This window comes from Pongo pygmaeus, chromosome 1 (genome assembly GCF_028885625.2).
Source record: "Pongo pygmaeus isolate AG05252 chromosome 1, NHGRI_mPonPyg2-v2.0_pri, whole genome shotgun sequence".
NCBI lineage: Eukaryota > Metazoa > Chordata > Mammalia > Primates > Hominidae > Pongo > Pongo pygmaeus.
In genome coordinates, this window is record NC_072373.2 from 97,857,120 (window position 1) to 97,929,208 (window position 72,089).

Consider the following 72,089-nt stretch of genomic DNA (forward strand, 5'->3'; position numbering starts at 1 on the left):
GTTTCCTGACTTTTTAATGATTGCCATTCTAACTGGTGTGAGATGGTATCTCATTGTGGTTTTGATTTGCATTTCTCTGATGGCCAGTGATGGTGAGCATTTTTTCATGTGTTTTTTGACTGAATAAATGTCTTCTTTTGAGAAGTGTCTGTTCATGTCCTTCGCCCGCTTTTTGATGGGGTTGTTGGTTTTTTTCTTTTAATTTGTTTGAGTTCATTGTAGATTCTGGATATTAGCCCTTTGTCAGATGAGTAGGTTGCAAAAATTTTCTCCCATTTTGTAGGTTGCCTGTTCACTCTGATGGTAGTTTGCTTTGCTGTGCAGAAGCTCTTTAGTTTACTTAGATCCCATTTGTCAATTTTGGCTTTTGTTGCCATTGCTTTTTGTGTTTTAGACATGAAGTCCTTGCCCATGCCTATGTCCTGAATGGTAATGCCTAGGTTTTCTTCTAGGGTTTTTATGGTTTTAGGTCTAACATTTAAGTCTTTAATCCATCTTGAATTGATTTTTGTATAAGGTGTAAGGAAGGGATCCAGTTTCAGCTTTCTACATATGGCTAGCCAGTTTTCCCAGCACCATTTATTAAATAGGGAATCCTTTCCCCATTGCTTGTTTTTGTCAGGTTTGTCAAAGATCAGATAGTTGTAGATATGTGGCATTATTTCTGAGGGCTCTGTTCTGTTCCATTGAGCTATATCTCTGTTTTGGTACCAGTGCCATGCTGTTTTGGTTACTGTAGCCTTGTAGTATAGTTTGAAGTCAGGTAGTGTGATACCTCCAGCTTTGTTCTTTTGGCTTAGGATTGACTTGGCGATGCGGGCTCTTTTTTCATTCCATATGAACTTTAAAGTAGTTTTTTCCAATTCTGTGAAGAAAGTCATTGGTAGCTTGATGGGGATGGCATTGAATCTGTAAATTACCTTGGGAAGGATGGCCATTTTCACGATATTGATTCTTCCTACCCATGAGCATGGAATGTTCTTCCATTTGTTTGTATCCTCTTTTATTTCCTTGAGCAGTGGTTTGTAGTTCTCCTTGAAGAGGTCCTTCACATCCCTAGTAAGTTGGATTCCTAGGTATTTTATTCTCTTTGAAGCAATTGTGAAAGGGAGTTCACTCATGATTTGGCTCTCTGTTTGTCTGTTATTGATCTTTAAGAATGCTTGTGATTTTTGTACTTTGATTTTGTATCCTGAGACTTTGCTGAAGTTGCTTATCAGCTTAAGGAGATTTTAGGCTGAGACAATGGGGTTTTCTAGATATACAATCATGTCATCTGCAAACAGGGACAATTTGACTTCCTCTTTTCCTAACTGAATACACTTGATTTCCTTCTCCTGCCTCATTGCCCTGGCCAGAACTTCCAACACTATGTTGAATAGAAGTGGTGAGAGAGGGCATCCCTGTCTTGTGCCAGTTTTCAAAGGGAATGCTTCCAGTTTTTGCCCATTCAGTATGATGTTGGCTGTGGGTTTGTCATAGATAGCTCTTATTATTTTTAGATACGTCCCATCAATACCTAATTTATTGAGAGTTTTTAGCATGAAGAGTTGTTGAATTTTGTCAAAGGCCTTTTCTGCATCTATTGAGATAATCATGTGGTTTTTGTCTTTGGTTCTGTTTATATGCTGGATTACATTTATTGATTTGCGTATATTGAACCAGCCTTGCATCCCAGGGATGAAGCCCACTTGATCATGGTGGATGAGCTTTTTGATATGCTGCTGGATTCAGTTTGCCAGTATTTTATTGAGGATTTTTGCATCAATGTTCATCAAGGATATTGGTCTAAAATTCTCTTTTTTTGTTGTGTCTCTGCCAGGCTTTGGTATCAGGATGACGCTGGCCTCATAAAATGAGTTAGGGAGGATTCCCTCTTTTTCTATTGCTTGGAATAGTTTCAGAAGGAATGGTACCAGTTCCTCCTTGTACCTCTGGTAGAATTCGGCTGTGAACCCATCTGGTCCTGGACTTTTTTTGGTTGGTAATCTATTGATTATTTCAGCTCCTGTTATTGGTCTATTCAGAGATTCAACTTCTTCCTGGTTTAGTCTTGGGAGGGTGTATGTGTTGAGGAATTCATCCATTTCTTCTAGATTTTCTAGTTTATTTGCGCAGAAGTGTTTGTAATATTCTCTGATGGTAGTTTGTATTTCTGTGGGATCGGCAGTGATATCCCCTTTATCATTTTTTATTGCATCTATTTGATTCTTCTCTCTTTTTTTCTTATTAATCCTTTCAAAAAACCAGCTCGTGGATTCATTAATTTTTTGAAGAGTTTTTTGTGTCTCTATTTCCTTCAGTTCTGCTCTGATTTTAGTTATTTCTTGCCTTCTGCTAGCTTTTGAATGTGTTTGCTCTTGCTTCTCTAGTTCTTTTAATTGTGATCTTAGGGTGTCAATTTTGGATCTTTCCTGCTTTCTCTTGTGGGCATTTAGTGCTATAAATTTCCCTCTACACACTGCTTTGAATGCATCCCAGAGATTCTGGTATGTTGTGTCTTGGTTCTCATTGATTTCAAAGAACATCTTTATTTCTGCCTTCATTTCGTTAGGTACCCAGTAGTCATTCAGGAGCAGGTTGTTCAGTTTCCATGTAGTTCAGCGGTTTTCAGTGAGTTTCTTAATCCTGAGTTCTAGTTTGATTGTACTGTGATCTGAGAGATAGTTTGTTATAATTTCTGTTCTTTTACATTTATTGAGGAGAGCTTTACTTCCAAGTATATGGTCAATTTTGGAATAGGTGTGGTGTGGTGCTGAAAAAAATGTATATTCTGTTGATTTGGGGTGGAGAGTTCTGTAGATGTCTATTAGGTCTGCTTGGTGCAGAGCTGAGTTCAATTCCTGGGTATCCTTGTTGACTTTCTGTCTCGTTGGTCTGTCTAATGTTGACAGTGGGGTGTTAAAGTCTCCCATTATTAATGTGTGGGAGTCTAAGTCTCTTTGTAGGTCACTCAGGACTTGCTTTATGAATCTGGGTGCTCCTGTATTGGGTGCATATATATTTAGGATAGTTAGTTCTTCTTGTTGAATTAATCCCTTTACCATTATGTAATGGCCTTCTTTGTCTCTTCTGATCTTTGTTGGTTTAACGTCTGTTTTATCAGAGACTAGGATTGCAACCCCTGCCTTTTTTTTGTTTTCCGTTTGCTTGGTAGATCTTCCTCCATCCTTTTATTTTGAGCCTATGTGTGTCTCTGCATGTGAGATGGGTTTCCTGAATACAGCACATTGATGGGTCTTGACTCTTTATCCAATTTGCCAGTCTGTGTCTTTTAATTGGAGCATTTAGTCCATTTACATTTAAAGTTAATATTGTTATGTGTGAATTTGATCCTGTCATTATGATGTTAGCTGGTTATTTTGCTCATTAGTTGATGCAGTCTCTTCCTAGTCTCGATGGTCTTTACATTTCGGTATGATTTTGCAGTGGCTGGTACCGGTTGTGCCTTTCCATGTTTAGTGCTTCCTTCAGGAGCTCTTTTAGGGCAGGCCTGGTGGTGACAAAATCTCTCAGCATTTGCTTGTCTGTAAAGTATTTTATTTCTCCTTGACTTATGAAGCTTAGTTTCGCTGGATATGAAATTCTGGGTTGAAAATTCTTTTCTTTAAGAATGTTGAATATTGGTCCCCACTCTCTTCTGGCTTGTAGAGTTTCCGCTGAGAGATCTGCTGTTAGTCTGATGGGCTTCCCTTTGAGGGTAACCCAACTTTTCTCTCTGGCTGCCCTTAACATTTTTTCCTTCATTTCAACTTTGGTGAATCTGACAATTATGTGTCTTGGAGTTGCTCTTCTCGAGGAGTATCTTTGTGGCGTTCTCTGTATTTCCTGAATCTGAATGTTGGCCTGCCTTGCTAGATTGGGGAAGTTCTCCTGGATAATATCCTGCAGAGTGTTTTCCAACTTGTTTCCATTCTCCCCGTCACTTTCAGGTACACCAATCAGATGTAGATGTGGTCTTTTCACATAGTCCCATATTTCTTGAAGGCTTTGCTCATTTCTTTTTATTCTTTTTTCTCTAAACTTCCCTTCTTGCTTCATTTCATTCATTTCACCTTCCATCGCTGATACCCTTTCTTCCATTTGATCGCATTGGCTTCTGAGGCCTCTGCATTCTTCACATAGTTCTCGAGCCTTGGTTTTCAGCTCCATCAGCTCCTTCAAGCACTTCTCTGTATTGGTTATTCTAGTTATACTTTCTTCTAAATTTTTTTCAAAGTTTTCAACTTCTTTGCCTTTGGTTTGAATATCCTCCCGTAGCTCGGAGTAATTTGATCATCTGAAGCCTTCTTCTCTCAGCTCGTCAAAGTCATTCTCCATCCAGCTTTGTTCCATTGCTGGTGAGGAACTGCGTTCCTTTGGAGGAGGAGAGGTACTCTGCTTTTTAGAGTTTCCAGTTTTTCTGCTCTGTTTTTTCCCCATCTTTGTGGTTTAATCTACTTTTGGTCTTTGATGATGGTGATGTACAGATGGGTTTTTGGTGTGGATGTCCTTTCTGTTAGTTTTCCTTCTAACAGACAGGACCCTCACCTGCAGGTCTGTTGGAGTACCTGGCCAGCCGTGTGAGGTGTCAGTCTGCCCCTGCTGGGGGGTGCCTCCCAGTTAGGCTGCTCAGGGGTCAGGAGTCAGGGACCCACTTGAGGAGGCAGTCTGCCTGTTCTCAGATCTCCAGCTGCGTGCTGGGAGAACCACTGCTCTCCTCAAAGCCGTCAGACAGGGACATTTAAGTCTGCAGAGGTTACTGCTGTCTTTTTGTTTGTCTGTGCCCTGCCCCCAGAGGTGGAGCCTACAGAGGCAGGCAGGCCTCCTTGAGCTGTGGTGGGCTCCACCCAGTTCAAGCTTCCAGGCTGCTTTGTTTACCTAAGCGAGCCTGGGCAATGGCGGGCGCCCCTCCCCCAGCCTCGCTGCTGACTTGCTGTTTGATCTCAGACTGCTGTGCTAGCAATCAGCGAGACTCCGTGGGCGTAGGACCCTCTGAGCCAGGTGCGGGCTATACTGTCCTGGGGCACCATTTCCTAAGCCCGTCGGAAAAGCACAGTATTTAGGTGGGAGTGGCCCGATTTTCCAGGTGCCGTCTGTCACCCCTGGAAAGGGAACTCCCTGACCCCTTGCGCTTCCCGAGTGAGGCAGTGCCTCGCCCCTGCTTCAGCTGGCACACGGTGCACTCACCCACTGACCTGCGCCCACTGTCTGGCACTCCCTAGTGAGATGAACACGGTACCTCAGATGGAAATGCAGAAATCACCCGTCTTCTGTGTCGCTCACACTGGGAGCTGTAGACCGGAGCTGTTCCTATTCGGCCATCTTGGCTCCTCCCCCCAAGTTCATGTCCTTTGTAGGGACATGGATGAAGCTGGAAACCATCATTCTCAGCAAACTATTCCATGGACAAAAAACCAAACACCACGTGTTCTGACTCATAGGTGGGAATTGAACAATGAGAACACATGGACACAGGAAGGGGAACATCACACACCGGGGCCTGTTGTGGGGTGGGGGGAGGGGGAAGGGATAGCATTTGGAGATATACCTAATGTTACATGACGAGTTAATGGGTGCAGCACAACAACATGGCATATGTATATATATGTAACAAACCTGCATGTTGTGCACATGTACCCTAAAACTTAAAGTATAATAAAAAAACAAAAAGAAAGACCAGTCTTCAAGCTATTAAATTATTTATTCTGTTTGGTTGAGTCTGTTGGTAAAGCTTTCAGCTGCATTTTGAAATTCCTAAGTGAGTTTTTCCATTTCATTTCCTCCAATTGATTTATTTTTAAGATGTTCATCTCTTCCTTTGTTTCCTGCATTGCTTTAGAATTTTCTTTGTGTTGTTTTTCAACATCATCTTAGATATTGTTGAACTTCCTTGAAATCCATGTTTTGAATTCTTTATCTGTCATTTCTGTTTTTCCATTTGGTTAGGGACCATTGCTGTAGAACTAGTGTGATACTTTGGTGGTGTGTCAACATTCAGATTTTTCATGGTGCCAGATCCTATACCAGTTTGTTCTCATCTAGAAAGTCTGGCACTTCTAATTATTATAATTATTTTCATGCAAATAGACTTTTTTTCTCTTTTCCTATATATTCTTTCTTTCCCTTTAGGGTATGACTGTAAAGTATATTGGGAAAAGACTTTTGGCTTTGCTTCTATAGCCCTATGCGCTTACGTTAGTAGGTTTTATATTGGGCTGTGCAGTTCAACCTACAGGCCAGTAGATAGGGCTTACAGGTAAGAAGATCCAGCTGCAGCACAAGCAGGTGGGTATAATTTTTGTTTACTGTGAAGTGCTCTTTGTTGTTTCAGGTGACAGGATGGACAGTGGAGCACCCAGTGCCCTGAGCTTCCAGCTCCATGGGGAGAGGGGGACACTGCTGGGCAGAACTGGAGTCCCTGGCTTGCCCATGAATACTGCAATGGCAAGCACAGGCACAAGCCCTGAAAAGGGTGGCTGACAGGAGCTTCTGGTGAAGCACACTGAAGTCTCTGTGGGGAGACAAGGAAGCTGCACTGGTTCCTCATCTTAGGTAGGCAGGAAGTTGATCTGTTTCCCTATCATACCCTTGACCCAGAACTCATGACTCCTAGTTCAGAAGCACACTGTAGTCTATCTCTTGGCCACAATGTGGTTGACAGCCTTGGGAAATGCATGTTTTGTGATACTCCATGGGAGTGTTTTCAGAGAATAATGTTGTCACTCAGCCTAAAACAGATAGCTTTATTGCTCACCTGTTCTCTAATGAGGCAATACAGCCACTTCTTGTAAGTAGAGGGGCTACATCACTGTGGCTGTGTGAGTGGATACTGGTTGTGGTGGTGTTGATTGGTTAGGTCAGCCCAACTTCAGGCCATGAGAGAAGTAGTCAGGTGTCAGCAGAGTTGTAATGGGGTGGGGAGTTCCCCAATTCCTACATGGCCCCCTGGACAGTGCGTATGAGTCCTAAAGGGGTTGGACCAGGGTCAGGCTAGCCCAGAGTTCGGGTGTTGGTTGTGATGGGAAGGGCTGGGCTGGTCCCTGGGTCACGGGCCAAACTCTTATGCAGTGGCAGACAGAATGCTTAGGTGGTAAGAGCCTTAGGAAGTATTAGAGGCCTGTGAGGGTTCAATTTTTAGAAGGGCTCTGGGCTGTAGCTGAAATGTTCAGGCAGGGGCAGGTGGCTGTGCTGTGGGCCTTTCACTGGGGAGGGCAGGGCCTCTCTGTAGTGGCGATGGAGACTGGTGGCTATGGGGGCACATGGCATGCTCACACTTCTCTCCCACCAAGTGATGCATATACAAATGAACATCACCCAGGCATATAGTCAGACTTAAAGGCTCCTAGAGAAAAAGGTCAAATCACATTCAAAGGGAAGCCCATCAGGCTAACAGTGGACTACTCATCAGAAACCTTGCAAGCTGGAAGAGACTGGGGAACCATTTTCAGCATGCTATATGCCCCCATACCCACCAGTCTCCATTGCTGCCACTGGATTTTGTGGTTGGGGGTATGCAAAAGTGCCAAGCCTTGTCTGTTACTCTGGGAGTTTTGCAACAGAGGAGTATAGGACCATGACTAACTGCACTGTTCAGGTGGGGGTGAGGCCACTGCTCGGGGAGCCCAGGCATGCAGGCCTTATCTGCTAAGTAGCAGCAGGGGATGGAGTCTGAATCCTGACCACTCCTCAGCCATGCAGCAGCAACCGCTATCCCAGGGGTGTGCAAAAGAGCCCAGGCCCCTTTTTGGCTGGCCTACAGCAGCTGGCACTGGCTGCTAGGGATACAAGGCCTATGGGGCTCCAAGTGGACTTAACTGATGCCTCTGCACAGGCTCTCTGTGTTGGTCTGGAGGCTCAAGGAGTCAGAGGGGCTCTCCCATGCCTAGTATTGCAAAGGTTCCTGGCAGAAGTGTGAGTTCCCAGGAACTCTCACTCACTCTTTCTCTGCTTTAGGGAGCTTCCCCCAGCTCTGTGCCAGTCTCAGATGTGTAGCTGCCCAGCTTTGCTCCTCTCTGCTCTCTGTGGGTCCTGTCACTTCCTTGGTAAATCCCAATGTGATCTCTTTGACAATTCACTTGAAGAGCTAGTATTTACTCACCACTTTGTATCCTCTTCATAAGAGCAGTGCACACTAGCTGCTTCTAGTCAACCATCTTAAACTAAAATAAATAAAAAATATTTTATCAAAATCTTCTGATTTTAGCATATATTTATATATTTGAAGTTTAAATGTTTTTCTTATTTTTCCTTTTTCCTTTTATTTATTTTTTATTTTTTATTTATTTATTTATTTATTTATTTATTATTTTTTATTTTTTGGTAGAGATGAGGTCTTCCTACGTTGCCCAGGCTGGCCTCAAACTCCCAGACTCAAGCGATCCTCCTACCTCAGCCTCCCAAAGCACTGGGATCACAGATGTGAGCCACTGATCCTAGCCTCATTTTTACTTATTTTTAATATATCATGATTCAGGATGAAATGTGTGTGTGTGTGTGTATACATATATATATGTGTGTGTATATATATATATATATATAATAAATAGTATGGAAAATAGTATAGAGTTTAGATCTGTCTCCACAAACTTAGTCTACTTTATGTCAGGTGTTCACGTTTATACCATCAGCCTCATTATAACACACCCATTAATTACCATTAATCGTTGGACTAATCTCTCTTAGCCATCCCAGCCACTTGAATCACTCTCTTTCCTGGCTCTCTTAGAATCAGTAATATAGTCACTAAGATCCTGACACAATGTCTTAAATGTATGTTAATCTGTGACACATTACCATCACAGCCATTTTAGATTTCTTATCCCTGTCTCTGGTTTTACCTGGGACATCTCTGGATCATCTTGTCTCCATATAGATTTTTCTGCCTCAGGCATCTCTACCTTGACACAGCTATTAGGAGAAGTGGCAAAAGATTAAACTAGGAAGTTCCTGTCTCCAAAACAGATGCTCTGAATAAGCATATCATCTTGTCCTCAAGATTGTAGATGCCCCAATGCTTCTGTCAGCCCCATCCTTCCTCACTCCAGCATTATCTCTTCCTCCTCATCACCCGCTTCATGCTTCTTGGGTCCACAAACTCCTCTTAGTTGCCATGCCTGAGTTTACTGTCCTTGGACAGACACAGGATCCACATCTTACTCATCCCATCAACCATCCCAAGTGACAGCAGGTGACACCATCTGTATTCATCATTCACTACAAGTCACTGCAGAGCAACAAGGGACTAACGTCCAACAACTCTGACCTCAGGCCTGAGGACTCCCACACACGTGTATCTCAGCACCCTCACTTGGCTCAGACTTAGTTTCCTACTTATTTCTCAGCCCCACTACCTCATCAGCCTAAGGGTAGGGATAGTATCTTTATTCTTGAATATGCCTTGCCCAGCACAGAGTGTGCCATTGAAATGGGAGGAGTTCCCTTATCCCATTTGCAGGGCATGCAACAGGGGTGTGACTTGCTTCTTTGGTGCCCTGCTGCTCAAACCCCTAGAGGGAGCATGCAAATAGGCAGGTCGTGGGAGCGTTTTTGGGCTGTGACCCCATGGCAGCATCTAAGGTTGAGTGTTTACAGCTCCCAAAGCCCCAGTAGGTATGTGTTACAGTGTGCTCTTTCAGCTTTGCCGTCTGCAGGAGGCTTGTGTTAATCAGTTCAATTAGACCCTCTGACTTATCACAAGGACAGAGGGCTTTCTGTATCCCATATTCTGTTGTAGGCTCTAGTGTACTGGAAAAATCGAATCACACGTGGGCTTGGAGAATGACTGCAAGGTTTTATTGAGTGGTGGAAGTAGCTCTCAGTGAGATGGATGGGGAGGCCAGCAAGGGGATGGAGTGGGAAGATGGACTTCACCTGGAGTCAGGCCACCCAGTGGCCAGCTTGCCTCCAACTGCCCCCACTGAATTCCATGAGGTCCTGCTGTTGATGGCCTGCCGGCATCTACTGGTATCAGTCAGTGTGCTCTTCTGCTCCTCTCCATGTCCAGCCACTTGTGCCCATGCCCACTAGAGTCTTGGAGATTTTATGGGCCCAGGATGTGGGGCATGGTGCGTCAGAGCAGGCTTAGAAAATGCAACATTTGGGTGCAAAACCAGGAGCGCCTGTCCTCACTTAGGTCCATGGGCATAGGCCTGAGGGTGGAGCCCTCACCAGGGACCCCACTCTTCTCTACCCAGCACTTCCCTGCCCCCCTCTCGTATCACTGTCATCTCAATATAAATTGTTTAAATAAGGGATGATGATAACCAATGAAAAATAAAGAGCTAAAAACCTACAGAAAGATTGAGGCACAGATATATGAATATCTTGGATACTGGAGTTTCTTGGATCCCTGCTCTCCTCATAACTCCTGACACCTGCCATGGAGATGCAGAGGGCTTGGGGCTACAGAAGGAAGAAGCTGACCCCTAAACAAGACTCACCACTCCCACCCCTCCCAATCCCACCACTCATTTCTTGCCTGCAAAACAAAATAGGAAAACAGCTCCAAGGTATAGTCAGTCCTCACTGGATGAAGATCCCTTTACCCAAGTTAACTTTCCATTTCCCACTCTCCTCTGCTCAGGAATTTTCCCTAAGTTGTGGATTCAAAGCCGCATTCTCTGAAGTAAATAAGAAAATAGCCAATTTTTAAAACTGATACAATTACATGCCATTTTTCCCCTTTACTTTTTCTAGAGTCACTAAACTTCTCCTAAGGTGTCCTGGAAGTAAAACGAGGAAGAGTTTCAAGCCTCTCCCAAATGGCTTTGGGGGAAAAGTGACTACCCAAACATGCTCTTCAGTGCCCACTGCAGTCTCTTCCCATGGAGCCTCAGCTCTGGGGGCTGCCATAGCCTCAGCTCTGGAGAACGCTCCTGCCTGAGCCATCACAAGCTTCACACATCCCACTAAGCACAGCATCAGAGTTCTGGGTGCTGTCACTCATGCAGCAACCAGGGCTCTGAAAACCACAGAGAAGCAGGGCTGGATGATCCAGTGAAGCAAGAGAAGCCTCTCCCCAGTGTGATGCTTTTCCTCCTCCATCACCTCTGTATCTCCTGGGTGCAGAAGTTCCATGGAACATTAGGGAAGATGGTAGAGGTGGGGATTCCCTTACAGAATTTACCGTTTAAGTAGGAAATCACGTATAAACCATAAATCCTAATCTTTAAATAAAAACTTGCAATGATAAATATCTGGATTCCAGCACTCAGTGTGTGCTGGTATTAATAACCCCATCTTTGGCCTAATTTCCAGAAAGACTCTGACTCAGCAGATTGCCCAGGTGTAGTCCCAGCCAACACAATCTTGTGGTGCCCACTCCAGATTCTGTCAAATGTTCTTGGGTTCTTTCAATGCTCCCATTTATTTTCTCTTCCAACCACCCTGCAGCTATCCATTCCACAATAAATAAACCTATTCCATGCCCCCTGGAGAGGAGAACTCTGTCAGAGCCAAAGTTTATTTCTTCAGTACCAAGTATCAGTCACTAACATTATACACCTGCCTGGGATCTAGCACAGATCTTTTATGTCTCAGCACATCCACTCCTCTCCTTACATTCAGGATAGACAGAATGTTGGGAGAAAATGTGGTACAGGAAAAGAATTGTAGCCAAGAATTGGGGAAGAAGATGGCAGATGTTGAATAAAAAGAACTTGGCAAAGGTCAGATTGATCAGAGTCTTCTACTGACTCCCTAAAACTTTCCTTTATTCTTTTTCCCCATGGACTACAGGTGAGTAGCACACAGTATTCTCACCATCCAGCACCCAACTTCGTCTCCTCCACCTCTTGATCTAAGATATTCCTCTCCCTAGAAGACTTCCTACCTGGCCCCCAAAATCCCAACATGTCTCCCACCCTCAAGAACGTCCCAGTTTCTACTTCCTATTGACTTTGCATTACCCACGTGTGGTCTTTTTGAAGCCCTCAACCAACATCCCTGAACCTGCTTCTTTTTTGTCCTTCGTGACATGGAATCTTGGCATTTATTGATTTCAATGATGTTAGGAAAGGTGGGGAATCCCAAAGATGAAACCCTTGTTATAAAGACAATGTTAGAGCCTTAAAAATAGTATATTAAACCGTATAAACCTGGTCTGATAAAAACAAGAAGCATTGTCTTATCCCATCATTATCTTCTCCTATGCTGTGTTGAATCTCTCCTGAAAATATCTCAGGGAAATTCCACATTTCTGGAGTGTATTTTATGGATATTAAAGTCCAGACCAGCTGAATTTAATTCAGCATGCATCTTCAAACTCAAATTCTCCCTTCCCAGTGAGCACTGTCCATGGCTCTCCCAAGAGACTGGAGTTGGGAGGGAACATGTATGGCTCTTTCTCTCATTCACTACCAATCCTCCACCTTCTTCATGAATAACCCTTCCTCCTCCATTGTATTGGGAGATGGAAAAGCGGAAGGGAAATCATTACACATGTGACTATACCACTAGCCTCCTCTGCTGGTTGCTTGCTCCCTGTGTGTGGCAGGCTCTGTAGGAGGGCTGTCTTATAGGGTGTTTTTATGAGTCCTTCTGGAGCATCTGCAAGGGTTCTCCCCACAGCACTACTCCCAGACATGGGATGAGCAGTCAGATTTAACCCTTCAGATACTCTTTAAGTTCCCACCTTCATTGACACCAGCCACAGCTTCTTAACGATGAGGTCTCACTGCTCAACAGAAAACCATTCTAAACACAACACTAGAAAGAATGTGCAAGCTGGTCTTCCTTCCCAGATGTTGTCTACTATTATGTCTCAACATCCTGCTCTATCTCTTTAATTCCTTTTCTTTATTAAACAATAGGCTCAGAAGTTAAACCATCAAATCTACTACTGCGTTCTGCTGCTGGATGAAAATCCTGTCTTCCTTTTTTGAAGGGACCTCTAACATCTACAATTTCGAATCATGAGTCTTCCCCTTTCCATTGATCTCTGTTATAGGAGAGCAACCAGTTCCCTTCCTATACAAGATAAGGGCGAAACCATAGTGCTGTCTTCTAGGACAATAACTCCCCTACCTAAAAAATTTTTATCAAAACTCAACCTTCCAAATATATAACTGGACCAGAGAAATAGAGTTATGTTTTTCTTAGCAAGTCCTGCAGAGATTTTCAGCAGCTTATCCTGAGGTTACTTTAGTATAAGGGGATAAGGGGCATATATTATTATCTTTCAACTCCAGCCAACATCCCAATACAAGAAGAAAATTCAAGTCCAACATCCTTTTACACACTGGGTCCAACCAGAACTTTCTCAGGAGACTAGAGAGGTATAAATATCTCAAAATACTATTTAACCTGAGGGGAAAATTAGAATCCATATAAGAAACTTAGGCATATTGAAGGTATATGGCACTTTCTGGCTACCGAGTCCCATTTTCCTTAAGAATGACTCAGCTGCTTGCCATGGAATGTGACTGTCACAGTCATGGCAGGAACAGAATGGAGAAGGAACGGTGAGTTGTAAGCAAAGGGAGAAGAATTCTGTTTGTTTACTCATCCTTGATTGCTGATGTGGAATGCCCAAAATGCACTCCAAAGAGCTAAACCTGAGGTCCTACAGTGCCTGTTCCCATAGTACCAATTGGAATGACTAAGTCATGAAATTTTTCCTGGATTCATCCAGCCAGAGCAGTCTGTATTTCCTTGATGTCTGGGGGCCACAGGAAGACAAGGCTCCTCAGGATGGGACTCCTGGGACTAGTGATTCTCAGGGAGGTGCCCTTGTGCTATAAGGGAAGTGACCATCATGGTCTTATAGCTACTGTGTGTCATCACAGGACAAATCCTGTGCATATGAGGACTGTGGACCCCTGATCTCAGGAGGAGGAGAGTGAGTGACAGGAGCAATCACTAAGGTAGAAAGGAGATTAACGAGCTCTCCAGGTCTTGTGGGGAGGCTTTCAAGACAGGTAGTCAAGAATGGGGCTGGAAGAAGGCCTAATAGTCATCCACTGTGTTTCATAAAACAGAGGTAACACGATGTATTGAAAGTCATTGGAAAAGATATTTTGATTCTTTGAAACTTACCCAAAATGTGTGATTTATTTTTCTTTTTAATTCTGGCTCCTACCTCTTGCCTCCCCTGCTGCCAATGGCTCAGGGTTGCAATCTATGGAGGAAAATGGCTGCCATGTTTGCCCTGTCTGGAGGATAAGGCTTGCTTATAATAACCACAAGATATGAAACAATAAATATTCAGTTTGCAACAAAGTATAGACTTCAATACCTTTTCTCTACATGCCCATGGCACATGGAACTCCTTCTGGGGTCCATTATCCCTAACAATTTACTCTTTTATGTTTGTTAGATCTGCTAGATCTGCTAGACTTTAAGCTCACTGAAGACAGATGCCATGATTTTCTCTTACCTACCCTATCACTACTACTGACCATGATGCCTGGCCCATAATTGTCACTGAGAAAAGAAGGAGTAGCCCAGATTCCTGGCAGCAAGCTGGCCTGGCTCTAGTAGCAAGGCTCTGATGTTCTCCTGTTGAATATAAATACTTTCACAGAACTCTAACCTTAGATAAGCTAACTCTGTGACCTCGAGGGAGCAAGACAAAAACAAGACTACTCTGAGCATCAATGAAACAAAAGCATTGCCCAAACCACAAAAATGACCAAACATTCACTTGTCTCAGCTCATATGAATGACTTCTACCTTTTTACTAGTTATAGCTTTAACCTTGCCTCATTGCTCCAACTTCCTAGTTAAAAATTATTAAGATACTTGCTTATTGAAGTGTCCTTGCTTTCTGACAGCATCAAATCCAGAACAAAACTTTAATTCCTTCAACACTCCCCCAAACTATCTAACACACAAACCCAAATCCTGCAGTGAGCACCTCTTAATGCTTCCATATCATGTCCTATCTCCATCATTGCAACAAGTCAACAAACATAAAGTCATTTTACTATAGGTACTTTTCTGGTGCTCTTTGGCTGGGAAACATTGCTGAGGCTCAATAGAAATTTATTAGTGAAGGAATATGGGAATGAAGGACTTGAAGTAGGAGGAATTTCATGGAGTAAGGAGGGCTGGTGCTGGCCGTTAGGAAGGGGAGGAGGCTCAAGCCAAATGATAAAGAAACACAGAAGGTGGTGCCTCCAACTACAGCCATGGACTAGGGACTGAGGTGGACCCTTTAGAAGGCCCAGAGCCCCACAATGACACAGCTTCATTAGACTGACTTTCTGCCCAGCTGACATTCTCTTGGCCTCCATCACCAGCAAAACTGGGGAAAATAGCACTGTGTTTTCCAACACTTTGTGTCCCCTCTTTGACGGGACATCACAGACAAATCCTGTGTGTGTGAGGACTGTGGACACCTGATCTCAGGAGGAGGAGAGTAAGTGACAGGAGCACTTTGAGGGGACACAAAGTGTCTGTACTGCCTGAGCCACCACAGGCGCCGCAGGTCCCACCAATGCCAGTGCCACAGCTCCAACTTCTGTGGCAGGGGCAGTGGTCAGCAAGGCGGCGGCTCAGGCTGCCACTGACCTGGATCTTGATGCTGAAATAAGCAACTTTAGAGGAAAGAAAGTCAAAGGAGCATCCTGGTCTGCCTTGCTCTCTCATACTCAAATCTCCTTTCCTTTGGTCAGCACTGAGAAGCTCTCCCCCAGAGAGCTCTGAGGTATCCCTAGTGGCTCTTCCTGTCCATTCTCCAGGATCCCACAGGATATCCACCCTGGTATCTGCCAGTGTGTGCAATATCTGCACAGCCAGTTGTCATCACCTGTGTCTGACCCTATGAAAAAATAAAGCCTTTGTTTTATCAGCACCACATGGTACTCTCTGCCTTTGCTACAGCCCAGGCTGCTCCGTGAGTGTCTCCTCCCCTCTGCTACTTCAGCCAGCACTGCCTGGCACAAGAAACAGAGCTCAACTCCAGACCAGAAAAGTAGAAGTTCTAACATCTCTGAAGGGGCCTGTAGGACGATTACGTTGGGGCAGGAAGAGGAGGGGTACCAGTTCATAGCTATAGCAATAAGGCCTGATTTTCCCCTGTAATGTAGTGCCCAGGCTCTGGTTGAAGGCAACTACTACCATCAGGTTATGAAAGATATTCCAGGATCCCCACCTATAAGACAGAGAATGGGGAGGCAAAGAATCCAAAAACTAGAAGAAAAGTTGCTGAGAGACCAGGATGGGAAAGGAAGAACCCAGGAAGAACTATTAACTCATTTTTTTCAGTAAATATCTGGAGTACATTAGGGAGAGTTAAACATGAAGAGGTTGTGGATGCAGGGAGAAAAATGAGACTGGGGTTCTATGAATGAGTATCTTACGTAAGAAGACTGGAAAGAAGAAAAAAGTGGAAGTGAGAAATGCTGCTGGTATTATAAATGGATATAATCATAAAATCTAACATTTACTTTGCACTTATGATGAGCCGGGCATTGTTCTACGTGTCTTACCTGCAGTTCCTCAATTAATCTTCCCAACAACCCTTTGGGGTAGGTACTCTTAGTCTTTCATGTTACAGTTATGGAAACATAATCATCACATGTTGCCTTCACTTGCCAAGGTCATACAGCAGTCTGGATGCAGAGACCATGAACACAACCACCATGCTATACTGATTTACTTTGAACCAGGAAGTAAAATTCTTTCTAAATTACTTTTTTCGGCCTAGCTCAATGTGTTTAACATTGCTTTTTGAAATGTATACAACTAAGATCCCAAACCATGTAAGTCATAGCTTCAATATGATCCTGTTTGGGTAAGAAAGGTGCTGTCCCAGATGAAAGTGCAGTGGTCAACTAACTATGCCTCTTTACCCCTTATTAAAACCATCACTTTGCACATAAAGCAACAGTGATATTTCCCGCTGGTGGTAGAGTGTTGAAATGAGAGTAAAGCAGAAATCATAGCCAAACCTAAGTCAGGATATTCCTAAAATAAAACTAAAAAATCAAAGCGACATCGTAGTATTCCATTTCTATGTATGCACCCCCTCAGGCCCCAGCTGCTACCAGGACCACTTGTTCATCTAATCCATGTGGCACCTTTGAGTGAATTAGAAGAATGGACACAGACTTATGCTTACACACAGGTAGGCCAGCAACACTTAAGCTGGATTTCAGTCCCCACTTTCCCCATAGGCCAGATATCCTTATGTAGTGACCACCCTACCCCACAATACTGGTTTGGAGGCTGCTGCTGATGGTGGCCATAAGGTTTGCAGAGGAGCAATACTGGAAGAAACAAAGGATGGGTAACCCATCCCAGTCTGATGTTCCCACCAACTTCCTCTCCTCCACTGTGGAAGCTGAGACCCAGGGTATTCTGTGAAGGAGCATTCTTTACAGGAGCAATGAAGTAGAACTGCCTTAATGTTCAACACGAAGGGAATAGTTAACTAAAGAATTGTGCATCCCTAAAACGGGTAAAATATTGTTCAGTCATTACAACCACTTTTAAAAGTGGACAAACTGTCATCATGTGATGTGAAAAAGCAGCATTTACAGAATGTAAAGTGTGTCTCCATTGTGTGTACACACACACTTTTTTCATGTTTCCATAGTTTTCAAAAATTTAGGGAATGTACATTACCATAATTATCAGAAAATAATTTTATTTTTAAAAGAAAGTAATTCGGCAGGGTGAGATTCCAAAGAATTATGGATCCTGAGGTTATCTGGCACAGAGGAAGAAGCGGCTTCAGGCTTCAGCCCTGGGCATGTCTCTGATTTTAAAACTCTGATTTTTTTTTTTTTTTTTCAGAAGAAACGGATAGCCCTGCTCTTCCCTGGTCACCTCAAGTCAGTGACTGCCTCTCCTGACCACTGTTGTGCGGGAAAAGGGCAGCCCCTTACCCAGAAAATAAGAAGACAAGGGCCGTTGCTCAGGTGCGCAACCTGCCTGGGTCCTGCCCCAGACCTGGGAGGAGGGCCTGTGGGCTCCCCAAACCGGTGGCAGCTCCTCCTGGAGGAGCCTGCTCCACTGGGAACAAATTAAGGCTACCCTGCCTTGCCCTCATCTCAAAGGTGATTTTTCTGGTCCTACCCACTTGCAGCACCGCTTTCACCACTTCCTACTGGCATTTTAGCACTTTTAGTGGTGTTATTGGTTTTTCTGTTTGTTTGTTTGTGAAGAGGCCTCATAGTCTAGAGTAAATACCAGAGGTTCATTGTCTCATGCTAGGGAAATTGAGGATGCGGACACACAGGAAGTGAGTTTAAGAGTGGAGGTTTAATAAGCGAAAGAAAGAAAAGAGAATAGCTCTGTCTCCTGCAGAGAGAGAGGGGTGCCCAAGTGGGTCTTTGGGTTTCCTGGTGAAATGCACAGGGTTTTATAGACAAGCTTGAGGAGGCAGTGTCTGATTAACATAGGGCCTGAAAGATTGCTCGAACCAGGTGTGCTGTTTGCATAGAGTGTGAAGAAGCTGGCCATCCCCCGCTAATATTTTATTATGCAGATGGGGTCTCTACCAGTCCGGACCATGTTGCCTGCCTTTTTACTGCCCAAGTGGCGACAAAGAAAAGAGAAGAGGGATCCTCCATGTTGAACATGCCTGGCCCCCAGGTAGCCTTTTTTCTATCAGCACAACTAACCACATCTAACTATGCAAGCTTCCAGCTTGCTTATTTAGGTCTGCAACTCAGTTTTACAAGCTGTTCTTTGCTGGAAAAGAAATTATTTGGGGGCTGATTTTGTTAAAAGGGAAGCCTTACGAAGGACTCTCTTACACTCACTAACTGCCTAAATAATTTCTTTATAGCTCCTGTATCATTTGTTTGTTTTTCAAATAACTTAATTCTAATGTATCCATGTGAACTATCTATGACATTAAAATGCTCTGCTTTTGAACCCTTATCTCAGACAAAAATCCAAAAGTTACCTTGACGCGCTCTTGGATCTTTGCTAAGCAGAAACTGGATGCTGGGAAAGCCAGCCACGACCTGAATTTAGGGATCCATTCTCATCCTGCTTCATGCCCCTTTCTCAAAAAACAAAACAAACAAACAAAAACAAAACAACAACAACAAAAAACCTTATTTTGCTTCTAGGTGCCTCAGGGAGCAGAACGAAGAGGGAAGAGACTAGGGACGCTAGAACGCTAGAACATGTCTGTGTACAGAATGGCGCCACCTTTGCTCCTGCCGCCCTGGCCAGGAGGTCCGACGGGAGTGGAGAAGACTTGGAAGAAACCCCTTGGGAGTAAACAATACCCAATACCCTAGGATTTTAACTCTGTCTTACTTGTGCACTCGCCCAGTTAGGAATGTTCTTTCTTTTTTTTCTTTTTTTTTTTTTTTTGAGACAGAGTCTCGCTCTTGTCGCGCAGGCTGGAGTGCAGTGGCCCAATCTCAGCTCACTGCAACCTCCGCCTCCCAGGTTCAAGCAATTCTCCTGCCTCAACTTCCTGAGTAGCTGGGATTACAGGTGCCAGACACCAGGCCCACTACTTTGTGTACTTTAATAGAGACGGGGTTTCGCCATGTTGGCCAGGCTGGTCTCGAACTCCTGACTTCAGGTGATCCGCCTGCCTCAGCCTCCCAAAGTGCTGGGATTACAGGCATGAGCCACTGCACCCGGCCAGGAATTTTCTTTAGGAAAGTTGTAGTTTCTATTTTCTGCCTAGTTGTCAAGACAATTTAAAATTACATTGAATTAGATAGAAAAAATATTTAACCCTATGGTCATTTTAAACTTGCAGAACATTTCATGGGTTTTAATTGTACCTCAGTTCCACATCATTGTACCTGGTGTTAAGAGAAAATAACAGCATTTAGGGATAATTTGTTTTCCCAACACACACGAGTGCTTGCTTATTCACACATTTTCACCTGGACACCAAGCACTGCCTGGAGCCCCAAAACATATTTTTTTACAAAATTCTAGAGTATTTTTACAAAATTCTAGAGTAGAAGGTAGTATCACTGAAGCACATCGAGTCTGCTTAATTTGGACATCTAACCTCAGGAAGAACTGACAGCTGCCTCTCCTTGAAATTCCCCGAGGTGTCTGTAGAGGGCAGCAAGGGACAGAGGAAGGAGCACAGGATTTGGATTCCTGGGGCGGGGGTTTACATAGGACAGTGCTACTTCCTTTATGATGTAGGTAAGCATCATCTCTCTTGCCCACATAAAAGTGTTAAAAAATACGGTTAAGAGACAATGCCTTAAAGAAAATGTGGGCTAAACATAAAAACTAATACAAATGATTACTTATGGAACAGAAGGGAGGAAGAAGGGGGACAAAGATGTAAGCTAGACTTTGTTGAATACATCTTGTTTGATAGTTTTGACTTTGGATTAATGTAAATGTTATATACATAATTAAAAACAAAATTATTAAATAAAAATCTACAAACAGTAAAAACAAACCAAAATAAGTCCAAATGCATATCAGGGTTGGTGGCATAACTATATATAGAAAAGAATTACTGCAAGTAATTCTAAAGCACACTTTTACTCCACATTTCTATTCCGAGGACAAATGAGTCTCAAAGAAAATGTAAATAGCATTGAATGATCTTACTGATAATAATAATGTTCGCATTATCACTTGGAAAATAACATAGCCATATTGTAGGATAAAACAAAGAGAAAACAAAATTTTCAGCACAAGAAAAAAAAATGCAAGTATAGAACCAAAGAGGTTAAGTGCTTATTCTGAAATGTTAAATTTGAATTGGTTATTAATTCATTCTTTTAAAATGTGTTTTCTAACTGCTCACAAAAAAGATCCAGCAACAATAAAAACGCAGTCACATTTTGTCTCCATAGTGTCTAGAGTAAGGTCTCTACATACAATTTACCACTAAAAAAAAAAAAAAAAAAAAAAGGCAAGAAACCATTGGAGAAATACCTGGGTCTAGATCTGAGGCAGATAATACACAGAATTAGCCCAGGATATCTTATTGTACCAGAAAGCAAGCAAACTGTGGTAGACTCTGGGGGTTGTGTCAAAAAAAAAACACAGGAGGCAATTTTAAAGAACTCCCAGTGTCTAAAAAATGAGAGAAATAATCATTGCAATTGATCAAGATGCATTAAAGAAAAAGAGAAACCCATGAGTCTATAATGATACTATTTTAAAAAAATAAAAAGAGTTATCTTTGGAAATTGTTGGGCCACCAACTTATTATTCTGAAAACTGGCAAGAGGAGGAGTTTTGCATTTACTCTATATTTCCTATAAAATTGTAATTTGGATTACCAGATAGTTGATGAGGAAAGTTATTTTTTATTAAAAAATCCAGTTAATAAATGAAGATGAGGGAGAGAAAGTTACTGTTTATTAACCCATAATGAAAAAAAAAAGTGGGTCTAGAAACAATAACCAAGAGGTGCTTATATCATTGGGTGAAAGGATTGTGGAGAACCTTAAAATGGATAAATGGATGGTGCTGACACCTAAATCTGCAGTTGAATCTTAACATCACTAAACTTAGAAGTCCCAGACAGTATGTGCCTCCTCTATGGTATAATAAGAAGTGCACATCACATCCAATTTATGCTTATCACACAAAAAAAATTGAACTTGAATTTAATTTAAGCTTCTAAATCTAATTACCAATTTATAAGAAATACTGGGGAATATAGAAACATAACAAGAAAGTCAAGTGACACAAGAAAGAAGCAATCAGCCAGACTCAAAATGTGAGAAATTTTTCAGGATGCATAACCTATTTATTTAAAAAGTAAATGATGTGAAAGAGTACAGGGGTTGCTACAGATTAGAAGAAACTTAAGAGACAAATCAACTAAATGTATGGATTTTGTTTGCATCCTAACTCAAAGAAACCAACTTGAAAGCTGTTGGGAGAAAAGCTGAGTGTTGGGAGAGAAGCTGAGGCAGGGCTAGCATGTCTGCCAGACTTGCTGGCTCCTTGTTTCTAGCACTCCCCTTATCTCAAGCAGCCATATGTTTCTTATTCACTTGATACACTGTTTCCTTTCAACTCCCACATCCTCACCACCTGTTTTTTTGTTTGAACACCAATAAATTGTGTGGGGTCCCAGAGCTCAGGGCCTTCACAGCCTCTACACTTGCGATGGCCCCCTGGTCCCACTTTCCCTCTCAAACTGTCTTTTTCTCATTCCTTTGACTCTGCCGGACTTCATCGCCCCCACGACCTGGTGTTGGGTCTGATCGCCCCAACAAAAGCTGCATTTTTGAGATAATTGTGGAAATGTAAACAAGAACTATGTGTTACGTGATATTAAAGAAGTACTGTTAGGTCGGTTAGAAATGGTAATGCACATTTAAATACACAGATGAGTAACACTATAAGGCAACCACACAACAAGCCAGCATAATAACCAGCTAACAACACAATGACAGGATCAAATCTACACATATCAATACTAACCTTGAATATAAATTTGCTAAATGTTCCACATAAAAGGCACAGAATAGCAAGCTGAATAAAAAAGCAAGACTCAATGGAATGCTGTCTTTGAGAGACTCGTCTCACATGTAATGACATCCCTAGGCTCAAAATAAAGGGATGGAGGAAATTTACAAAGCAAATGGAAATCATAACAAGCAGAAGTTGCAATCCTAATTTCAGACAAAAGAGACTGTAAACCAACAAAGATGAAAAAAGACAAAGAAGGGCATTGCATAACGGTAAAGTGTTCAATTCAACAAGAAGACCTAACTATCCTAAATATATATGCACCCAACACAGGAGCACCCAGATTCATAAAGCAAGCTCTTAGAGACCTACAAAGAGACTTAGACTCCCACACAATAATAGTGGGAGACTTCAACACTCCACTGACATTATTAGATGGATAACCGAGGAAGAAAATTAATGAAGATATTCAGGATCTGAACTTAAAATTGCACCAAATAGATACAATAGACCTCTACAGATCTCTCCACCACAAAACAACAGAATATACATTTTTTTCATTGCCACATGGTACATACTCTAAAGCTGATCACATAATTGAAATTATGCCAAACACACTCTCAGACCACAGCACATTAAAAATAGAAGACTAAAAAAAACTCTCAAAACCATGCAATTACATGGAAATTAAACAACATGATCCTGAATGACTTTTGAGTAAATAATGAAATTAAGGCAGAAATCAAGAAGATCTTTGAAATTAATGAAAACAAAGTTACAACATGCCAGAACCCCTGGAACATAATGAAGGCAGTGTTAACAGGGAAATTCAGAGCACTAAATGCCCACATCAAAAAGTTAAAAAGATCTCAAATGAACAACCTAACATCACAACTGAAAGAATTAGAGAAGCAGGAGCAAACCAACCCAAAGCTAGCAGAAGACAAGACATTACCAAAATCAGAGCTGAACTGAAGGAAATCAAGACATGAAAAGCCATTCAAAAGATCAACAAATCCAGGAGTTGGTTTTTTGAAAAAGTTAATAAGATAAATAGGCCACTAACTAGATTAATAAAGAAGAAAAGAGAGAGGAGCCAAGTAAACACAATTAGAAATGACAAAGGGGATGTTACCACTGACCCCAAAGAAATAAAAATAACCACTGGAGACTACTATGAACACCTCTGTGCACACGAACTAGAAAGCCTAGATGAGATGGGTAAACTCCTGGACACACACACTCTCAAGACTGAACTGAAGAAAGAAATTGATGCCCTAAGCAGACCAATACTGAGCTCAAAAATTGAACCAGTAACAAATAGCATACCAATCAAAAAAGCCTAGGATGAGATAGATTCACAGCTGAATTCTACCAGATGTAAAAAGAAGAACTAGTGCTACTTTTACTAAAACTATTCCCAAAAAAAATCAAGGAGGAGGGATTCCTCCCAACTCATTCTATGAGGCTAGCATCACCCTGATGCCAAAACCTGCCGGAGACACAACAAAAAAAGAAAACTGCAGGCCAAAATCCTTGATGAACATTGATGAAAAAATCAACAAAACACTTGCAAACTGAATCCAGCAGCACATCAAAAAGCTAATCCACCACGATCAAGCAGGCTTTATCCCTGGGATGCAAGGTTGGTTCAACATACACAAATCAATAAATGTGGTTTATCACATAAACAGAACTAAAGGCAAAAAACACATGATTATCTCAATAAATGTAGAAAAGGCTTTTGATAAATTGCAACATTCCTTCATGTTAAAAACTCTCAATAAACTACATATGGAAGGAATATATGTCAAAATAACAAGAGCCATCTATGACAAACTCATAGTCAACATCATACTGAATTGGGAAAAGATGGAAGCACTCCCCTTAAAAGTGGCACAAGTCAAGGATGCCCTCTCTCACCATCCCTATTCAACATAGTATGTGAACTCCTGGCCAGAGCAATCAGGGAAGATAAAGAAATAAGGGGCATCAAAATAGGAAGAGAGGAAGTCAGACTATCCCTGTTTACAGATTATGTGATTCCATATCTGGAAAATCCCATAGTCTTGGCTCAAAAGCTCCTTCAGCTGATAAACAATGTCAGCAAAGTTTCAGGATACAAAATCAATGTAAATCACTAGCACTACTACACACCAACAACAGTCAAGCCAAGAGCCAAATCAGGAACACAATCCAATTCACAACTACCACACAAAGAGTAAAACATCTAGGAATACAGCTAACCAGGGAGGTGAAAGATCTCTACAAGAAGAATTACAAAACAATCCTCAGAGAAATCAGAGGTTACACAAACAAATTAAAAAAAAATCCATGCTCATGGATAGAAAGAATCAATGTCATTAGAATGTCCATACTGCCCAAAGAAATTTATAGATTCAATGCTATTCCTATCAAACTATGAGTGACATTTTTCATAGAACCAGAAAGAACTATTTTAAAATTCATATGGAGCCCAAATAGCCAAAGCAAGCCTAAGCAAAAAGAACAAAGCTGGAGGCATCATGTTACCTGACTTCAAACTATACTACAGGGCTACAGTAACCAAAACAGCACAGTACTGGTACAAAAACAGACACATAGACCAATGAAACAGAATAGGGAGCCAAGAAATAAGGCCACAAACCTATGATCATCTGATCTTTGACAAAGCTGACAAAAACAAGCAATGGGGAAAGGACTCCCTATTCAATAAACGGTTACCCATATGCAGAAGATTAAAACTGGACCCCTTCCTCTCACCATATACAAAACTCAATTCAAGATGGATTAAAGATTTAAATGTAAAACCCTAAACTATAAAAACTCCAGAAGACAACCTAGGCAATACCATTCAGGACATAGAAACAGGCAAAGATTTCATGATGCCAAAAGCAATTTCAACAAAAGCAAAAATTGATAAATGGGATCTAATTAAACTAAAGAACTTCTGCACAGCAAAAGAAACTATCAACAGAGTAAACAGATAACCTACAGAATGGGAGAAAATATTTGCAAACTGTCCACCTGACAAAAGTCTAAAATCCAGCATCTATAAGGAACTTAAATAAATTTACAAGAAAAAAGCAAACACCCCATTAAAAAGTGGGTAAAGGACATGAACAGACACTTTTCAAAAGAAGACATACATGTGGCCAACGACCATGTGAAAGAAAGTTCAGTATCACTGATCACTGGAGAAATGCAAAACCGCAATGAGATACCATCTTACACCAGACAGAATGGCTATTATTAAAAAGTCAAAACCATAACAGATGCTGGTCAGGCTGCAGAGAAAAGGGAATACTTATATACCCTTGGTGGGCGTGTAAATTAGTTCAACCATTGTGGAAAATAATGTGATGATTACTCAAAGACCTAAAATCGGAACTGCCATTTGCCATTATTGGGTATGTATCCAGAAGAATATATGTAATTCTATGATAAAGACACATGCACACATATTCATTGCAGCACTATTCACAATAGCAAGGACATGGAATCAACCTAAATGCCCATCAATGATAGACTGGATAAAGAAAATGTGGTAAATGTACACCATGGAATACTATGCAGCCATAAAAAAGAATGAGATTATGTCTTTTACAGGAACATGGATGGAGCTGGTGGCCATTATCCTCAGCAAACTAATGCGGGAACAGAAAACCAAATTCCACATGTTCTCACTTGTAAGTGGGAGCTAAACAATGAGAACTCATGGACACAAAGAAGGGACCAACCGACCCTGGGGCCTACTTGAGGATGGAGGGTGGGAGGAAGGCGAGGAGCAGAAAAAGTAACTATTGGGTACTAGGCTTAGTACCTGGGTGAAAAAATAATCTGCACAACAAACCCCCATGACATGAGTTTACTTATATAACAAACTGGCACATGTACCCCTGAACCTAAAAGTTTAACAAACAAAGAAATGGTAATGGCATTGAAGATATGCAAGAAAGAAAAATGTCTATGTCAATTACAGACATGTACTCCAGTATTAGTGTGTGGGGGAAAATGTTATATGTGGGCTTTGCTTTAAAATAGTCCAGAAAAAAAGAATAGGGGGGTCAGAGAACAAATGAAACAATATGGGAACAATGCTGATTTCTTTTTCATCTGGGTGCTGAGGAATTGAGGGATCATTATCTTATCCTCTCTTTTGGTGCAGATTTGAACATTTACGTAATAAAATATAGAAACAAAATAATTAATGCATTAAGTTAGCATGTGAAACTTCTTTGTAAAGTATAAAGTCCTATACATGTGAGGGACAATATTTTTATGAGGAAAATAGAGAAGAAATGGTGCTGAGGTGGTGCAGAGGGCAGGACTAGGGCCCAGAGGAGGAGCAAGGTGGAAGACAGTGTTGGTGAGCATTCCAAGAAGCAGGCCTTCCCCACCACAGTGGGAGGATAGCTTAGTACAAAATGCAGCAATTCCAATTCTACAGGTTCATCTAAGGTTTATCCTATGGATATGTGACACAACGTTATTTCCCCTCCTAAATTACAGACTGAGCCTTGTCACTATCTCATTAACCCATCTTATTTTTTTCATGGCAATTATCACTCTTCGTGATTATCTGATATTTGTAGTCTGATTATTTGTTTATTTTCAATCTCCCTCTCCCCCTTCAGAAGTTAACACTGAAGACAGGAACTTCGTTTCCCATGCTGAATGGTGCAGGCAGAGTTAAGGTGCCTGACAAATATTTGCTGAATGAATAAATGCATTACAGCATATTTAATTATAGTAAAGAATTGGAGGCAAGACAATGCCCAACAATAAGGAGTTGCTTAAATAAATAGTGGACTGTCCATAAAATAGAAAATGATTAAGGCATAAAAAGTTTGCTATGAGAGAAGGAAATCAAGGGTATTCAATTAGGAAAAGAGGAAGTCAAATTGTCCCTGTTTGCAGATGACATGATAGTATATCTAGAAAACCCCATTGTCTCAGCCCAAAATCTCCTTAAGCTGATAAGCAACTTCAGCAAAGTCTCAGGATACAAAATCAATGTACAAAAATCACAAGCATTCTTATACATCAATAACAGACAAACAGAGAGCCAAATCATGAGTGAACTCCCATTCACAATTGCTTCAAAGAGAATAAAATACCTAGGAATCCAACTTACAAGGGATGTGAAGGACCTCTTCAAGGAGAACTACAAACCACTGCTCAAGGAAATAAAAGAGGATACAAACAAATGGAAGAACATTCCATGCTCATGGGTAGGAAGAATCAATATCATGAAAATGGCCATCCTTCCCAAGGTAATTTACAGATTCAATGCCATCCCCATCAAGTTACCAATGACTTTCTTCACAGAATTGGAAAAAACTACTTTAAAGTTCATATGGAACCAAAAAAGAGCCCGCATCGCCAAGTCAATCCTAAGCCAAAAGAACAAAGCTGGAGGCATCACGCTACCTGACTTCAAACTATACTACAAGGCTACAGTAACCAAAACAGCATGGTACTGGTACCAAAACAGAGATATAGATCAATGGAACAGAACAGAGCCCTCAGAAATAACGCCACATATCTACAACTATCTGATCTTTGACAAACCTGAGAAAAACAAGCAATGGGGAAAGGATTCCCTATTTAATAAATGGTGCTGGGAAAACTGGCTAGCAATATGTAGAAAGCTGAAACTGGATCCCTTCCTTACACCTTATACAAAAATTAATTCAAGATGGATTAAAGACTTAAATGTTAGACCTAAAACCATAAAAACCCTAGAAGAAAACCTAGGCAATACCATTCAGGACATAGGCATGGGCAAGGACTTCATGTCTAAAACTCCAAAAGCAATGGCAACAAAAGCCAAAATTGACAAATGGGATCTAATTAAACTAAAGAGCTTCTGCACAGCAAAGGAAACTACCATCAGAGTGAACAGGCAACCTACAAAATGGGAGAAAATTTTCGCAACCTACTCATCTGACAAAGGGCTAGTATCCAGAATCTACAATGAACTCCAACAAATTTACAAGAAAAAAACAAACAACCCCATCAAAAAGTGGGCAAAGGACATGAACAGACACTTCTCAAAAGAAGACATTTATGCAGCCAAAAAACACATGAAAAAATGCTCACCATCACTGGCCATCAGAGAAATGCAAATCAAAACCACAATGAGATACCATCTCACACCAGTTAGAATGGCAATCATTAAAAAGTCAGGAAACAACAGGTGCTGGAGAGGATGTGGAGAAATAGGAACACTTTTACACTGCTGGTGGGACTGTAAACTAGTTCAACCCTTGTGGAAGTCAGTGTGGCGATTCCTCAGGGATCTAGAACTAGAAATTCCATTTGACCCAGCCATCCCATTACTGGGTATATACCCAGAGGACTATAAATCATGCTGCTATAAAGACACATGCACACGTATGTTTATTGCGGCATTATTCACAATAGCAAAGACTTGGAAGCAACCCAAATGTCCAACAATGATAGACTGGATTAAGAAAATGTGGCACATATACACCATGGAATACTATGCAGCCATAAAAAATGATGAGTTCACGTCCTTTGTAGGGACATGGATGAAATTGGAAATCATCATTCTCAGTAAACTATCGCAAGAACAAAAAACCAAACACCGCATATTCTCACTCATAGGTGGGAATTGAACAATGAGAACACATGGACACAGGAAGGGGAACATCACACTTCGGGGACTGTTGTGGGGTGGGGGGAGGGGGGAGGGATAGCATTGGGAGATATACCTAATGCTAGATGACGAGTTGGTGGGTGCAGCGCACCAGCATGGCACATGTATACATATGTAACTTACCTGCACGTTGTGCACATGTACCATAGAGCCTAAAGTATAATAATAATAATAATAATAATAATAAAAAAAAAAAAAAAAAAAAAAAAAGTTTGCTATGGATGAATGTGTATTGTCATGAAAAGATGCTATGATATATAATTGGGTGACAAGTTCAGATGAAAAAATAGCATTCAAAACCTGAAGATAATTTTATTAAAAGAAAAAAAAAGTTTGCATAAAGATCTGGAGGAATGCACAATTAGGTGTAAAAATGATTATCTGTAGACAATAGAATTATAAGTTGTTTTATTTTTTGTTTATGTATATTTGTATTTCTCTACAATTCAGTTTTATATGCCCTGGGTTTAAACAGGGCAGTGCTCCTTACTCAATAATGGAGGTCATCATAACCTCTTTCCTGAATATATAAAAGTGTTATGCCCTGAACATTCTAGAATTATTCAATAATAAGGGAAAAGTATATTTTAAAATCAAAAACCTAATACAAAGATTTTTTAATTAAAGTTTTCTAGAAGTACAATAAATTTATTTAAAAAATTAAATTTTTCAAAATGAAATAAACGATTATGTGAGGCAGTGAGCTAACATCCTGTATCTAGCTGTGTTTAGCACTAATCAGGTTACTACAGAAGGACATTTTTCTGCATTTAATGAGTGATCTGACTACATAGTCTCTAATAACCTTTTCAAATTATAAATATGTCGTGAACTTTAGACTGTTTACCCTGAAAAGTTTTTTAGAATCTATTTTGAACTAAGCAGTAATACATCAATCATCTCTACTTTATTATTGACTATAATATTAATTATGGAATGGAAATAATGTCAAAAATGAGCCCTGGCATTTTTTTGTATGTTTCTACACTGGGTGGAGTGCACAGTTAATATGGTACTTTATACTGAAATGCACCACACCTTGATGTAATTTTCTGATGAGTACAAAGTTCAAAGCAAGGATTTGTACTGTCAACAATCAATCATCAGTTGTGTTGAGCAACTTCCATATACAAACTGCAGTGCCAAGTAGACAGAGAAATAGTAAGATGTATGGGACATGACACTGTCCTCAAGGAGCATAGAGTCCAGCAGTTGTATGACAAAATTTGCCATATTTAGCAATGGGCTGAGAATCAGTCTGGATTTTGGCTTTTTTTTAAGGTTCTCTCACATCAAATATCACTGTTTCAGCAGTCTCCAGGGCATACTTGCCCCTAAGAATAGCAGAAATTTTTTCCCTTCGTTTTCCTTAGCACAGCTACGATCATCTGGAACTTTCTAAGAACTAACACCAATTCTGGCAGTATTGCTTATTAGAAAACTTTTAAATATTTATGCTGTTACCATCTCATGTGTTAGATACAATGTAATAAATATATTTTTAATGTGTATCTAAACTTGCATGAAAGTTAAAAAAATTCCCAAGTTCCATAATTGAATGGAGAATTGAGAACCAAAACCAAAATAGAAGGCCCATAGGTTGATGTGGCAGCTGTCTGAAAGTAGAAAATGTTATTTTCTAAGGGTTTGGAATCTCAGGTCTTGAAGAGAAGGAGCAAGATTGGGAGCAATAAAGGAAACATCCTCACTGGAAAAGGTGGACTACAGAAGCAACACCACAAGACACAAAGAAGCTTGTCTGCCTTAGCTTGGGTTTATAAGGAAGGGAGAAAATAAGCCCTTAAAATTTATAACCAAGGGTCTGTGCCTCATATATATTTGCCACTCTTTCCAAAGGACACTACACATGGAATCTGAGAATACCCAAACTAGATAATTACATAAAAATTGGTTCCAGCCAGATGACAGATACCTGAGATACCTGGCAGAAATAAATTCAAAATCAGTCTAGAGGGATTTGTCTTCAACATAATCCCCATAGGATGCCCACACATAAAGTCTCACTGAAGATGAACTCGTGTGGCTTGTTTTCTTGGATGTTTTCTAATTTTGAATTATGATTTCATCTTCAGGGAGAATCAATGAATACTATAAGCAGTAGAATTAGATCACCAAGAAATTTCAGATAAAATAATTGTCAGATAAATATTATAAATTTGGGTGATGATGATGTATCAGTGTAGGCTCAGCAATTGTAACAAATATACCACTCTGGTTGGGGATATTGGTAATCAAGGAGTCTATGCATATCTTGGGGCAGAAGGTGTATGGGAGATTTCCATGCCTTCCTCTCAATTTTGCTGTAAACCTAAAACTGCTCTAAAAAATTAAATCTTTAAAAATATGTTTAAAATATATTTTCTTTAAGACATAAGAAAATATATTGACTCTATAAAAAAAGAACCAAATAGAACCATAAGAAATTAAAAGTATATTCATTGTCATTTGAAAATCAATAAATAAATGGTATAGGTTAAAATTAGATGTGCCTGAGAATAAAAGCCAAAAAAAGATAGATTAAGAAGTTAGAAGTTTCTCACATAAAATTAATTTGTTTCTCACATAAAAATCCCAGATCTTGACTGTTCAGCATTGGCATTAAGGTGCCATAGCCATCTGGAACTGATTATTCTTCTACATTTCTATTTCAACTCCTGGTGGGTGACACTTGTTCTTTTGGCTCAATACGCAGTTCTAGCCATCAGTACACATTCTAAGCAGAGGAAGGAATGAAGAAGGAAAGGAAAAAAAGGATGTAGGTTTATCTTTTGAAAACGTGTCTTGAAGATACTCCTATTGACATCCTATTGCCCAGAATGAGTCATATGGCGATGCTTAGCTGCAAGGGATCCTGGAATGTTTATTCTTGGAAGTCATAGACCCAATTAAAACTTACAGGTTTTATTAATGTGAAAGGAAGGTTACATAGATATTGAGGTAAACTAACAGTTAAGTGGCAAACAATAATATATTTAAAAGAGTTGAAAAGAGAAATTATGAACTGACAGGTATGTTGAAATGACTTAGAATGCAGTGATTTCCATATTACAGAATGCAAAAGTCCTACATGCATCTAATGAGATTTCCAGAAGGAATATAAGAAATAATGAATGAGTAGCAATATTTGAAGAGGTATTGGCTCTAAATTTTTAGAACTGAATGAAAGACATGAATTCTCACAAACACAAATCTCAAGGGAAAATTGTAAAAAGTATCAGAATATGAAACAGATTACCTCCCCAGGAAAAAAAAGGCTATAGCAACTTTCTCAACCATTAGTGTGAGAAAACAGTGGAATAATATCTTCAAAGTGATTTGAGACAATATTTGCCAACCTGGAATTCTATATCTACCTAAAATATTATTTAAGGGTAAGGGCGCAATTATTTTCAGATGTAGATGAATCTTACTACTAATAGTGGCTAAAAGAACTACCAAGGATTTACTCCAGGAAGAAGAAAATTGAATCCATAAGGAAAGAATAATCTAAAGCAGGCAATGGTAAGGGGGCAGAGAAAAATATGAAAATGTGTATAAAAATAAACAAGCACTGACAATATAAAATAGTAGAAGTAGTTTCAGGGTGTTAAGATGAAACTACAATATTAGACAAAAATAAAATGAAAGGCAAGGAGTATATGTTTATAGTTAAAGTGCTCTAACATGTTATACTGCTCCAGAGCATGGGAAATATAAGCAGCTGTCCATCATATGTGGTCTGACCTCATCAGAGATAGCTTGTTGCCACCATATGTAGGCATAGATTAAGATTTCCAACTTGAGCCTCGTCTGGTACCACATGGCAAATGCCTTGCCTGGATCCTTTATTTCCAAGTTCTGTGCCCATTTTCTTTTAGAGGATTAAAGATGATGGTAGTAGATATAGGGGGAAAGGGAGCAAAGAAAAAGAAATACACCTTGGCAAATGATTAGATGCAAAATCAAAAGAAAGGGAAGAGTCGAAGATTTCACTGCAGTTTCTAGTGTAATTGGTGACAGTATCCCCATCCTCTGAAGTAGAGAAATCTAAAGAAAAATATAAAAACACTAGTTTGAAAGATAGTGATGTTTCATGTGAGATGCGTCCGAATTATTCAAATAAAACCATTTTATGAGAATCAGAGGTTTTTAACCTTAATTTTCATGAAGTATCATTATTAAAGATAGAAATTTTAGAGACAGACACATAAAGCAATATCCCAGATACATATTTCTATCTGAACTCCTAACGAAGAGCCTAGCATATTAGGTTCTCAATAAGTGTGAGGAATTAGTAAATGAATGAATGAATGAGATTTTTCTGTAGAAAGAAAAAGTCAGACAGCTAAGGGCTAAACCTTAGTTATTATGCACAGATTTAGAATTGCAACTAGCAGAAATACTAGCAGAGAAGAGAGCGGGGAGAATCCCAGTGAATTATAAAACACTGACATCAGTGCAGTGTCTAGAATAGAGGGGCAGGAGCTGACCAACAGTGGGCAATGCTTTCCAGAGGGCTGGGACCCTGGGAAGTAAAGAAAGACTGTTGAGCACAGAACTTAAGAGATGACATGGTGACTGGGGTGAAATGATCAAGCAGAATGGCTAGTGGGACAAGCATTATTCAATGAGGTTAAGGAAGATTTAAGTAAAATATAAAACTATGAAGAGCACTTTTTGAAATTTGGGGAAGACACTAAGAAAAGAAGATAGGTGAGCATGGTGGCTAGAAATGATGCTGATGCCCTCGTTTTTTTAAGCTAAAGTAACTTCAGTATAATTAAAAACACAAGAGAGAGACCTATCAAGCCGCAAAAATGCCATGGTCCACATCACCTCCAAGATAAGGTTCCAGGAGTTTTCAGGAGTCATACAAGACCCTGCTTTATTTATTCCCTGACTAGCTATATAATCTCACCTACTCTGGCTTCCATGATCTTCAGCCGTGCAATATTGCTTTCTATAAAACACATGTTCACCTTTCCAACCTTTGCACTTGCTGTTGTCTACTTTAAGTTAAATATCTTTTCTACATTCTCAGCCAGAGCAATTCCTACACATCATTCTGGACTAACTTCAAACAATACCTTTTGCCAGTCCCTCAGCCGAATGAGCCATCACCTCTATGTATTGCTGACTTAAAGCATTTATCAAATTACACAGTATTATGATATTTGACTCTTTCCCACTAAACTATTGGAGAAGAGTTGTTTGTGTCACAAAGTGCCTAGAATATAGTAAGTACACAATAAACGTTTATGAATGAAAGATTGCAGTAATTAATGAACAGAAAATTATTTTGGGTAGAGAGAAATGGTTAATTTCTGACTTTCAAGTACATATAATCCTATTTCATACCATGGAGAAATGGCCTTTGAACTTAATTGCAAATTAAGTTTCCAAACATGCAGAGCTGATATAGCTACATTATTGGCAATGGAACTAATAAATCCTTAAGAATGAGATATATCAAATAAGATGGCTTAATACCCCTCACTCTTGCCCTGATGCAATGTTTATAAGAGAAGAAGAGATACTTGCTTTTCTAGGGTTGACTATTACTCAACCTGAGCCAAGGTAATATGTTTCAGATTTATCATGGCCAAATCATTCTGACCTGCTGCAGTGTCATCCATGGAAGAGAGGATTTTTTTTTACTCAATGTGAATGCCAGTTTTCCTGTTCAACTCGTTCTACCCAGTTAGGATGAAACTGGTATCCCTTCAGATGGAATTTCCTACTATAACCGTTCAATGGTTTAAAGATACCAAAGATGGATCACGCAGTGGGAAGGAAGACCCTGACTGGATGACATTCTTTAGCTTCTGCATTCTTGCATTGTGCTGGTTCCCTTCTGCCCAGATTCCTAGAACACAAGACTTTAAAGTAACCTTATATGAATTGTTGAGGCCAAATCTCTGAGTAATTTCTCTGACTTCATCATCTTTGCCCCCTTCGCTTGGAATTCAACTTCCTCCTTTCTGCTTAGTTTCTCCCTCAACTCAAGTCTTGGGCACTCTGTCTTGCTGTTTTATTCATTCAGTTACTCAACACATATTTATTGAGTGCCTTTACTTGCCCAGGTCTCTGTTCTTTGCACTGAGGTTGCTGCAATGAACAAGACAGACCAAGTCTATTTTCTCATAACCTTCACTGCAGAAATAGGACTGCATTCATTCCCAAAGATTTGACTCCAAGCTGCATAAGGCTTATTACTATTTATCGTAATTGTGTTTATGTCAATGTTCAAGGATTCTGAGTCTGAAGTTCCAGCCCCACATCACTGTCACATGGTCATGTCCTGCCAACATGTCAACCCAACACATCTTGGACCAAACTTACCTCTCCTCCTCACACTAGTTCTTTCTCCTGACTTCTCTATTTCGTCAATGCTGTCATCATTTCCCAGGCACAAGGCACAAAACCTCAGAGATACCCCAGTTGCTTCCTTTTTCTCAGCCCAAATACATCGCCTGATTCTATCCCTCTTCCTTCTGGACAAATGCTTTTCACAACAGTCATTTCCTTTTTGTAATGACTGCCATGTGCCAGGTTCAGATCTTCATTTCATGCCTGGGCCATTGCACCTGCTCACAGAGGTAATCTCTCCATTAACTTCCTCTTCTGGAACACCTTAATCATTGCTGCCTAATTAATCTTAGGGTCATGTCAGAGTACTCCAGATGTTATATAAACCAACTTTTATCTCTCTAATGTACTTCTTTCAAAGCCATTTTCCTACCACCGCACTCCACAAATACGGTACAGTTGAAACTCCTTGATTTGGCACTCCAAACTATCCATGATCTGGCCTCCTATCTCTTTCTCTGAGGATGTGTCCTCAGGGTCTTTCAATATCAACACCACTCCCTTGAGACCCCTTTCTCCTCCCCTAGTCCAAGCTTGAGACTACTCCCCTCTTTCCCAGAAATGCAGACTGTAGCACAATGTTCAGAACATTGACTTCAGAGGTAAATGCCTCCAGTACAAAACCTTGTTCTTCCTATTACAAGCTGGGAAATCCTAGGATGGCTACCTAACAGCTCTGTCTTTCAGTTTTCTTAACAAAATATGGGGAAAACTTGTCTTGTAGGAGAGTTGTGAGGATCCAATGAAATAATGCCAACCTCATGGCACATGATCAATCTCACTAGCAAATCTGTCTGCCAAGAAACTGGAATTCCAAGTTACTTTCCTAGTAGTGAAACTCTCTAGTGGAGCCAATGTAACTGAAAACACACCTCAAACACCTGCAGCCCTAGGCTACCATGGATGCAGGGACCCTGTAACCATGGGCTTCCCTGCTCTGTGTCATAACTCCTATTTCTCCTGCTCAAATAACATGTCTTCAAAGAGGCCTTGCCTAGCTCCATCTAAAATCCCCATACACCTCTAGTTAATGTTTATACCTTTATTTTCTTTGTTTTCATCACAACACTTTTCACAGTGTGAAATAATCTGACTTCCTTGCTCACTTTCTTGTCTGTCTTCACTCCAGAAATTGAGGTCCATGCCAGCAGGGCCTTGGTCTTATTTCTGGTTCTGTCCCAGAACCATAAACAGTGTCTGATGGAGTTGAACAAATACATAAATGAATGAATCTCTGCCTGTCTGATGTATTTCCATCCTTCACACCCAGCCCAGATCCTTCTTCCCATGAAGGCTTATAAATAATCCAGTTCACAGTAACTTGCCCTCATTCAAAGTCCTATCACAATGCCTCATCTAAACTCAGTTGAATCCCTAGAGCAGTTGCCTAGGCCATGTTCTGCTTGTGACATTTTTTGCATTTAAGATCTGAGTTATCATTTATATCTTGTATGATTATTTACCATAGTTTCTGAATCAGACTATAAACTCCTTGAGGTCCAGAAATGCTTTTGTATATCTCTACGGAATTCTTTAGCACAATGCCTTACACATTATGCACTAATAAACAATCATTTATTTATAGACCTTTAATATGTACCTGGCATGATACTAGGGATGCAATAGTGAATACAGCACTGTCTCTAAATAATCAATTGGGTGTCATTATTCAATTATTTCAGTGAATATTCAGAATATTCAGAAGTGGATATTGGCCTTCTTAGAGGGTATTAGAAGGCCTGGTCCAGACAGAGACCACACGTATCAGCTGGATAACCTCAGGTGGGTTGTTTAAACTGTAGGAGTCCCTCCCTGATCTGTTAAACAGAGATGGTAATACTTATGTTACAGAATTATGAAAGAGATAATGTATGTGGAAATGCCTCATAAACACTAAATGCTACATAAATATCAGTTGTTATTATTACCAGTATAATAATATAATTTAAGCTGAAATTGGAGCCATCATGAATAAACTATATTTAACAATAATGTCCATTTATTCCAGAGATAATACGAAACCTGATTCTGCCTGTCACTGTACCAGGTGACAACCTTTGAGTAGGACTTCACTTTGCCAAATTTCCCACAGGCTCAGCATCCACCACCATCACCTCACAGAGAGTGCCTGGGCCACACATACAGCTTTACCTACTGCTGGAAATCAGAAAAGCCTGAAGTACCATGAGCAGAGAGCTCTAGACATTCCAAAGTCGCTTTCTAGGTTTCTACAATAAAACTATTCTTAAAATACTCAAATGTCTCTCATCAAAGTCCATGTGTGCCAGCCTGCTAGGTCTCAGCAGCATGTGGGCCTGGAGGTACCACCACCGTCAGGGCCAGTCATTTGACATGAGACCCAAATGCCTGGTGTACAGGGCATGTGCTCCTATTTGGAATCTAATATCTCTCCATGAGTTACCACCTCTCTTTCCCAGAGCTCAGGCCTCAACTTCCTGCTCCAGGTTGAGCCCTCACCCTCAGATTAGCTTTGTAGTGTGTCTGTTCTGAGTCAGGCAGTTCTTCCTTCCCACCCGCTGCCCACCAAGTCCCAGGGCTTGCTGTTTCAGCACACATTACTGGTGTGGGGAGGCAGGTCCATGGGTGATATCATCTGTTTGTAAACAGCTTCCACAAATCACCTCCTACTGGAAATCACAGAATCTCAGACATGGAAGGAAGGGCCACTCCCAGGCAGAGCAGGACTGCCCTCCAGAGCCTCCCTGGCAAGGGGTCATTTGGCCGCAAGGTCAAACATCCTGGATGAATCAGTAGAGCATTTCCAACCTCACCTTTGAGCAGACACCCTCAGCCACCAACTGCTCGGTGGATGCCATGACAGAGCTCCCCACTCATTGGGTCACCAAGGGAGCAGCAGCCCAGAAGCCGAGCTGCAATTTTCCGAGAGCCTGGGTGTGTCCAGAGACCCGAGTGTCCCTTCCCTGTGTAGTGGTGATTTCTAAGAGAGTAGAGCATGACTCTTTGAGTGTGAGGGCATGACTTTAGAGTCACACAGGTTCCGGTTTCAATCTCATCTCCCTCACTCACCATCTGGGGACATTCACTAGCTCTGTGATTTCAGCCATATCACTGGAACTGTCTAAACCCATGTGCTCACATATAAAAAGTGGAGAAGTGAATGTCTATATTTTTAGATTACTGTGAGGATTAAGTGAGATAATATATGTAAACTGCCTTGACTTGTGCCTGAAATATAGTGCCAAATAAATGGTAACTAGTGTTACTATTATTATTACCATGATTATCTCTTCCTTCTGAACCCAGCAGACACCATGCAGAGGATATTGTTCTCCTGTTTCCTCGTGTCTGAAATGAGTGGATAAAATCTGTGCCCACAAGGATAGGTTTCTGACCTATGCAAGATGACCCATCCATTGTCACTGCCACAGCCACCATCTCTAAAGAATGAGATCCCCATGTTTCCGAGCACACATGCTGCACCACAGAGACTCCCAGAAACTCATGGCTCTTGGTCCTGCTTCAGCTGCACAAATGAGACCTGGAGAGGGCAGGTCCCAGTTTCCTAGAAGGCTCATCTTAGGAAAAATTTCCTCCCCAGCAAGCAAAGCAGTAGGTCAATGAACTTCCATGCCAAAGATAAAAAATAAAATAAGACATAAAACTAAAAAATAAAAAAAATTAAAAAAGAGCTGGCTTGATTCCAAAGCCCCGAAGAGTTGCCAAAACAAACTTTTACCACACAGCTGCCTGGACCTGGTGGTCAGGAGGAGCACCTCAGTGGTAAGGCTTGGGAAGCCCAGGTGAGAACCCAGCAGAGCAATGAAGCCCTTGAGTCAGATGTCCTGTCTTCTTTATCATGCGCCAGCTGGGTGACTTTGAACAAATTACTTAACCTCAGTTTCTCTTCTGTAAAATGCGTATAACAGCACTCTCCTACTCAAGTCATTATGAGAATCAGATTGTGCCACATAAAGTCCTGAGAATATTCAAGGACTTTGTCGCATAAAGTCCTTAAAATCCTCGAAACACGATATGTGATCGCTGCTATCATAATTAACTATCAGAAAGCCACCTTCTTGTTCAGGCGTGAATTACAGTATTCTGCCTTTCACAACATTTCAAGCCTTTTTACCTGGGTGGAGAAACGAATGAAGAACAAATAAGAAAAGGTGTTCTCAGGAGGTAGAAGCTTTATTATGACATCTTCAAAAGACAATCAAATCAATAGACATTTACTGAGCACCTGCTGTGTGCAAACCCGTGTAGACAGTAGGGTCCAGTGTCCCACGCATGGCTCTCGAATCCCCGGGGAGAAAAATCACATCGGGGTCAGGGAGTTTTGCGTGGCTGAGAACAAAGTGGGTTTCTGAACATCAAAGTGCAATTCGCTTTACGGGGCAAACTCCGAGGCCCAGCCCCGCGTGGGAGCCACAGCGGGGCGGGCCCGCTCTGGGCTGGGCGGGTTTCTCTAGCGCAGCGCTGGGGGTTGCGGGCCTCTCAGCAGCCAGAGCAGCAGCCTGAGCTCTGGTTGTTGGAGCGCTGAGACCTCTGGCTGCCGCCCCCGCAGCAGCAGCAACCACTACTCCGCTGCCGGCGGCGTCTCCTTGGGAAGCAGCAGCAACTGGTGGAGCTGGAGCCGCAGCAGCCCGAGTCGCCGCAGCAGCCCCCGCCGGAGCCGCAGCAGCCGCCGCCGCAGCAGGAGGAGGAGGAGGCGGGCGCCGGGGTGGGCGCCGGGGCGGGACACGGAGCGGGGCCCTGGGACGACCCCTTGGAAAAGCCTTTGGCGGAAACGGCGCTCTGTTGAGAGGACATCGCGGAGCTCCTCACGACGAACCTGGAAGAAAGGCAGCCTTTCAAAGGCGAGCCGGCTTTTTCTTTCCACCAGTGGAACTCTGGGCTTTTGAGATTCGGCTTAGTGTACAAGTCAGCCTGACCTGGGACAAGGTGGGAAAAGCATCCAGAAAGAGCGGACGCAAAGAAGCAAATCCAAGCAGTTGTTTCCAGTGAGTTAAACATGCTCAGAGCAGGACACAATCTATGCAATTAATCAATGCATTTCCATTGTCTCTGACTAGAAGAAGACTGCTCAAGTTCTCCACAGTGGAAAATAAACGGCACACTGCGGCAACTTATCTGTATGATCCAGTCCAAAATCCCCACTTGGCTTTTTTCCTGTCCCTCATTTTATTTTCCTACCGACCTTCGATTGTATCTTCCTAGTTACTACACCCCATCAGTTAGAAAACACCGAAGTCCAACACGCGGTCCCACCTGCTGGGTCTAAATAATCCACATGCCAGAAGCATGTCCTGATCATTCTTTCTTGCCTATGCCTCTCACGCCCCACAACCATGTGGGAAAGGAGAGTTGTGCCAATATAAATAACCCCATCCGGGGAGCTGAAAGACCTGGGTTCTAATCAGAGCTCTTCTGCGGACTTGCTGTGTACCCTTGCAAAAGCCACCTCGTATGTTGCCTTTATATCCTCATTAGTACCTTAAGAGGTTGGCTCACTGGCAGCTTAGGTGCCTTGCCGGACACCCCTTCCACATCTATCTGCTGCCTATGTTCTGTTTTATCCTCCCCTGTGCCGTCAACCCATTCCACCCTCTCCCCCAGACCCTGCTAGGAGACTTACCAGACCCTGGCTCCACTGAAAGACTCACTACGTTCTCCAACTGGAATGGGCCACCTGCTAGGCAGTGGGTTGAGCAGCGTCCAGCCAGAGAACCTTTTTATAAGAAGTATTCAGGTTCGGGCTCTTGGGAGGGGCCCATTTCCCAACAGACATGCTCAGCTGACACTCACATCCCAGAGACATTCATCACTCAGGTAGCACTGTAGGTGGTGCACGTGGGCATCTAAGTCACTTCACAGAGGTGCCAGGATTGCTATGGCATGTTTACTTTTCAAACAGGGCACTGTTCGTACCTGGGAGGCTGTGTGTATGCTAAGAGAAGGCATGGGGCTCAAATGCAGGGAGGTCTGGAACCCCTTGTGCCCTTGTCTTCAATGTACACACACACACACGCCTCCACTTGCCCACACATCCATTCCTGTGTAGTCAGCTACTTGATAGGTGGTAGCTCACCTATTTTTATCTTGATTCTCATCTCTCTGGCTCTTGGTCCTTGGCTCCCCAGGGCAGACCACAAACTATGTGATAAGCCTGCTGGGTTTCATCCATATGCTTCAAGATGCAGAGAGTGAAGATGATGACGGTGATGCACCTGTGGGAATCCCAGGGGTGATTTCTCTCTCTCACTGGAGACAGGAAGAAAAACCTAGGCAAAGTTAAGGAACCATAAGACCAGAAAAGTTGTGAATGTAGTCAGGTTACCATATCCCCATAATACAGTGCGGTATGACAAAGAGAAAAGTGTGTGCAGGACAGTGGCCCAATTGCAAAAAGGCAAGTCAGCCTGAGGGACTCCTGCTTCTTATCCCACCCCCAACCACCAATCTGCCTTTGAAGATAAGTTCTCCCTAGGGCCACTGCCCAGTGCAAAGGAAAATGGGAAAGGAAAAAGGGAGGGAGGGAAAGAAGAAAAAAAAAGAGAAAGAAAGAAAGTTCTTTCCAAAGGTCCAAAGTGTGCATGAAAAATAGTGTTTTTAGAATAACTAATTTTTAAGAATTGGAGGATACTTTGGCAGTCAACTTCAGAACTGCTTCTTTTTTTTATTATTACACTTTAAGTTTTAGGGTACATGTGCTGCTTCTTAATCAATGAAATTGCCCACAACTATGAATGTGAACTATAACAGAAGTCCAAGACTAAGAATTCAAGAATTAAGGATGAGAGACAGGTTTGGGGGTGAGTGAGCTGGGAGTGGCACGAGGGAATAGGCAAGGAAAGATAAGTCACAAAAGATACCAGTTTCATTTAACATGGATTTAGAGCTTGATTAACAGGTTGCCAGTTCCTAGAGCACCTGTTGGTGAGTATAGGTGAGACATTCCAAAAAGTAAAGTCAATATTAGAACAGAGAAGGAAGTAATGAAATAACAAGACAGAGGCAGGATCTCCTCTGGGAAAATGGGCAAAGTTCTTTTTTTTAAAAAAAAAAAAAAAAAAAAGAATGAAGAAGAATGTTTGGTAGGAATCAGTATAAGGAGATCATCTGGGCAAGTGCCTACTCATTCTGTGGGCATCTTATGATCTCATAAAACAGCTTACTTTATTTATCGCTATTAACTCTTATCAAAGGAGGCATCAATTGTTTATCTTTTATATAAAAGGCTGATTTGGAATTAACTTTTCTAGTTATCTTTTCTAAGTACCTTATGAGTGTCTCCTGAAGGAACCAGCCCATTCCTAAAGAAATGTTACTTGGAAAACCCAACACAGGGACCAAAACCCCTGTACTCTTATACCTCTCACTACACACACACACACACACACACACACACACACACGTATGTCCCAACCACATAGAGACAGTCTTTGCAAAGAAGCATGTCTTTCTCAGTTCTTTACCCAGATTCAAATCCAGAATTTCAGCATGCAGGGAAAATTTGCTCAGACATTTCATATATGCCTCCAAAACTCACTCACTGCCCACCCAGCTCTCCCTCTAGCCAACTGATGGAAACACCTGGGCTTATAATATTCAGAAAAGTAGAGTGTCCATTTATTAGAGCCCAGGATGAGCACTTCAGGCAATCTTATTCCTCATGAATGGGGACATGCAGTTTTTCAAACTGTGACCCATGCTTGAAGGAAACCCTCTCATAACCTGACCCTTTTGAGTACAACCATCCTCTTCTCTTCAAACCCATTCCTGGCTCTCCTCATACAATCTTGTGTCTGGCGTAATGGTCTCAGACATGATACTTTCCTTCCAGCTTAAAGTTCCAGAATCCAGTGCATAGAAGGGAATATTGTTTTCCAGAGGCCTAAGTAGCTTCGCTGCCAAAATGTGCTTCCTAAATAAGTTTGTAAAGTGTTCGCTTGCATTTAAGAGAAGGGAAGGGAAGATGGCTTGATGCAGCAGGTAGGGAGTGGGAGAGGTAAACAATGAAATCAGGAGGCAGTGGTATAGGAATAAAAAGCTTTATTGTTGCAGAGAAAATAGCTTCATAACTGAATTACAACACCTACTTCTCCAAAGAGCTATGTCTGAGAGGGAAAGCCAGGCCAGAAAATATCACAGGCTAGACCTCAACCCTACAATGGAGTGAACACGGGCAGGATAAAGAGGGGAACTTAAGGCATTTCCGAAGTACTTCCATGGGAAATGAGAGAAAAGAAGCCTCAGGCTGACACAGATCTTCAGCACCTGGGCTCTGCCAGTGCTTCTCCTCTGTGCTCCTCATAGCCCAGGTCAGCAGCAGCCCCCAGAGCTGTGGCAGCAGCCGGAGCCCCCGGAGCTGTGGCAGCAGCTGGAGCCCCCAGACTGCTGGCCACTGCCACTGCCACAGCAGCTGGAGCTCTGAGGTCGGCGTCGGAGGGACCGGCGGGGCCTGTGGTGGCTCAGGCAGCAGCCACCACCCCCAGAGCTACAGCAGCCCCCAGAGCTGGAACCACAGCAGGAAGAGACTGGAGGTGGGCATGGGGCTGAACACTGGGGAGGGCATTTTTGGGGACACTTGGGAGGACACTTAGGAGTACACTTCGGAGGGCATTTAGGGGTACATTTGGGAGGAGGCTGGCACTGCTGCTGGCTCTGCTGGCAGGACATCTCTGTAGAAGCTGAATAAAGCTGAAAGACAATACAAGCCCAAGGTCACTTCCTTGCCCTTAAAATTGAACTATAATTTCACAAGATTTTATCTCTAAGATGACCAGAATTTATTATTATGATTATTATTATTATTATTATTTGAGATGGAGTCTCGCTCTGTCACTCAGGCTGGAGTGCAGTGGTGCTATCTCGGCTCACTGCAACCTCCACCTCCCGGATTCAAGCGATTCTCCTGCCTCAGACTCCCGAGTAGCTGGGATTCCAGGTGCGCACCACCACACCCGGCTAATTTTTGTGTTTTTAGTAGAGACAGGGTTTCAGCATGTTGGTCAGTCTCGAACTCCTGACCTCTTGACCCGCCCACCTCGGCCTCCCAAAGTGCTGGGATTACAGGCATGAGCCACTACTCCTGGCCTAAGATGAACTAGATTTTAAAAACCCAGTCTCCCAAGACCAGTAACAAGAACGATACAAATGATTTCCACCTAGTAACTCCGTATTTTCAAATGAATAACTTGGAACTTCAGAAAGGCATCAGTCCTTCATTCCTTTCACCTACCTTCCACCCTCCCCTTCCAGAAGAACCTTCCCCTCCAAAATCCTCCTTTATCCTTGTCTTTCTTCAAGAACGGCCTCAACCTCCACCCAGGGGCTCTTTCTGCCCAAAACACCAGCACCAAGAGTTCATCCTGGTCCTGAGAAGCACTCTACCTGATTCAGGCACTGCAGCAGATCACTCAGGAGACAGGTGGACTGAGGTGCTGTCAGAAGCTTCTGCGTTTTATACAATTCAGTCCTGACCTAGCATCAGGAGGTGCAGACCATGTGCGGGATGCTAGAAGAATCTTTCATAAAGGCATGGGTGACTCCCTCCCCTCGCATCCCAGGGACCCAGTTCCTCCCTCCATAAGCATCTCAAGTATTAACCCACAGGAAGATCCCCTGAGAACTGCAGGCCTCTAGGATGGTGAAGGAGCTCTGTGAATTGCACATGGCACCTATCTATCTCACAGGCAGCTCTGCTATGCTTTCTATTTTCTGAGCTGGGCCAGTATGGCTCTATGTCTCTGGGATGAACAGAAGGTCTGTTTTCTCTTTGGTATAGGAACTGAAGGAGAAAATTCCCAAGATGGAAATTAAATGGCCCTTTTTAGAATAATAATAGAGATCCAAAATAAAATTGTAGGCCCAAGCAAATAATCTAACATGATATTTTTTCATTTCTAGATGATGCCACAACCAGAACTAAGAATGTTTGATATCTCAGTGATGTTATTTTAGGCAGATCTAACGCTGACAGTGTGGGTGGTTGGGCTTCTCTCCTTGCCTGAATTTGATGCTCCAAAAGAGCTCACAAACAGTGCTGATTCAGCACTAACAATGCCTTTAAAAGGGCAGAAGTCTAGGAATGGCTTATTTACTCATGTTAAAGAAGGTGCCCTTGGCCAGCTCAAGGTGAGGCAGCAAAGACCAGGTGTATACTGAGGGTGGAGCAAAAGCTCTCGACTCATCTGGAGGTTTCCAGAAGTGAGGCACCAGTTCCGGTCATTCATAAGAGAAGAGCATCCAACCTGGGAAGGACCTCAGGAGAAGATTAATCTTTGGATGGAGAGGTGAAGAGGAGGAGTATATAGGTTTTAAAAGCCCATGATGGGATCCAAAACTTATTTTCTCAGCAAACAATATTCTGAGGGAAAGTTGGGTCCCCAGGATAGTTACCAAAATTGACTTAGCTGGAAAGGGTGGCCAAAATATGGCATATTCACAATGAAAGCTGCAGTGAGAGAAAATAAGACTGGAAGAAAAAGGCAGTAACTTAGCTCCATGCTCGTTGAAATGGGCTGCAGTGAGAAGCATCAGCCCACTTATAACACAGACCCTGGAGAGGGACGTCCAGCATCAGTTCCCACCCTTGCTCTCTCCACCTGTGCAACCTCTGGCAAGTTATTTAACCATCACTGGAAAAGGGGGCTGATGACATTCCTAATCCACTGAATAAAGAAATACAGACGAAGTTCTTAGCACAGTTCTTAGAACTGCAAGTTTAAAAAAGAAAAAACTAATCACTATGGCTATCCTTATTTCCATGAGAAAATATATTCTAAATTTCAAATTACTGACCTGCCAATTTTGAAACCAAAACTAATTTTTATGATATCAGAGCTTAGACTTGATGTTTTCTTACAGCAAAATATTAAGAGTATTTGCTTGTCACTAGGGAATGAGATTATAAAGAAAGCATACTCATTATTTAAAAACACCAAAAAATAGGAAGAATTTAAAAATCACCTATAATCCCATCCCTAAAATACTGTTACTATTTTGCTATTTTCCTTCCAGTCATTTTTTTTCTATATATAGTGGTTTTGTTGTCGTTGTTGTTATTTGAGTTTTGTTTGTATTTTACATAGTCTTTCTCATAGTACTTACATGAGTTTATTTTACTAACTTTTCACTTAACATTTTAACATCAACATTTCCCATGTTATTCATTGTTTGGAAGCATTATTTTTGGTAGCCATAAGAACATTTCATGAAGGGCACAGAATCTATTTATAAGTCGTTGGGAGCGTGAGTTCTTTTTTTTTTTTTTTTTTTGAGACGGAGTCTTGCTCTGTCACCCGGGCTGGAGTGCCCTGGTGCGATCTCTGCTCACTGCAAGCTCCGCCTCCTGGATTCACGCCATTCTCCTGCCTCAGCTTCCCAAGTAGCTGGGACTACAGGCACTTGCCACCACTAACGCCCAGCTAACTTTTTGTATTTTTAGTAGAGACGGGGTTTCACTGTGTTAGCCGGGATGGTCTTGATCTCCTGACCTTGTGATCCACCCACCTCGGCCTCCCAAAGTGCTGGGATTACAGGTGTGAGCCACCGCGCCCGGCTGGGAGCATGAGTTCTAAAGCCAGTCTCTGGGTTTGAATCCCAACTCCCCACTTACCAGTGGTGTGACTTTGAACAAGTGATATGAGCTTTCCACCTCACTGTCCTCACCTGTGAAATGGTGAAAAAAGTAGTGTTTATCTCATGGGGTCATTAAATTGAGTTAACATACCTAAAACTCTTGTAAAAGTGCCTGGCATATAGTAAGCATTCAATAAATGTTTAAAATGAAACCTGATGCTGTGTCATTTCTAAATTCCAGCACTCAGGGCAGGCCTAGATAAAGACCACAGGGTTGGGAGGCAGGTTGGCTCCTGTGGCTACTGAATCTCTATGCATCAGATCTGTCTCTGCCCTCCTTGTAGAGAAGTATAAGCAAGAAGGTAGAACACAGGCTCTGAATTTCTGGAAAGGGAATCCCAGTAAAGTTAAAGGAATTACGCATTTAAAACATGGGTTTGGTGAATTCTAAAAGGAACAATGTCCATCCCCTTTTACTTATAATTGTTTGGGCACATGACCACCTATCTGATCATATGGTAAGGTCTTTAGTGCAGGAATCCCTAAGGGGTCTAATTTAGTGCCTTGTAGGCAGCAGGTGCTCAGTTTTCATTTCCTTGTTCAGTTGAATTTACTATTCAGCAAGCAAGATGAATGCCTCCAACAAATCCAAACCCAGATTTTCATTAACAAATTCTAGACATTTCATGGGATGATAGAATAGATGTGGAAAGGACCTTGGCCATCATTCAGAGCCGGTGGTTCTCAACCCCAGTGAGATCTAAGCTTTGACATTCTCCAGACATCCATCAAGTGGCTCTGCTGCACCACTGGGATTGATAATTGCTGATTTAGATCATGCCCCTTGTTTGACAGAAAAGGAACCTAAGACTCAGAGATGGAAAGAGGCTTTCTCTGGATCACATGGAGAGTTGGGAGCAGAGATGGAATTCAAACCCTGCTATCTGCCCTCTCTCCATCATAGCACTCTGCCTCTTGAATAGTATTTTATTTCTTACTGTGATTTTTTTCTAGCAAGATTTATTTTATATAATTTGCTTGTTAAACATGGCTATTGAACTTGGAGTGAAAATAGTAGTAAATATGGTGAATCACAGCCTGAATTGCACATCTGAAAAAATTGGAAGTGATCATTACCTCTACTAAATAACCAAGGATTGAGTACCTGTGTTGGAAAGGCAGTGTCTCACATTCCCAGGGATAGGCCAGCTGGCAGACCCCCAAGAACCCTCCCCAGGATGGCCCTATCTGGATGACTGTTCCCTAGCCCAGAAGTCCAACTCTTAGCCTTAGCATGGCTAAGTTCCTTAGCCCGTGTCCCTGAGCTGATTAATCCTGTGGACACTGATTCACTGCACCTAACTCACAAGAGACTGTGATGACATCAACTTACAAAGAGAAACTTGAGTGTCAATGTTGGCAGGTACATTGTCTTCCTGTAGGAAAACTCCTGGAAGAAGTCGTCATAATCTGCCAGCACTCAGTGAGCATGAGGTTACATAACAACCTCAGGTTTTGATGGTGAGCAAAACTAAACATGCCCATCAGGTCATCTGAACACCGCCAGCCCTGGACAGATTTGGGAGCCCTGAAAACATTTGTGCCTGACCGCCCTTTGCTTCTCTGTGCTGGACTGTGGCCTGGGAACTGCCTCCATGAGGGCCTTTGCACAGTGCTGCTCTCACCCACTGCAGGCTGATTCTGGAGTTTAACACTGGAAAGGGAATTTTTCTATTTGTCTTATTTCCACTGCTCACTGTTGCCCTGATGTAAAGTCTGAATAGTGTACAGAATAATGCCCACCCCTCCTGTACATAGATGTCCACATTCCAATCCCCAGAACTTGTGAATATATCACTGTACACAGCAAAAGGAACTTTGAAGATGTGATTAAGTCAAGGATCTTGAAATAGGGAGATTTTCCTGGATTATGCAGGTGGACTCACTGTAACCACAGAGGTCCTTACAAGAGGGAGGCAAAAGGGTCAACGTCAGAGAGGGGAGATTTATCAGCAGAAGCAGAGGTTGGAGTGAAGCATTTTGAAAATGTAAGAAGGTGACAGAAGCCAAGGAATATAAGCAGCTTCTAGCAGCTGGGAAAGGTAAGGAAATAGATTTTTCCCTAGAGCCTCCAGAAGGAATACAGCCCTGTCAACAGCCTGATATTAGCTTAGTGACACCTATGCCAGTCTGACCTGCAGAACTATAAGGTAATACCTGTGCGTTGTTTTAAGCAACTAAATTTGCAGTAATTTGTTACAGCAGCAATAGAAACCAATCAAGAGGATCCTCAATGCCTCTGAGGCTAATAGAATGTCGTCAGGCCAAGGGAAGCTCAGTGAAGAGGTGACAGAGAAAACTCTTACAGACAGATAAAGTGCTGTCTGGGTTGTCCCAGCTCTACCCCTTGCTAGCTATGTGACCCCTTGGACCTGTTTCCTCAGCCATAAAATGAGGATAATAACAGTGCCCAGGGCCATGCCTGTTGTATGAGGACTCCATGAGATAATGCCTGCAAAGCCCTTCGTCCTAGACTTGGCACATAAGAAGCGCTCAGTAATTTTTAGCCCTTCTTATTCTGGTCATTATTAGTCTTGTCCTCACCATCATCAGTGAAAACAGAGATGTCATGATGGTTGCCAGTGCATTCCTGGGGCCGTCCGCTGGACTTAAAGCTCCCAGCTACTTATTTCCTGGACTGGAGCTTGAAAAATTCCATAGAGTAGGATGGACAACTTGCTGCCATTTTGGGCTTATTTGAATTTTCAAGATACTACTTGCACGTCTTCTCAGGAAGACAAGGGCTTCTTATTCTTTAACCTCTGGAGAGCATTTTACCATTTATGAGGTGTTTGTGCATTCCTTCCTTTACTGGAATCTTTTCAACAACCCAATTTTGTAGAAGAGAGGGTTGCTACCCCTATTATTCAAAGGTAAAATCAATGCTCAAAGAGGCCAAGAAATTTGTCTAAGGTCACATAGATGTTAAGAGAAGTTACCAGCGTTCAAATCCAGCTCTTTGGACTCTATATCTCATGCTTGCTTCTTGAATCACAATGACCTCTAGCCCAGGGTCTGTTCATCCTGTCAGAGAAGGAGTGCACAGACCAAAATCCCCAGGGGGCTAGAACATAATGCACAAAAGCAGTCTGTAGATGCTCTTCTTCAGAGAAGATACTGCAATATGGCCTTAAAATGGAGCTTTCTTCCTGTCCTAAGTGAACAAAGTGCTGAGTGGAAGGGCCTCTAGCAGTCTGGTTGCAAGCTGCAGACCTTTCTTCTTGCCTTCCTGCACACCACCACCTTCAAGTAATGAGTGCCAGAGACATGGGTGCAAGCAAGGACATCAGAGACTGACTGACTCATCAGCTACCTGGGGCCCACAGCCTGCTCAGCCTGGCTGTGGATCCCTGGCATGTGGGATGCTCAGGTTTCCTGGGGCCCTTGCCAGCTACAGTGTTATCTTCTCTATGGAGAGCATCTCCATAGCTGGAGCCTGGAGGCAAGGATGCCGTGGGAGCCTCCAGAGTGAGTAAACAGAGAAAGGAGGATTCCTCCTCGTGGAGAGCAGGTAAATATCCGGGGCGTGGGACTCAGAGGGAGTAAAAATAGCCAAGGAGGCTCCTGGAAGCACACACACCAAGGTGCTTTGTTTTCCCAGATGGAGAGGATGGAGACCAAGCCCACAGGTGACGTGAAGCAGGCAGCAGGGAGAGGCTGGCTGCAAAGGCGCCAGGCATACCCAAACACCAGGGCAAGGGGACTTCCATCCAGTGGCAGGGATACCATGTGTCTCCCTCCGGGGAACTGGGCTGTCCCTCACAGTGGCTTATATCTACCCATTTGCCTTCATCAGTGGAGTGCCTTCAGCAGGGCTTGTTTTCAGTTCTCCCAGCTTACATTGATGACCTACGGGGATCTAGTCCTGGGCTAGGCAGTGGGGAGGCAAAGATAGTTAAGCCATCAGCACTGCCTGCTAAGAGCTGTCAGTCCAGTGGCGGAGACAGGGGTTCCCCAGGAACTGCAATACAAGCAGACTCTGATGGGTACGGACCAAAGGTTAAGCTAAGTGGATTAGAAAGGAAAAGCTGTACATCAACTTACAGTAGTATAAGCAACATGAGAAATTCATTTATGTAAGTCTCTCTAAACATTTATATATATAAATGTATATATACACAATGTATATATACATTATATATACATAATATATTATGTATATATAATGTATATGTATTATGTATATATATGTAATATACATGTATATACAATGTATATATACATTATATATATATAAAAATGTACCTATTATATATATGTATAGTATATATATAGAGAGAGAGTAGGTAAATAATCAGGGAAAAAAAGCTTGGATTGACCGTATTAAGATGTTAACTGCAATTTCTTCTGGTTAGGGGATCGTGCACATTTCTTTTTCTTTTGCTTACCTACATTTTCTGATTTTCTGCAATGAATATGCATTACTTGGATGATACACTGTTTAAATTAACACAGAGGTACTAAATAGACTGAAAGGATCAGAAGTGACATTTGATGCTTTCATTTAATTTTGCAGATGTTGTGGTTTCCACTAAGCACCAGGCACCATACTTGGCTCTGTAGGCATAAGGAGGAAGTGAGTTATACACAGTCCCATTACTTCTGAGGCTCAGAATGGCCTTCCCTCTCTTCTCCATCCATTTACAGTTCACATGCCACCACCGCCTACCTGGTCTCCAGTAGCCTCACTGGACAATTTGCTTCTCAGATGTTTAATCACAGCCTGCACAGTACTGCCTGCTCCATATGTGGACATCATTTACCTGCAAGATCTTGAACTCCTTGGAAGCAGGAACTATGTGTTATCCTTCTATTAAATTCCCAAAGCATGGAACTAGGAAAATACTGGATGCCTTGGGAACATGAGCTGAATGTAGCCAAGCAGAGGGAAGGAGACATTGAGGCCCACACAGGAGTCAGCCTTGGTGCCCTGGTTTCCTCAGGGTTCCCAGGTCTTGACTCCAGAAGGGACTGAGGATGTGAGTCCCGCTCTTCTCTGAGCCACTCACCTCCAGTGGGTTTTCTCAAATCATGCCTCATGTATGGAAAAAACCCAGTGTTTACTGAGCTGAAATTAGCACTCCAGAGGCAGGCCTTGCACCCACAATTGGGAAAAAAAGTTTCCCTCCACCCCAAGATACTATCTTCCCCATCAAGATTTCAAAGCTCAATTGACTACGTCCATGCAAAGACTAAAGAAATTTAATTTAACTTTGTAAACCTGGGTCTTGGTTAGCTCTATGGTAAGCACAGTAAATAGGGAAGAGAGAAAGGGAGTGAGGAAGAAAAGAGGGAAGGAAGGATAGAAGGAAGGGAAAAGGGGAAGGAGAAGAAGGGAAGGAAGAAATGAACAGAGATGGGAAATGAACAACAAATACAGTTCTCTCTTCCCACCTATAAGACATTCTACTTCAGGTAGTGGTGATTTTGTTGATAACTCAAAAACATAGGGCAGAAAGTGAATCTCACTTGTAACAAAGAGGAAAGACACCCACATATCCTAGCAACTAGTATTTATGGTTATAAGTTGGGGCTTCTCTTTCCACCCCTCTCCCAATCCCACCCACCTATGCCCGCCCAGCTCTGGGCTCTCCCTGCCCTGAGGCACCAGGACTTCTCTGAGCCTGCTCAGTCATGCTCCCGTGTCTGACAGGCGGAGTATGACTGAGTCACATTACAGGAGTCGGAGCAGTTTCACACATACCTGAAGTCTCTAGGTTAATGATGAAATGCTCAAGAATTTCCTGCTGCCTGTGTGCCAGGCTTTTCAGCAATATCCAAAAAAGCAATCTGGGAATATGGCTATGTCTGTCTGAGGGTTGCAGATTACTCGCTCCAGGGAATTCAGTCTCTTCCCCTCTACATATTCCCCTCTATTCATCCTCTGCCCCACCACCTCTGCCATAGCCTCCATCATAAGGACCTCTCCTCCCTCCTCCCAACTACTTCTCCTTTACGCCTCTCCTCTGAGGGCATAAGCCACATTCCACAGTTTACAGTCATTGATGCAAATAGGACCCATCATCATTACCTCCTCTGAAGCCTCCTTAATCCCCTCAGTAAATGTCCCCAAGACCCAAGGCTGAGAGTCATCCCACCTTCTCCCTCTTCCTCACCTCCATGTCTAATCATGCACCCAGGCTCCTCCTCCCCATCCTACAGTCTCCTCTCCTCAAACCCTTACCATTTCTGCTTCTAAAAGGTAAGTCTGAGCCTATTTAAAACGTTCAAGGGCTCCCTATTCCCCACAGAGGACAAACAAAAGTCAATTCCTCCACATGGTGCCTAGATTCTTCATAATTTGGCAGCTTCTACCTGCCCAGCCTTATGTTCCTGCACCATATGGACACTACAGCCACATCAAATTATTACCATCCCTGAATGCCCCTGCATGCACCCTCTGCTTGGAACACCCTTTTTCCTCCACTCCTGCATGTTCTCAGGCTCCTATTCTCTAGGAAACCTTCTGAGACAGCCCCAACACTGGCTTCTGTAATGGAATGCCTCCCTGTCAAGGCGCCTGGCACTCTCTGTGCTCCCCAACAGGATTGCCTCTTTATTAGGTTCTGAGCCTCTCCACAGTGGGGTCTGGGCACTCCCTCATGATGCTGGGGGATATCACAGAGGCTTTGTATCATAAATACTCAAAGGTGCTTGGAGACAGATGCTGGGGTTATTCATCACTGTGTATCCTCAAGGCTCAGCACAGAGTTCATGTCATTCAGCAAATATTTGTTGAGTAAAGAATGAAAGACTGAGAGCTTGTCGTCATTGTCGTGGAAGGAGGAGGCCCACAAGGCCAGCCTGGTTACTGTGCGGCAGGTTCTGACCTTGACTCAGTCTGACACAGGTGGAAACTGTGATGAAGTCACTTCTCATCAGTGTGTTGCCTTGGTCTCCCTGGGATGCCAGGCAAACAGGAGCTTTTAAGCACTGGAAATTCTGGATCCCTTATTAGATAAATTGAGTGACACCAGGTCCTGCTTGAGTTATTCTTAGACTCCACAGGTCACCAGGAGTCTGTCAGAGATTTGGCCCATCCCTTCTCATCCAGGGGATGAAACTGGCTCCAGAAGCCGGAACCAGCACTCAGAACTCCAGCCACTGAGCCCCATGTCCTTCCCATGTTTTTCCCATCTCCATTGTCTGAACTGCCTCCTCAGTGGCCACATCTGAGCCGAGTGGAGCCTGGTGAAGAGTAACATAAGGACAGAGTCTTGCAGTGCCACAGAGTGTCCTCTCAACTGCTAATTGCCTAGTTGGGTGACAGGAAGCCCAGCAGGCTTTAGGAAGATCTCAGGGGAAAAAAGACCCCTGACTTCTGCTGCTGTCCCCCTCTGCCCCAGGCAGCTGCATGAGGGTTCAGTTACTGCCCTCCCAAGGGGGTTACTCTGTGGAGGCCCTTTGGATGAGGCCAGCCCTCGGAACCTCTGTCAGTTCCCACTTGTAACATTCCAAGTGCTCAGGGTTTCTCTGGTATAGAGCTTGGTCCCTGGACCAAACTCTTTATGTACCAGAGAGAGTTTCTCTCTTTAGGTTTCTGGTTTATTATTAAATCCTTAGAACCCAGAAGATGTTTGGAACATAGTAGATGCTCATTAAATATTTTTGGGAAGACAGAGGAAGGAGGAAGGGAGGGAAGGAGGGGGTGAAAGAAGGGAAGGAGAGAGGGAGGGAGCTGATCCACATGCCACTGTTTTAACTAGCTGCCACTGAGCTGGCTGAGAGAGCGGGGTGAGCCTCTGTGAGCATCTGGACAACTCACGCTTGAGGCTAAAGCCAGCTTCCCAGAACAGAGGCGACCTCCCCTCAATCCCAAGACTCTTGGACACAAATGCTCATTTATCTGAGTAGAAAGCCTCTTGAGTTAGAAAACTTCACAGCCCATGGGCATCCTTTGTGGTGCATAGCAGGTGCCCTGGAACCCTTTGCTATTTCCTCATTTCAGCCCTGTCTTTTCCTGGGGCTTTCCATGTGTATCTCTCCCACAAGCCATCTCAGCACCGTAGAAGGATCCTGTCTTGGAAACACTAGGCTCAAGAGGGTCACCTAGGTTCCACGTTTCTCACTGGGATCCAGGAGATAAGGGTGGTGGGAATGCATTCTATTAGAAGTGTAAGACTCAAGGACCAGTGGTGAGCCATTTGTATCTTTAAAGTGGAAGAGGAATCCATTGAGCAGAGTGAGCTGAATAAGAGACAGGGAAATCTGCCCGTGAGTCTCAGTTCTGCCGCGTTAACTCTGCAACCTTGGACACACCACATTGCTTCTCTGAGCCCCAGTGTTCTCATCTATAAAATGGAGGCCCACAATATGATACCCAAATAAATGAGATCAGATATAGCAAAGTATGTGGTGATCCATAAAGTGCAATAATAACTATCATAATAATATAAACATAATCAAATAATGACGATGATGACAATTGAGGCCAACCTGTGAGTGGTGGTGTCTCTCACATAACCCCGCAGCTTTACGTGATGTCAGTAGTTCTAAGGGGCACAGAAGGGTAAGGCCCACAGCAGGAAAGACCCCCAGGTGAGAGCTGAGTGTCAGTGACACTTCCAGGCATTCCTGGTGCCTACCTGGAAGACAGCACTGAGGGCAAACACTGTCCTGCCCCAAAGAGCATGAGAAAGCAAGAATGAACCTGACGGTTAATCTTTGTGACTCTGCCTTGACCCCTGTAGGACTCCTCTTATGACTAGAGAATGAACACCCTATTCTCACCAGCTGGTTCTGCAGGCCCTCAGAAACCAGAATGTCGAGTGGGGTGGTGCCTGGGTTTGGGCAGTCACTGTGCCCCTCTGCAGCAGTGTGTCCTCCAGTGGAAGATGGGGAGGCTGCACACAATGGCCTCTGTGAGCCCATCCTGCTCGGGTGGATCTGGCGGAAGTGTCTCGCAGGCTTCCCAAGGCCCTGTGCTCCGGGGCTCACAGTCCCGAGAACTTGGCCAATACCCAGCACTATCGACAACACCACATAGTGCCTCCACTCAGGGCCAAGCCTGGCTTCAAGCAGCTTCACCCTGGCCTTGCACTTACAGCGTCACATACAAAAGACATTTGGAGCTGCTATCAGAAGGTTCATCCATCAATCCATCATTCAGTCCTCAAAATCATATTAAGTAGTGATAACATACCAGGCATCGTGCTCAACCCTGATGAAACAGATGGAAATTAAACACAGCCCTGTCCTTAGGACGTCCCCACTCTGGGTCAGGGCCGGGATGAGGCAGGCAGACACATAGGCATTCACTTGTAAGGCAGTGTGATGAGTGCTGATAGACGACATAACACTCTTCTCTCTTCGGAGTTGCCTCCCACTCCAAAGGCCTGGCAGGAGACAGATGACTTCCCACAGACACCTTTACCCACCCTTTCGACCTTCTCAGCTAGGAGCCAGAAAGGATCCCAATTTTGCCATCAATTAGCTATAAGACCTTGGGAAAGTCACTTTGCTTCTTGAGGCCTCAGTTGCCTCATCTATAAAGTGGGAACAATGATGGTTTTTCGTCTATTCAGGAATCAAAAATTTTTTTTAGCAGCAGCTATATGCTAGGCTTTGGGAACACGGCAGTGAGAAAGACATGGCCCCGATCTCATGAAATATAGAGTTAATTAGAAGACAGACATTGTCTACGGCCATACCACCCTGAATGTGCCCGATCTCATCTGATCTCGGAAGCTAAGCAGGGTCGGGCCTGGTTAGTACTTGGATGGGAGAAGACAGACATTAAGACTTAACATTAGTGCCAGAGCTATAAAAGGAGAAACAGGTTCCTATGGAACTACAGGAAGAGAATCTCACCCAGCCATGACCGTTCTCCCAGAGATACCATGGGCATTCAATTAAACACTGAATATAAAAGTGCTCCTTAGGCTGTAAAGTGCTGTGTGAATATGTGCTATCCTCTCCTGGGTGTTTTTGCCTGTCTCACTCAAAGCTTGGGAAGTCAGAATATGAGAAAGATAAAAAGGAAAGCAAATGTCAATTGAAATAATTGCTTAAATAAATAATAGATGTTATTCCACTTGTTAGCAGACCAGGACTGGGATGCCCCCCAATAATAGTGAAATGTCTATTATTTCACTAGCATGCCCAGGGTGGCACAGCTAAGGGTCAGACATGAAGGTTAACCATGTCCCTCTCCACTGCTCCGTAGTAAACAGGAAAACAATTCTCCTCCTTGGTGTTTCCACCTCCAGCCCTGCTCCTCAACTTCTGGTTAGAAGCCAAGGCACAGACCAACTCCCAGCCAAGATGCTCAGAGAGGGCAGAGGTCCACCCAGGAGAATGGACAGCAAGGCAGGTAATGGTTGCCAGGCAGAGCTCAATCTGCCTCCTCTGATGGGACTGCATCCATACTAATGGCCATACTAACTCTGGTGGGAAGACAACCCTAGTCAAGCTGTGAGCTGAATCCAGTTGAATCCAGCTATGGTAGACAATGTCTGGACAGATATGGAAACTGAGGTTCAGAGAGGATAATTAGATGGTTGTAGCAAAAAAACTATGAGCGCCAGTGCCCTGTTTCTGAGTCTTCTGGTATCAGCAACACTGTGAAGTGGTTTGAGGAGGCAGACCTTCCTTCCCCTGGTGGTGTTCTCAGATCTGGGCATCTCACCTTTGGCCAATGCCCTCAGGCTCTCTTCCTTTTCTCCTGTCCATTCAAAATCCAGTCTCTGTAAACCATCTGAAACTTACTCACAATTAAGCATGGCCCTTTCCTGGGGAATATATCTGTGTTTCAATAGATACCAACTCTCAAGATAAAGGAATGAATTTATAATCATTGGGTTTTAGGCCTAAGCCCTAGAAGGAGTGCTGGACAGTGGTATATGCAGTGGCCAGGGTCGATTTCTCCCCAGATGAGAGAACGGAGACCCAGAGCCAGAACAGAGATGCAGCTGGCCTTCGGTCACACGGCTAGAAAGTAGCAGGCCCAGAACCCATGTTTGCTGAATTTCAGCCCCTTCAAGAAAACCACAGATGCTGTAAATCTCAGTGGAGCTAGAGAAGACCCTTCGCCAGCTGGAAAGGTCCCACAAGGGACAGCAATCCTGTCCCATATGACAAGGGGGAAACTAGGGATGAGGGGTGTAAACCTGCTCTCCCAGGACTCTTGGAGTTGAGCGGTATTTTGGTCTTCATTCAGGGCTGTCCAGTGAAGTCACCCCAGGTCACTTTCTGAACAGCCTAAGTACAAACACAAATCCTAAATCTCCCAGAGCCCAGACTCAGGCTCTTTGAGTTGTCACTCTTGTTGAGACACCCCCCTGGTGGTATGGTAGGACAATCCTTTTGACTCTCTGGCCTGTGGTCTCAGGGAAGTTATTTAATCTCTCTCAGCCTCAGTTTCTATATCTGTAATGATGGAAAAAATACTGCCTAATATTTGGGGATTGGTCTGTGAATAAATTAGACTGCTTACTAGCATGGAGCCTGACACAGGGAAGTCATTCAATGTGTGTTTCTTTCTCCCTCCTTAACCTCTTCCTTTTATAATAGTGATGCAGCATACTTCATAGAGTTAGCTTAAATAATGTCAGAGATGTGAAGTAGACAAGACCTATTGAAGATGGAATCTGTTTTTTGAGATGGAGTCTCGCTCTGTTGTCAGGCTGGAGTGCAGTGGCATGATCTTGGCTCACTGCAACCTCTGACTCCCTGGTTCAAGCAATTCTCCTTCGTCAGCCTCCCGAAGAGCTGGGATTACAGGCATGTACCACCAAGCCCATTTTCATGTATTTTTCATAGAGACGGAGTTTCATCATGTTGGCAAGGAGGGTCTCAATCTCCTGACCTCGTGATCTGCCCGCCTTGGCCTCCCAAAGTGCTGGGATTACAGGCATGAGCCACCGTGCCCGGCCGAAGTCGGAATCTTAAAAGAAAACTCAGGGAATCTCTATTAAAATAGGTCCCTGCTTCCTTGGGACTGAAACATCACAGAACCTCACCCTGTCAGTCCTTGCAATAACTATAGGAGTCAAGATGTTTGGGGGCCTTGGATTTGAACGTTAAGTTTTTGACTGTGAAATGAGAAGAGAGGTCAATAACTCAGCAAATATTTATTAAGCTTCAAATGTCTCCCAAACACCAAGAACAAGGCTGAGTGAGGAAAGAGAGACTAAAGGAATGGACTTGAAAATGGGCAAGACATACTCCCTGCCACATAGGAACATACAAGCTGGACGTGGAAGTCAGGACACACACAAGGGAGCTACACAGCCAGAGGTGAAGAGCACAGACTCGGGAGCCAGTGTGTGGGTTTGAGCCCTAACTCAATTTTTTACTTTCTTTTTTTTTTTTTCTTTGAGACGGAGTCTCACTCTGTAGCCCACGCTGGAGTGCAGTGGCGCCATCTCGGCTCACTGCAAGCTCCACCTCCCGGGTTCACGTCATTCTCCTGCCTCAGCCTCCCAAGTAGCTGGGACTACAGGTACCTGCCACCACGCCCGGCTAATTTTTTGTATTTTTAGTGGAGATGGGGCTTCACCGTGTTAGCCAGGATGGTCTCCTTCTCCTGACCTTGTGATCCGCCCGCCTCGGCCTCCCAAAGTGCTGGGATTACAGCCGTGAGCCACCGTGCCCTGCCTATTTTTTACTTTTTTTTGAGACAATGTCTCACTCTGTCACCCAGGCTGGAGTGCAGTGGTGCAGTCATGACTCACTGCAGCCTCGACTTCCTGGGCTCAGGTGATCCTCCAGCCTCAGCCTCCCTAGTAGTTGGGACTATAGGTGCACACAAACACACCTGGACAATTTTTTTGTATTTTTTGTAAAGGTGAGGTTTCACCATGTTGCCCAGGCTGGTCTCCAACTCCTGGGCTCAAGCGATCTGCCCGCCTTGGCCTCCCAAAATGCTGGGATTACAGATGTGAGCCACTGCGCCTTGCCCCCAACTCAACTTTGGCCAAGATACTTACCTTATCTGGAACGAACTTGGTTTCTACAAAATAAGGACAATAAGAAGGTCAATTAACTGGGTTGTTGGGTGTGTGTGTGTGTGTGTGTGTGTGTGTGTGTGTGTGTGTGTGAGATAAAATATAATAAATATTTTATAGGGACAAGCCTGGCTTAGGCTGTGTGTGTGTTAATTTATGTAAGATATAATAAAAATAAAAGTATGAAATTAAAATATTATTTACAATATAGAAGTTTATTAAAGCACTTTAAATAGTACCTGGCACATAATAATCACATATAAGTTTTGCTATGTTAACCAGATACACCACATAAAAAGCAGACCAGAGTTGCATGCTTTGTAGAGGAAAACACAGTTGACTCTGATTACTTGGGATTGACAGCATCCTATCATGTCTTGAAAGAAAAGGGGATTTGCTGTGACCTCTGCAGCAGCTTCCTGCTCTTCGCCTATCTTCATCACTGGAGCCCAGCAAAATCTCCAGGATGTACTGCCAGTTCTAAACTCCTGCCTCTGATTCTGTCGCCCCCTACTGTCCCATGTGTGTAAGGCAAATTGGATGCTCCACCTCTCCCTCAGTGCAGAGAAGTGCTAAAACCCTAATCCAAGGGTTTACAGCCTTACTCAAGAGACTTGGACAAGTGTGTGACACAGCTGTGAAATAAGAAATAATAGGAGCAGAGTTGGAGAAAATGTTGGACATAGAAACCCTTGGAAGACAGATGTGTTAGTTTGCTAAGGCTGCCAAAACCAAGTGCCACAAAGTGGCTTAAACAACAGAAATTGATTTTCTCTCAATTCTGGAGCCCAGAAGTCTTACATCGAGAGTTGATGGGCTTTGTTTCTTCTCTCCTTAACTTACAGACATCCATCTTCTGCTTGTGTCCTCTCTTGGTCTTCCCTCTGTGCACGTCTGTGTTCTGATTTTCTCTTCATATACGGACACCAGCCATATTGGGTTAGGGCCCACACCTGATGACTTCATTTTAACTTAACTCCCTCTTTAAATACCCTATCTCCAAATATAGTCACTTTCTGAGGTCCTGGGCTTGGGACTTTAACATATGAATTTTGGGAGGACACAATTCATCCTATAATAACAGATAAGAGGAGTAGCCTCCCTCAGCAACCAAACGTAAGCCCTGTACCATCACAGATACCCATGAAGAGGGGGACAAAGATGGAGATGGGTGGAAATAAACTAAGACCCCCGCTACCCATGCCCACCTCATTAAGGATTCAGCTGACTTTGGAGGGTGGATAGAGATTACACCAAGGCCTCAGGGGGGAAGTGAGGCCTAGGCAGCTTTCAGAGGATGGGCTTTGAAGTTTCTGCATCCTGAGGTCCAGGAAGTTAACCCTGTCACACTCCCTCTCCACAGTACCCCAACATTCTACAACAAGGAGTTCCCTGGTATGCCTCCAGCATACTATAAAAGAGCAGAACTGGCCGGGTGGGGTGGCTAAGGCCTGTAATTCCAGCACTTTGAGAGGCCGAAGTGGGTGGATCATTTGAGGTCAGGATTTCGAGACCGGCCTGGCCAACATAGTGAAACCCTGCCTCTACTAAAAACACAAAAATTAGCTGGGCGTGGTGCTGCATGTCTGTAATCCAAGCTACTAGGGAGGCTGAGGCAGGAGAATCGCTTGAGCCTGGGAGGTGGAGGTTGCAGTGAGCCAAGATCTCACCACTGAACTCTAGCCTGGGCAACAGAGCAAGACTCTGTCTCAAAAAAAAAAAAAAAGCAGAACCACCAGTCCTATGATCACCACTGACACATCTAATCAGCCTATATATAGACTGGCCTAGACATTCTAGAAGCATTCTTTGAAATAGATTGTTTCTTGGAGTAAGGAATTTATATCTTTGGGATAATAGCTGTGGCATTTTCCCCTTTTCTCCCCTTGTGAGTAAGGAGAGTTTGTTTTTCCCACTTTTCAAGCCAAGCAAAGAGTCCATAAGAAAATCACTCTGAGATATTGGGGGTCCCTGCAGGAAAGTGAGATGATGTATTGTATCTCATTTGGATGCTTGATGTGCTGTGGAAAGACAGATGCTCAGCTGTGCTGGGTTGACTGCCAGCATACAGAACAGTGAGGGGATGCTGGAAAGAGCTTGCCATGTGCCCTGGATTTGGGGAGGTGTTCCTGATTGGCTATAGGTCCTGTCACCCAGGTAGTGAGCATTGTACCCAACAGGTAGTTTTTCAACTCATGCCATCATCCTAAGCAAATTAACACAGGAACAGAAAACCAAATAACACATGTTCTCATTTATAAGTGGGTGCTGAACATTTAGAACACAGGGACCTAAAGATGGGGACAATAAACAGTGGGCACTACTTACAGGGAGGGACAGAGAGAGGTATTTCTGATTATAAAGTCTGCAGCACACATCCAAACTATCCACTGAGGCCCCAGTATATGGGAAAAAGGAATATATCCAAAAGAAACCCTGTGTGAATGAGACAGAGAAGGAGAAACAATGCAGGAAAGTAGATCAGACCACCCACTGCTTGCCAATGCAGATTCCCAGGACGTGGTTTAGGTCTGAGCTGACAGGGCAGAGAAATCTTTTAAATTGTGCTGGACTGAAGTCTTTAAGCCCTGAAAGTGACCAGAAAGCTATAAAATCTGCCAGAGACTTCATTAAGGCACAGTAAATAGATGGAATATAGGGTTTTAAGTATCTGAGTTGATAAATAAATAATTTTCCATCTGTAAAATATAAAGTGCAAACCTTCAATAAGTTTTCTCCAAGAGCCATTTTTGCCATTATTGTCAGAAGTTATTGCTAATCACATATATGATTGCTACCCCCCTTAAATAGTGAACCTCTCCACCCAGAGAATGTGCCTAGTGGTTACTTTCCTTAAAAGTCATCCATACTATTTCTGTATACATAAAAGGATGCCTTATTTGTATGTGGTATTTGTATCTTGTTAGCATATCACTTAGCAAATTATCTTTTCATATATTTATTATTACACTATATTTCTTACTTGAAAACTGTTTAGCAATAAGTTTTCTAATGTTCTACATTTTATATTTATCCCTTTGTTAGAAGCTTTTTGTATTCGCTTTTTAATTCATTGTTCATAGACTAATGGAAAACTTATTTCTTTGATAACTCTAGTGATATTCTGAAGTTCATTAGTAATCTATGAATGTCTATACAGTTTTATCATCACTAAAAACCATTTATTGTGTAAATCACATGAAATTTCTATAAATTGGAACTTGTTCAGAAAACAGTTTAGGTGAAAATGTAACTATTACATACACTAAATAAAATAGGTTGCAATTTCATAAAATTTTATGCAATTAATTAGATAAATATGTGTACTTTGTTATTTTATTGTTCAACCCCAAGATCATCATCTACCTTAGATTAAATCTATTGAACTCTGGAAACAGCTAAATTTAAGAGTGAGAAAACAGTTCTCAAAATTAAAAGCTGCTACAGGAGACATCAGCGAAAATGATGAAGGACCTTTAACAATCTGCCCTCTCTCCATCCCTCTCTTGCAGTAGTCCCCACTGTCTATTGTTCCCATCTTTATGTTCCTGTGTTCTCAATGTTCAGCACCCACTTATAAATGAGAAGAACATGTGTTATTTGGTTTCCTGTTCCTGCATTAATTCGCTTAGGATGATGACATGGGTTGAAAAACTACTTGTTGGCCCTCCCCCTCCCCCTCCCTCTGTTGCCAAAGCTGGACTGTACTGCCCTGATCTCAGCTCGCTGCAACCTCCCTGCCTCGGGCTCCTGTGATTCCCCTGCCTTGGCCTGCCCAGTGCCTGGGATTGCAGGCGCACGCCGCCACACCTGACTGGTTTTTGTATTTTTGGTGGAGACGGGGTTTCGCCGTGTTGACCAGGCTGGTCTCCAGCTCCTGGCCCCAAGTGATCTGCCCGCCTCGGCCTCGCAAGGTGCTGGGATTGCAGACAGTCTCGCTCACTCAATGCTCAATGTTGCTCAGGCTGGAGTGCAGTGGCGTGATCTCGGCTCACTACAACCTCCACCTCCCAGCCACCTGCCTTGGCCTCCCAAAGGGCTAAGATTACAGCCTCTGCCCCGCCGCCACCGCGTCTAGGAAGCGAGGAGCGTCTCTGCCCGGCCGCCCGTTCTGGGTGGTAAGGAGCGCCTCTGCCCGGCCGCCCCGTCTGGGAGGTGAGGAGCACCTCTGCCCGGCCGCCCCCATCTGGGAAGTGAGGAGTGCCGCTGCCCAGGCGCCCTGTCTGGGAAGTGAGGAGTGCCTCTGCCCGGCCGCCCCATCTGGGAGGTGAGGAGCACCTCTGCCTGGCTGCCACCCCTTCCGGGAGGAAGTGAGGAGCGCTTCTGTCCGGCCGCCCTGTCTGGGAGGTGAGGAGCATCTCTGCCCGGCCGCCCCATCTGGGAAGTGAGGAGCGCCTCTGCCCGGCCGCCCTGTCTGGGAAGTGAGGAGCGCCTCTGCCCGGCCACCTCGTCTGGGAAGTGAGGAGCGCCTCTGCCCAGCCGCCCTGTCTGGGAGGTGAGGGGCGCCTCTGCCTGGCTGCCACCCCGTCTGGGAGGAAGTGAGGAGCGCCTCTGCCCAGCCGCCCCGTCTGGGAGGTGAGGAGCACCTCTGCCGAGCCGCCCCGTCTGGGAGGTGAGGAGCGCCTCTGCCCGGCCGCCCCGTCTGGGAGGTGAGGAGCGCCTCTGCCCGGCCGCCCCGTCTGGGAGGTGAGGAGCGCCTCTGCCCGGCCGCCCCGTCTGGGAGGTGAGGAGCGCCTCTGCCCGGCCGCCCCATCTGGGAGGTGATGAGAGCCTCTGCCTGGCCGCCCATCATCTGGGATGTGAGGAGCGCCTCTGCCCGGCCGCCCTGTCTGGGAGGTGTACCCAACAGCTCCGAAGAGACAGCGACCATCGAGAACGGGCCATGAGGATGATGGCAGTTTTGTTGAAAAGAAAAGGGGGAAATGTGGGGAAAAGAAAGAGAGATCAGATTGTTAGTGTGTCTGTGTAGAAAGAAGTAGGCATAGGAGACTCCATTTTGTTCTGTACTAGAAGAAATTCTTCTGCCTTGGGATGCTGTTGATCTATGGCCTTTCCCCCAGCCCTGTGCTCTCTGAAACATGTGCTGTGTCAACTCAGGGTTAAATGGATTAAGGGTGGTGCAAGATGTGCTTTGTTAAACAGATGCTTGAAGGCAGCATGCTCTTTAAGAGTCATCACCACTCCCTAATCTCAAGTACCCAAGGACACAAACACTGCAGAAGGCTGCAGGGACCTCTGCCTAGGAAAACCAGAGACCTTTGTTCATGTGTTTATCTGCTGACCTTCTCTCCACTATTATCCTATGACCCTGCCATATCCCCCTCTCTAAGAAACACCCAAGAATGATCAATAAATACTTAATTAAAAAAAAAAAAACTACTTGTTGGGTACAATGCTCACTACCTGGATGACAGGATCCATACCCAAACCTCAGCATCATACAGTATACCCATGTAACAAACCAGCACATGGACCCCCTGCATCTAAAATTAAAATTAAATTTTAAATTATTTTTTAGTGGAGAAGAAAACAAATCTGCCCTCCATAAAAGTAGTGAAAAAACAGACAAAAATGGTCAGATTCAACTTTTTCAAAATTCTGGAAGAATTTATTCAAGAAACATTGTTGAATCTTGGTATGAACAGTTAATTTGGTAGCACTGGAGCCATCTCTCTCTCTCCAGCTTCCTGGTAGCCTTGAAAAATAACAGCTAACATTTGCAGTGAAGACAATTAATTACCTGGCAGCCAGTAGAGGGAGCAGAACAGGAATGGAGCTGATAAATAACTTCAGAAAAGTCTCAGGTTACAAAATCAATGTGCAAAATTCACAAGCATTCCTATACACCAGTAACAGACAAACAAAGCTCCAAATCATAAGTGAACTCTCATTCACAATTACTACTAAAAGAATAAAATGCCTAGGAATATAACTTACAAGGGATGTAAAGGACTTCTTCAAGGAGAACTACAAACCACTGCTCAAGGAAATAAGAGGGGACACAAACAAATGGAAAAACATTCCATGCTCATGGATAGGAAGAATCAATATCGTGAAAATGGCCATACTGCCAAAAGTAATTTATAGATTCAATGCTATCCCCATGAAGCTACCACTGACTTTCTTCACAGAATTGGAAAAAACTACTTTAAACGTCATATGGAACCAAAAAAGAACCCACATAGCCAAGACAATCCTAAGCAAAAAGAACAAAGCTGGAGGCATCACACTAACTGACTTCAAACTACACCACAAGGCTACAGTAACCAAAACAGCATGATACTGGTACCAAACAGATACATAGACCAATGGAACAGAACAGAGGCCTCAGAAATAACAACACACATCTACAAGCATCTGATCTTTGACAAACCCTTCATAAATAAAGGAGAAATAAAAATAAACTCCTTCCCAGACAAGCAAATGCTAAGGATATTCATCACAACTAGACTAGCCTTACAGAAAATGCTCAAGGGAGGCCTAAAACCCAGAAGCAAAAGGACAACAGTTACCATGATGAAAACATATAAAAGTATAAAACTCATTGGTAAAGCAACATACAAATGAGGAAAAGACTCAAATGGTACCACCACAGAAAAGCAGCAAACCCCAAGAACAAATAAGAAGATAAAGAGAAATGAACAAAGAATATATGAAAACAACCAGAAAACGATTAACAATATGACAGGAAGAAAACTTTATGTATCAAAAATAACCTTGAAAGAAAATAAATTAAATTCTCCACTTAACATATATAGACTGGGTAGAAACAAACAAACAAACAAACATGATCTAACTATGCTTTACATGCTGCCAGAAGAAATGCACCTTACCTGTTAAGACATATATATACCGAAAGTAAATGAAAGAAAAAAGGTATGTCACACAAATGGAAACCAAAAGTGAGCAGAAGTAGCTAGATTTATCAGATAAAAGGGACTTTAAGTCAAAAAGAGTAAAAAATAAAAAACAAGGTCATTATATAATGATTAAAGGCATTAATCCAGCAAGAGGATATAAGAATTTTTTTTTTTTGAGACAGAGTTTTGCTCTTGTTGCCCAGGCTGGAGTGCAATGGCACAATCTCGGCTCACCACAACCTCCGCCTCCTGGGTTCAAGCGATTCTCTGGCCTCAGCCTCCCAAGTAGCTGAGATTACAGGCATGCACCACCAAGCCCAGGTAATTTCGTATTTTTAATAGAGACGGGGTTTTCATGTTGGTCAGGCTAGTCTCAAACACCTGACCTCAGGTGATCCACCCACCTTGGCCTCCCAAAGTGCTGGGATTACAGCTATGAGCCACCGCGCCCGGTCCAAGAGGATATAAGAATTTTAAATATGCACCCAACCCTGGAGTACTCAATTTCATTAGCAAATGTTTGATCTAAAGAAAAAAAAATGGATTCCAATACAATAATAGTGGGGAATTTCAGCACTCCACTCTCATTATTAAACAGATCATCTACACAGAAAATCAACAAAGAAACGTTGGACTTAAACTGGACACTAGACCAAATGAACCTAAGACACATTTACAGAACATTTATCCAAGAACTACAGAATACATATTCTCATCAGCACGTGGAACATTCCTCAGGATTGACTGTATGTTAGGCCACCAAAACAAGTCTCAACAAGTGTTAAAAAACAAAAATCATGCCCAATATCTTCTCAGACTACAATGGAATTAAACAAGAAATCTAATAGGAACTTTAGACACTACACGAATACATGAAAATTAAACAACATGCTTCTGAATGACCATTGGATAAATGAAGAAATTTAAATGGAAATTTAAAACATTCTTGAAACAAATGAAAATTAAAACACAGCATATCTTGGGACACAGGAAAAGCAGTGATACAAGGAAAGTTTATAGCAATAAACACCCACATCACAAAAACAGCAAGATTTCAAATAAACAATCTAATTATGCACCTTAAAGAACTAGTAAAGCAAGAAAAACCAAACCCAAAATTAGTAGAAGAAAAGAAATAATAAAGATCAGAGTGGAATTAAACAATAATAGAGACTAAAAAAAATACAAGGCATCCATGAAATAAAAAGTTGTTCTTTAAAAGGTAAACAAAACAATAAACTACTATCTATACTAACCAAAAAAGAGAGCGACAAGACCCGAATAAATCAGAAACTAAAAAAGAGACCTTACAACTGATACCACAGAAATAGAAAAGATTATGAGAAACTGTTATGAACAACTATAATCTAACAAACTGGAAAATCTAGAGGAAATGGATAAATTCCTGGACACATACCACCTAACAAGATGGAATCAGAAAGAAATGGAAAACCTGAAGAGACTAATAATGAGTAGTGAGATTAAATCAATAATAATAATTTTTAAAAAGTGTTCTAGGAAGCTAGGCAGGAGGGATCAAATGGGACTGGTTGGGGAATGAAGGGAAAGGCAGGGAGGGGTGGAACTCAGAAAGTCTTCTGGGAGGGGAGGTGCTGAGCTGATCCTTATTGCACGAGTGGGGCACCCAAGTTAAGGAGCCAGTGAAAGGTGGTGGGCATCAGGGGTGTCACGTGGAGGCCAGCTGAGACACATCTAAAACCTGCATCTATGCCTGCTTCCCAGACCTAAAGGTGGGACCTGGAGAAAAGCAGAGAAGCAGGAGCTAAACCAGAGCTGGAGAGGTGTGCAGCTGGAGGTTCTTTCCCAGTTCAGCTGGAGGAAGGGAGATCAGGCTTTTTAGGTTAGCAAAATTCATGAGCTAAATGGAAATGTATAAAGAACAAGCAACTTCTTTGGTTTGAATGGATATAATGTTGTTTCTTGAGCAACTGACCCACCTGAGGTGGAGATAAAATTTCTGATTAGATGTCTATATTTCTGTCTCTTCTGGTTTAAGAAAATCTCATTTTAAGAAATAACTCAATCAACATAACTTTTACCTCCTGCTTAGCATTTTTTATCCCCTTCCCCCTTGTCCTGTACTGATGGCATCTGGGTTCAGGACAGGAACCCCAGGCCCTGGGGGTCACACGCAAAGGAAAGCCTGGGATTCCTCTGCTGGATTTTGGATTTTTGCTGCCCCCTACTGTAGGGGGACTGAACTGATCGAGTTCTTGGTCTAGGGTCGACCGATGAAATTTGTGGCCAGTTAACTTGTATTCTGTTCCCATGGCCTGGGCCAGCCCACTGATCCTCCTGGCTCACTCCAGCTCACTTCAGCTCTGACTGGAGCTGGAGATACGAAGGAAATAATGTATACAGTGGTCCATTTCCAAGATAAAGTGCCTTAAATTGTCTTAGTTCAGCAAACTACAGAAAACACAGGATATACTAGGCCTCTGCTTGGATAGCCAACATCTGCTTGTAGCCCCTGCCCCCCGTTTAGTTGCCCTCACCCAAACCAAAAAAGTTAGTCTAAGATGAAAGTTGACTAGCCTGCAAAATAGCTCACTTTGTCTGTTCTTATCAGCCTGCCCAACTACTTAGGTCATAAGTCAAATACTTAAAGAGCCCCTGAGCTGACTAGGATTACAATGCATTGTGGGCTGCAACAAAATGCCACAAGACAACCTTAAAGAAAACACCTAAAGCCCCAACCCAACAACTGATAGGTGATGTCTGGGAAGATTGTGACCCCACAGTACTTAGCCTATGAAGAGCCCGGGAGAGGGACCTGTGCACTAGGGGATAAATTGCTTGTTGTAACTGTGCTGGGTGTGCCTGCCCATCAGACAACCTGTCTTGCAAGACCATCATTAAAAGTTTCACTTTCACTGTTCTCTGGGTCTCTGAGTCCATTCTTTGGGATTGGATGGGTGAGTTTCTTTCTCACAACCTGGTAACCCATATGGGTAACTCTGTGCCTGCATGGAGTGGGACTCCAGCTGAGAGGGGAGATACATCCCACCTGATTTAGGTGGCCTGCTCTGTCTGGGTGTCCTGGCTCCCCACAAAAGCAAAAGACAAACCTGAGACTGTTATTCAGGAGACAATGGAAGTGACACAGGGAGAAAAGCAGGCACCATGGCAACTAGGCAAACTTGTGCATGAGCCAAGGTAGGAAAATTGGACTATAAGTATTGGTGGTTAGGCATTTTCAGAGGTTGAGTGTGTGTGACTAAGATGTACCTTAGATAAAAAGCGAGTGCAGAGTCCCAATTCTCCCACGAGGAAACAGCTGGAGACAAACGAAGCAATTCTTGAGGTGTCGAAGAAACTTCCAGTGTGGGGGCTGAGTACACAGGAAAAAGCTCAGACACAGAGACTAACCAAAAATGGGAAATAAGAATTTTAGGCTTATGAAACAAAGGAAAAAGGAAACTAAAGAGACCCCCTCTAAAATTCCCCCAGATAATCCACTGGGGGAAATGCTGCAGGTTTGGAGGGATAACCCTCGAACCAGGGACAAGGAAAAGCAAAAGATAATAAAGTATTGCTGTTTTATCTGGCCCAAAGAGCCCATTAATCAGCCTCAGTCTTTTGACCTAAGTTTGGCTCAGATGAGGATTGGGTGTGCCAAACTTAATTCTCTATGTAAATAATAAAACTCCATCCTTACAAGAGGAGGTGGGTTATGCTCTTTGTTGGATTAGTGAATTAACCCCTATGATCCCCCTTAAAGAAAAAAAAAAGAGCATAATAAAGAGGCTTCGCCCAGTGAAATCCCTGGCATCCCCTAACATGCTTGCCCCCTGCCCCATATATCTCACAAAGTAGAGGACAGGGAGATCAGGAAGCAACAGGAAGGCAAGAGGAAGAGGAATCTGGGGGTCATAAAGGAGCTAAACCCAATGTTCTCTTAAATCCTTACCCAAATTTAAGGAAAAAAATTAGAACAATGTTTTAAAAAATTTGAGAATTTACCTATTCCTTCTAAACAGCAGGTGTCTAACATGTACTATCTTAGAGACTTCCCTATGGGACAGGAAGAAGTTGGATTTGTGAGTGTGCCTCTAACAAGTACTGAGGTTAGGAATTTTAAAAAGGAAATAAGGCCACTCTTAAAAAATCCCCTCGATTTAGCAGAGCAGGTAGATCAATTTTTAGGACCAATTTTTATACTTGGGCTGAAATGATGTCAATTGTAACTATTCTGTTTGCTGGGAAAGGGAGGAAGAGAAAAAATAAGAAGGTAAATTGGAAAGAGAAAGGGGAGGAAACAGCAAAGGTAGAGGACCAGAGAGAGACAGAAAGAGGAAGAAACTGAGTGTAAGGGAGAAAGGAAACGGGATGACAGAGAAAGCAATAGAAAAAGAAAATAAGTGAGAGAGAGACAGGAAAAGACAGATCAAAGACACAGACAGTGAGACTGGGGAGAAAGATAATGTAAAAGGAAGAACAAGTATAAAAGAAAGAAAGAGAAAGAGAGAGAGGCCATAAAGGACAGGAGACAAAGAGATAAAAGTGCAAGTAAGCAGTAGCAGCCACAGCCCTGCTGGTAGAGGAAATTTGGAAGCCGACCTTCAGCGGGGCCCTGGTAGTAAGCACCCCACATCAGGTCTGGAATGTATTAAATCAAAAAGCTGGAAGATGGTTAACTAATTCCCGGATTTTAAAATATAAATTCATATTACTACTACTACTACTACTAATAATAATAATAATAATTTGGTCTTAACAATAGATAAACCCAATAGATTTAACAATAGATACTTGCTTGAATCCAGCCAGTTCTTACAGAAAGGAGATGAGAATGAGGAGGCATGAAACCATAACTGTTTAAATATCACAGACTATCAAACTAAAGTTAAACCAGACCTTAGAGAAACTCCAGGACATGATGGGACGAGGCTGTTTGTGAATGGGTCATCCCAAGTAATAAATAGTAAAAGACAAAATGGCTATGCTGTCGTTGATAGAAACAAACAATCCAAACAATCCTTATGTGAAAAAGGTAAACCAATAACTGGTCAACCCAAACCTGTGAATTATATGCTCTTAACCAGGCCCTAAAGCTCCTAGAAGGTCAAAAAGGCACTATATATACTAATTCCAAATATGCCTATGGAGTAGTACACATCTTTGGAAAGATCTGGACAAAGTGGGGCCTAATAAATAGCATTGGGAAAAAATTAGTACCTGGGGAACTGGTCAAACAAGTTTTTAAAAGCCTGTTGCTTCCAGTAGCCATAGTTCAGGTAAATGACCATCAGAAAGGAAACACTATAGAAGCTG

General features: G+C 42.9%; 2 protein-coding genes across 2 annotated transcripts; both read right to left on the reverse strand.

Annotated features, from left to right (window-relative positions):
* Positions 1–39,513: 39,513 nt before the first annotated feature.
* On the reverse strand, positions 39,514–41,061 carry CRCT1 (cysteine rich C-terminal 1). Its single transcript, XM_054446536.1, has 2 exons — positions 40,980–41,061; positions 39,514–40,175 (listed from the first exon to the last, which is right to left on the reverse strand). The coding sequence occupies exon 2, from the start codon at positions 40,151–40,153 to the stop codon at positions 39,839–39,841; it is 315 nt and encodes a 104-aa protein (XP_054302511.1). The 5' UTR covers positions 40,154–40,175; positions 40,980–41,061; the 3' UTR covers positions 39,514–39,838.
* Positions 41,062–43,407: 2,346 nt separating this feature from the next.
* LCE5A (late cornified envelope 5A) lies at positions 43,408–44,811 on the reverse strand. Its single transcript, XM_054452618.2, has 2 exons — positions 44,738–44,811; positions 43,408–44,044 (listed from the first exon to the last, which is right to left on the reverse strand). The coding sequence occupies exon 2, from the start codon at positions 44,021–44,023 to the stop codon at positions 43,667–43,669; it is 357 nt and encodes a 118-aa protein (XP_054308593.1). The 5' UTR covers positions 44,024–44,044; positions 44,738–44,811; the 3' UTR covers positions 43,408–43,666.
* Between the last annotated feature and the right edge of the window lie 27,278 nt (positions 44,812–72,089).

Coding starts and splice junctions, on each gene's coding strand:
- CRCT1 (XM_054446536.1), bottom strand. CDS start 40,153: ATGTCCTCTCAACAGAGCGCCGTTTCCGCCAAAGGCTTTTCCAAGGGG.
- LCE5A (XM_054452618.2), bottom strand. CDS start 44,023: ATGTCCTGCCAGCAGAGCCAGCAGCAGTGCCAGCCTCCTCCCAAATGT.